Below are 72,089 nucleotides of genomic sequence, written 5' to 3' on the forward strand. Positions count from 1 at the left end.
ACCAGCGCTTTAAGGGAGGCAACCCGTATTTTTAATGCTTCTTAGACTAGTTTTTCTTTTCTTTTTCTTATGAGAGGAGAGATGGGGGAATTTAACGAGTTCTATGAGTGTTTGTACAGGTTTGAAGGAAAAGAGTTAGCCAAATTTTGGAGAAAATACGAAAATTAATTTTTCGCCGATTTAGTCTCGGGCCCGACCAGGCGACTCTCGCCCGATCGGGCGCGAGAGCAAGGATCTGAAAACAAGTAATTTTGCCCTACCGGGCGCGAAATTCGTCGTATACGGACTAATTTGTCCGCCCGATCGGGCAAGCCTCGCCCGACCGGGCGCGAGAAGGGCGAAATTTTAGACTTAAAAATCGCCCGATCGGGCGACTGGCGCCCGACCGGGCGCGAGAGCAAGACGGAATCAGATAGTCAGATCGCCCGACCGGGCGAGTGGCGCCCGACCGGGCGCAAAAGGTTACGAAATTCGATCATTTAGATCGCCCGACCGGGCGAAGGCCGCCCTACCGGGCGCGAGAACCAGCTTGCAAAATAACCTAGATCGCCCGACCGGGCGACCCACCGCCCGACCGGGCGCGAATGACGCCCGCTTGTTTTTCTTTCTTTCTTTTCTTCTTTCTTCCTCCATTTCTTCTTTCTCCATAACTTTCTCTCTCTAAAACTCAAATTTTCTCTAACTTCTCTCTAAGATTTCTCCTCCATTACCAACCCAAATTCAAAACTCTTTACATATTTGTGATCCTCTCTTCATCCTCTTCACTTTCATACAAAAATTTTTCAGTTTTAATTCAATAAATTTTCAAACCCATTTCTTGAACATGGCATCAAAGAGGGCTAGGTCGTGAGGTAATTCCTTCTCGGTGGTTACACCGCCCTACCCTAGAATCATTTGGTTTGTATGATTTTGTTAAACGATTTTTGAATGACATTGGCATGAGAAAATTTGTTGACATGCACTATCCTACATACCGAGAACTTACCTGTGAATTCCTGTCCACTTTTCATGTTGTTAGTAGTAGAAATGGGCCTAATTTATTTTTCAGGTTAAATAATAGAAATATTAGTTTAACTTTTGTAGAATTTTGTAAAATTTTTGAATTAAATTCTGAATTATCTCACCAGTGGCATGCGGACTATAAAATGGGTGACTTATATTATGCTTTGACTGGTTGACCTACCCCCGACCCCCAACATGCTAGTACCAAACCTATTCACCACCCTGTCCCAAAAATCTGGCAAAGATTTGCGGGTTTGTGTTTTTTAGGTAGGGTCGAGCCTCATAACGCTCAAACTAACGAACTAGCTGTCATAGGACATTATGTGTACGGGTACGGGAAATTGAACATAGGTAGGTTTATAGTTCACCATTTGAGTAGGCATGCCACAGCCAGCACCACTTCCAAGTCCCCTATCCGTTTAGGTGGCCTTATCACTCGAATAGCGATGAAAAAGGCCGGTTTTGTAGTAGACGGACCCCACCAGCTGACCAACTGTGGACCAGATACCTACATGACTGCTAGGTATTTTGAGGATGTGGGGTGGGTTAGGCCGGATAGCGAGCAGACACCCTTTTGGTGTATTCGGACTGGGAACGAGCAACCTTTGCCCATTTTTCCCCTACCCAGTCCAGACTTGACCGCCTTTCCCCCAGGGCAACTTTCTTACACTTATGATGCTTTAGTTGCCAACGCTAGGGGGCAGGCACCACCACCACCAGTTCCACTACCCCAGCCTCAGCCCGAGGTGGCTTTTTCTCCACCTTGTATGTCCCACTCCGTCCCTCATATTGACTCTGACCCAGTTTGGGATCTTCATAGTATAGGTCAGGCCCTAGGACGTATCGAGCATTCACATACTGACCTTAGGAGGATGGTAGGCTCCTTAGACCAGAGGTTAGGGTATCTAGAGAGGAACCAGGGTAGATCTCTCTACCCTATGTACGATGATTATGCTCGTCGGGGCAACATTCCCGACGACGCTATTCACCCTGACTGGTTTCAGCCACCACCCCAGGGATACGATAGGGATCCCACTGCCCGTGGTATTTACACTGACTATTCTTCTTTCTTCGGGTACGGGCAGGACATTCCTTTCGGGGGACCGGCGGGGGGGGAGTTTTCACGCTGATTATTTTGGTGGTAGCTCTTCTGGTGCAGGTGGTGCAGGTGGCAGTGGAGGTGCGGGTTTCGGCTCGATGGATGAGGATGATGAGGACTAGCTATGCTGGGCTAGTTTCCGAGCCAATGCGGACATTGTCTGATTCTGGCTTGGGGGAGGTTTTGGTTTGGTATATTTCTTTTTCTCTTTTCTTTTATTTTTGGTGTGTTTTCTTAGGTTAGATTTCTTGCTTTCTAGGTTAGTTTTATTGCTTTCTTTATATATAAAAATACAAAAAAATTGAAAAATAAAAAAATCCAAAAATACGTTCCAATGAATTATAAATTATGCTTCCCTGTGCCCCTTACTTGAGAAAATTGTTTTGATTCTTGGTATTTGATGATAGGCATTGTGGATTAGTTGATCATGATTTGATGTTTGATTGCCTTGAAACCTTAACCTGCGTCAATTTTGTCCAACTACTTGTGAATATAGTGCTTGACTAGTTGATTTGGTTAGGAAATGTGTGATAGTTCCATAGTTCCTGGTATGTCAATGAATTTGAGTATTGGTTTGCAACTATAAGTAATGTTTATACGATTCATTATTATGCACATTGTGGAGGACGAAGGCATTTTTTTTTTAGGTAGCCTCCAGATGATTGTAGATACATTTGTTCCCTTCTTGCTACCCATGTTGTTGCCTTGACCTTTTGTTGTTTATTAGCCACATTACAAGCCTATTTTGCCCCATTGGTTACTAGTCCCAAGCTTGGCTTGGGAGAGCTATTAGTGAGTGAGGTGAGGGAGTTTGTAGTGTGCTTATTATTTGCACAATTTGGGTGGGATTTGAGAAGTTGTTTTATTGTTATTCATGTTTATTTTTGATGAGTTTGAGAGTTATATTTTCTTGAAAAAAATAAAGCATGATATTATGAAAAAAAAAAAGAAGAGAAGTTCAAGAAAAAAATGTTAAAAAAATAAGTGAATTTCAAAAGAAAAAAAATGTTCAAATGTTCTAGTCGGAGGGTGATAAAAAAAAATAAATAAAGAGCCTCAATGAAAATATTCAAGTTTGGAAAATAAGTTTGTTTATTCACTCTATTTCTTCATTATTATATCTTATGAGTGAAATTGTAAGAGTTGGGATTATTTATTATGATTGGAGTATATTTGGTTGATGTTAGAGTTGGTTATGTTGTTGCAGATGTATGATTACTATTTATTTTGATCATGGGTTTTATTAGGATATGGCTCCTTTAAGCATAGCTTTTCTCTCACTTATTCCCAAATTTATCCTACCCTTTACCCTAGCCTTACATTACAAGCTTTAAAGACCTTCCGACCTTTGTGCATAGAATTGTATGAATGTGAAAGTGTTGTTTATCAATACAAGTTATGACTTGACATATTTCGAGTCGACTAGTAGGATTGAGCGTTCATTGTTTTATACACGCGAGAGTGTGAGTTGGGAGGGCATTGTTCACATAAAGGGGTTGGATGGAGAGTGATCGAGTACATCTTTTACTCGCCACATAAATGAGAGTAGAGTGTGTGAGCACTAGTCTTGAATTCTATATGCTCTTGTGGTTTGCTCTATTTGACAATTGTTAGGGAAGAAAGGTAATTGGATGGATTTGATTGGTTGACTTTGAAGCATGTTTATTTGATTTACCCTGAATCGTTTGTGCTTGATTTTTATTTTTAGGGTGAAGCATATTTATTGATTCATTGATGAGATCTTTGCTTAGGGACAAGCAAAGGTTTGGCTTGGGGGAGTTTGATGTGTCTATTTTATATAGTATTTTACCCCCGTCCCTTGGTCATAATTGGTAGTGTTTTTGGCTCTTTAGAGCCACTTTTATTACTAATTGGTGTTTTCTAGTGTCTTCGTAGATTTGGTTGACTTTTGCAGGGATTTATGCTTTTGGAGTATTTTCCCGAGATATTTTGGAGCAATCACGAGCATTGGAGAAGCACGACCAGATTCAATAGCCCAGGGCCGGTTAGAGCCATCGAACCGGGGATTAAGGGCTCGGTATAGGTGATACCGGGGCATTTGGACCGAGTATTCAAGACCCAAATAGGAAACCCAGATTGGCCCGAAGAATTGGAGCCCAATCGAAGTCCAAATAGTGGCCCAAATGAGCCGCCCGGCCAAAAAGGCTAGCGCCCGGAGGCGCGCCCAGCCGAGCGGGAGAAGCTTTGGCTGGCGCCCGGTGACGCGCCCGGCCGGGCGCGAGATTTGTATTATGAGCAAAAAGGCGCGCCCGATCGGGCGGTGCCTCGCCCGATCGGGCGCGTGTATTTCTTAGTAGACGATTAACGTCGTTTTAATTTGTTTTAGTTTAGGACTTTTGTACGGAGTAAAAATAATCCTCCGTAATACGATTTTAGGATCTCTTCTTCTTCTTCTCTTTTTTACTCTTTCTTTACTCTCTTAATTATTCTCTTAGAATCTTTTCTCTCAACTTTTGTTCTTAATTCTTCCATTAATTCCAGATTACTTTTTGGTAACAATTTCTTCCCCTTTAACTTCAGTTATTTTATTTGCTTCCTTGATTATGCTTTTATTTATTTATTTGATTAGTTTAGTCATGATGATTTGTGAGTAGTTTAATTTCTAGGGTTTATGGGGATCTAATAAATAATATGAAGGGGTAATTTATTGTTGTTAATTATCAATGCTAGATTAATTTCCTATTGATTGATTTAATGCTCTGTGACTAGATTAGGCCTATCTTTTATGCATGAGTTTGACAATATTGATTCAAGATTCGAGAGATGAGAATTGATGTTTAGGTCTAGTTTCAATAGGCAGGTTAATTTATAAATGGTTAAGTCGAGATTCGAGAGATGAGATTTAATACCGGTAAATTAATTATGTGATTGTAATACGTAGCGAAAGCCCTTTACAATCTGGTTAATTGATGCATTGATGATTGACTATTATTGATTATTGATATTGCATGATAATTTTTTATTGAATTATTTTAACATTTTACAATTGCGGCTTGTAAAAGTATGGCAATATTGAATTGATGAATCGAGCAGATGTTAATTTGATATTAAAGGCTATTTTCAATAAGAACTTAGATCTAGTAAATTGCGAGAGCCTGATAGATCTATGTTGATTAATAAATTGCGAGAGCCTGTTAATCATGTTATTTATGCAATGTCAATGATTGATTACTATGTTTTACCCTGGACTATTATTTATTGGTGAACCTATGCCCTAGATCCTTTTATATATCGTTTTCTCCCTATTCCTATTCTTTGTAGTTTAGTTTCATACCCAAATATAAATATTGGTTACTTAGATAATTTAGATTATAATAATTAATTAGGAGTAAAAAGATTTGTTTCCCTGTGGAGATCGACCCTACTTCCCTATCTACTTTAGTTAGAGGATTTAGGTATTTACTTTTGATTAGGGGATACGACTTTACCCTGTCAAGCTGTCAATACATCCGGCTAGCAAGTTGTCAAACCTTTGTTGGGCTATGCCCATCAATGTAGCCGGGAAACATCTGCACCCAGGTGGCATCATCCAACCCATGTAGATACAAGAGGTTGATGTAGGCCATGAGGTGATCTTCAGGATTGGTGGTACCGCCGTAGGTACCAACCAAGACATCCTTAACCATGGTCGGTTCTGGCGCCTCTTTTATCCCCTTGGTGAACGTAGAAGGTTATTCACCAAGTTTTAGCGACCGGAGCTGCCAGTCCAAAGGTTGGAAATTACATGTCGCGCGGCCTCTAAAGAGGGTCGGCTGCATGTAAGGTGGGGCATACTGCCAATATGGCATGTGAGGAACATACGGGGCTAATCCAATCATCTAAGGGCATGTATGGACGGACTGGCTGCTTGACGGGCTCTCATGAGCTTTGTGGGAATACCTTGCCGACTTATTCTTAAAGCTGTCTAGGAAGCTCGACGTAGAAGGCGACTCATATAGCTGATGATTTCTCTTATGCTCTATGATATGTCGAGCATCAAAAAATGATTTCTTGCTTCCATACGGCTAGACTTTTCGGATGTTTTTCCTTGTACCCGTTTGGGGCAGAAGGACTTTGGACCAGTCTATTGCGGCCGAGGCCTTCTCCTTTGGGTGTGGAGTAGGTTGCCTGTCCCTGACTGGCTTTCTCCTCTCAGCATGAGGAGAAATCTTGGCTGACTGACCCTTGCAGCCATCCGTCTTTTTGTTGATCAGTTCCCTGATCTCCCCCTTGAAACTAGTCATGAATTTCATGAGTTCGTCTCTAGTGACAGGAACCTGTCCTCTCGCAGACTGGGATTCCCTAGTCGATTGTCTGGAGGGTTTACTTGTACCTGCTTGGTTGTCACCCCGTTCGAGTTGATCCCTAGGATGGATACGTTTATAGATGAGTGACCCAACATAGGCCTCATGGGTTTCAACTTCTATGTTATTTTATGTGTCATCACTTGTGGAAAAATTGTCATTCATAACGGGCTATTTGTAACGGGCAACGCTATGCCCGTTAAATTAAATATATTTGTAACGGGTAAAACTCCATTACAAATATATAATATTCGTAACGGGAAAAATATTGTCTATTACAAATACTATATTATATGTAGCGATAACCATGTGCCCGTTACGAATACTAATTTATTTGTAATTGACATATTGTGCCCGTTACAAATAAATTAGTATTTGTAACGGGCACATGGCCCGATACAAAAGTTTGGTTCAACTAATGAGAGGAGCCCATTAGTTTTGTTAGGGTTTCGCTCTCCATTCGCCAACCCCCCCTCCCCACTTTGTTCTCTCTCCTCTTTTATTTCCACTCACTTTATTCACTAATGTCGTCCTGTATGATGCTTTTAAAATATTTTAGATCCTTCTGAAAATGCACTCCGAGCTTGATGGGTACAGAATCATGTTTGTATTTTTCATGCTTTTTTCGATTTACAAACAATGAAGGTAGTGAATGTGTTTTGATGGGTAATTTTAGTCTCACATTTTTTTAAATTGTTGTCATATGGGTAGAATTCTTGGTTTATAATCGTTTTTCTTAGTTATTTATTTTGAGTATATAGATTTGTTTTTGGCTTTTAATTTAGGGTTTATTTGCATTATGTTCTTTGTTCATGAGAGTAGTTTGATCTTTCAACACTACCACAAAATAAGCTTTATAGAACGCCTAAAATAGGCAAAATAGAACGCCTCAGAGGGGTTCTTCAACTATGGTGCCGTATAAAGTTTATAAGACGCCTTCTGGAAGCGTTCTTTATTCAATACAATATAGAACGCCTTACTTAGATAACAACTTCTAATTATTCCTAAAGAATACCTATCCAACTTGAGAGTTTTGTATTATGCGTTACTTTTGCCACTTTTTGTAGTAGTGCAATTTAATGATTGTAGGGGAGCGAACCTGAGTACCTTGTAGTCTCCGCCACCACTACCTCGGCAGTTGCCGCCACCACTACCTCGGCAGTTGCCGCCACCACTACCACCATTTTATGCGAATAAAGGTGTGGAGTAGGGGAGTAGACTCAACGGCAGACGACATAATCAGGGGGCGTAGAATTCAAGTGCGAGAGTAGATCTATGTTTGTTCATTCAAAATTTATAAATCTGTAGTTGTTCTTTCGAATTTTGAGGAACTATGCATGTTGGCTATTGTTAAAATCACTGAAATTGTATTGTGATTGTATTATATCTTCCATTTTTTTCAATTTTTTTGGATCTTTTTATTCGAATTTTCGTCGTCTCAAAACTCATCTCAAATTTTTGTATTTGATATTTTTTATATTATTGTCTTTATTTAATATTGGTTTTGATACTTATTTTACTTTTTCAAATTTGTCTTGATTTTTTGGATTATCAAACGCATGAAATCAAATGATTTGATTGTTAAGGCATGATGACTAACAGAAATCTAACAATAGTTATGAAAGTCTAACCTCAAGAAATCGAAGCTGTTGGACCAAGTTTTTATTTCAGCTCATTGTAAAACATAATTAATTAATATGCAATACAACTTTGCAAGTTCATATCAATCCAGAAATGAAATAAAGAAAACACAAATTTTCTACAAATAGTTGGGATACCATGAAAGTTTGATATTTTGTCTTGAATTTTTAGCTGATGTTTTGTTTGATAAAGTAACTCTTAGTTTTAGTTGAATAAAGCTAAACATTCTGTCCAAAAAGTAAGATTTTTTGTAGTTCTGAATTGGGATTTTAAGTTCAAAATGTGATATTAAAATTCTTTCAATGAGTTAGTTTCAATTTATATATTGTATATATAGTTTTCAGATATGGGAATTTTCATTGCTATTAATTGTTTAATACTTGTAAGCAATATGGATTTTTCCCGTCATATAACTTGAGAATTTTCATTCCTTCTACTTACAAGTTTTATCTTCTTTGTTTGATTTTAGGAATCATCCTTGCATTCAAGAAGGGAACCAATTCAAAGACATTAAGGGATGTAGAGTTTAAGATTGATGACAAGGAAAAGGATATCAAGTTCCAACAACTCTAAAAAATGGTGGAAGATGTAAATCATTCAATAGTAATTTGGAGGAATATCATTTAAATCTTACATTAGTCTTAAATAAACTTGTTTTTGTTGTGAAATAAAGGGGAAATATAAGAGTTTGAGAGAGAATTAATCTATGTGTGTTTATTCCATAGAGTAGGGGATATATATATACTGATACAATGCTAGGGTTTGCTTTGAGAATGATAAACCCTAAATCTAGAATGTTCCGGAGAGTACAAGAGTATATAGACATCCACAAATATTTCATAACACTCCCCCTTGGATGTCTATTATCGAAGACTGTGCCTCATTAAAACCTTAATAGGAAAACTTTGTGGTATAAAAACTTAATGAAGGAAAAATAGTACAACAAATATATATAAAAAAATAAATGTTATTGTATAAATGTTATTGTATAATACATTGTTGGATGCGTTAGAACATATACTTTCATGATATCAATTTTCCTATAATTTTATTAACATATGATTCGATAAATTAAGAGCAACTCCAATGGATGGGAAAAGGGACTAGCTTGCAAATATTAAAAATCTTAAGCTAATAGCTACACCATTGTTGCACATCTTGTTAATTTGCTTTGGCAAGCAAATTAGCTTTGTAGAGCTAATTAGCTTGGCAAATATTTATTAGATAAAAAATATTATTAATTTAAAAATAAATTAATTTACAACTAGCTTAACCATTGGATCAACAAATAGCTTGAATTGTTGTAGCTAAAGAAGATGATGTGGCATGCCAAGCTATTAAATAAATTAGCCAACCATTGTAGTTGCTCTAATAGTCAACGTCGTGTTTCGGCATGCGTGTTTGGTCAAAGTGTAACACTTAAAAAAACACGGAGGGAATATTAAATATTTAAGCATGACTCAAGAATCACAGCGTAAAACATATTTAAACATTGTTGGCATCTATTTAGGGGCGCTCCATTACCAATAACTCAATGAGGATGATCTTAGGCTCTTAGCAATCAAAAGCAAGTGGTAGAATGAACAAAAGAGAGAATATTAATTTTAACAGATGAATATAATAAGAATTTTAGAAAAGGAAGGTAGTAAGCAGAAGAGTTGAAAGCTTTTCCAATATATACCATGGGTAGCAGTAAACCTGTAACTGGTTATACGGATCACAATACTTTTACTCTTATGGAGAAAGGCATGAACATATCTACTGAAGGGAGTTGTAAAATAATATCAAAACAACTGAAATTCCGATTATGACCGGAAAGGCTGAGACGAGGTATAATGCTCCATATCCCTGAAATCCAATAAACCATTTTGTTAGGACACGGTTAGCTGCTGAAATGGCATATCATCGATCTGAGTATGCTGAAGAAACCTATTAATGCATTTGTTTGATGATTTAAGCATTCTTGATTAGCTGGGATTTGTGGATGATGAGAATTATAGCTCAACAACATATTTCCTATTCTATACCAAATTTTAGGCGTCCCGTTCACAACTGTGAAATGAGTGTCCTAGTAGTCTATCAGCAGTAAAAAAATCTTTCATTTTATATTTACCCAGATCAACATTCTCACCGCTTTTTTTCTTGGTCTAGAGCTATATCATTGCATGGAGCTCAGCTACCCTAGAAAACCAACCATTTCAAAAATACAGGCATCAAATAATGACAAAAGATGAAAAAATGGTTAAAGCGTTCTCAATGAAGATAGAACATAAACTTACTACAACTGGAGGTACATCAGTATCATCAGAATTTTCAGCTGTCGCAATCTCAGCTGCTGAATCCCAGTCCATGTTCAGCCTCTTTGCAGCGATTACAGGATCAATACCTGTATCAGTTGCTTTTGCGTACAGGGATTTGTTCTTTGTCGTCTTCTTAGAAGGTTCAGCCTATCATAAAAAAAGACCGACAAGGAACCTTGATGAGAAGCTGATGCCATTAAAAGACCAATTGATTCAAGGAAACATATGTAAACCGTGATTTAGAAGAGTGAGTGGGGTCCTTTCTCAATTCCTTAAACATGTTTGGTTAAACCCAAAAACAAAACATAAGCCATAGCTGTCAATGACTCATTATGATCTAGATTGATAGATACAGAGCCAAAGTACTCCAATATCTAACGAAGTCCTCTTGCTCCAATCTCTAATGACCAACAGACCCCGTCCAAGCGCTGCGTACAGAGAAAAGGTTTGGACTTCAGACAAGTTGATCATAGGTCCCCCTCGATCATATTTGCTACAAATATTTGGGTAGGTCTCTAAAGTAGGTGTGCAGTTAACCTAATTCTATATAATTTTCCAGCAAGTTCTTTGATGCATCAGGTTAAGGATCAAACCTTTTCAATCTAAACATCAGTTCACGGAGAGTTCCAAGTAGTATTAAAGACGAGATTATCAATTCTTTGAAGTTCCAAGAGTTGATATCACTCAGCCACTGCATAGGTATTTGTGATCTCCCTCAGCTGAAATAGATTGTCAATGACCCAGTTTCATACTTTTTTTTTTTTTTGACCCATTATCATACTTAAGCTAAACTATTATGTACTTTACTAATGTTAGTATGTAGAACTCAGCTCATCAAATCCGGTTCTTGCACAAGGATATAAATTTTTCATAGGAAAGTGAGCAAAAATGGTGGATGTCACCTAAAGACAGCATTAAGCTGAAATAAGCTATGCCAGCCTTAAGCTGGAGGCAAGATGAATGTGATACTGTTGGGGACACAGAATAGGTTGCACCTATGTATTGATCTGATTTATTGCTAATAAGAAAGAAAAGCGATATAGCAGATCAGTGCACAGGACCCCACTAATTTTCAATCTGAAATAAAGAGAGCAATCTAAAGAGGATAAGGGTTTTTTTTTTTTTTTTTTTTTTTTTTTTTTTTTTTTTTTGTTGGCGAGCAAAAAAGCCAATCGAAGTTATTTGTTGTGATCTCAAACTTGAAACAAAGAACAAAATGTAAGGAAAATAGAGATTAGAACAAATGAGACGATCCCTCATTTGCTTTGGTTTATTCAACTGAAGTAACTATCTCTCTTAAGTAGCTTGACCATCATCATTCTCTAGGGTTAAGCAAATTTTATAAAGTATCCAGCTTACCATATTCAGGTTATTAATACCTTGACCATCTTTCTCTAATGTTAAGCAAGATAATTCTCCAATATTACAGGGTCAAAATTCAGCCATGGAAACATCATTATATTCAAGGATTTTCTTTCTTAATATTCAAGTACAGCTAATGGGGGAAAAAAAAAAAAAATTGACCGTAAGTACATCTTCTAAATAAGTACAGCCTCCGTTAAATATTAGTTGCAACATGGGGTATTTGTGAGATATAAAAAAATTTCAAAGTTGCAATTAATATTTAACGGAGTTAGTATATATTGAAGATTATAATGGACCTTTATCATGGACTATTTCGTTTCATCTATGCCTCAATTTTAGCTTCCTAATTCACTGTGTAGGGTTTTACGTAACATGCCAACATTAACACTTCCAGAGGGACTACTAATTATTCGGATTTGAGAAGAAATGAAATTGCAGCTCATCCAATCTTGTCTAAATAATAAAAAAGCTAACAGCACAGTTCTGTACGTGAGAATACAACTATAGATAAACAGTACATATCAAACTCATATGGAGCAAAACATTAATCTAAAACCAGCAATTTTAAATTTAACTAATGAAGATTGAAAATAGTTGGACAAAAATAAAATCTAGAGTTAAATATGACAATACCTCCAAATTTGGCCAGCTAGTCATCTCCTCTGCAAGCATACGCAAGGCAACACGATCTCGTGGAATTTTTCCATCATTTACCTGAATAGATATGGTTCAAACAATAATTTTGCTTCTTGTTCCAAATTCATCAGCTAACACAGAACTTAATCGTGTGGAAACATCTTATTTCAACTTTTATTGACATATAGAGCAAATAAATTATCTTGATGAACACAAAAAAAAAAAATAAAATAAAATAAAATAAGTACAAACATTCCTAGACTTTCATTTCTCTCCTAATAATTTGGGCACCTGTTATTCATTTCAGTCTGCCATTTATTTTATCATGTCAATTTTCGCTGGATCAATCGGATACTTAAACAACATCACAGCAAGCCTATTGAATATGAATTTGTACCATATCTTGATCCTAAACTCACAAAAATATTGGGTCACAGAAATGACACATCACAGGTGTTACTTTTACATAACATTTCGCACCTACAGAGGCATGAATTGACAAATTGAAAATTTGTAATTTGTATTTTTAAGTACATTCTTCACATAATGAATTAGAGTTGCTCAAGGGCTCAGTCAATAAAAATGGAACATAGTGTCCGAGTTTGATATGATGAACATGCATATGCATCAAAGGCTTACCTAATCCATATCTATATCAACCCAGTTGTGTATGCATTTCAACCCACCATCTTCACCAGGCCACCCCTAGCATCAAAGGCCCCCCAACTCTATAACTCATAATTCCAATTATGTGTATGCATCCCCCACCCCCCTGCCCTAAAATATAATTAAATTAAATCTGCATGCCCCACAAGAAAAATTAGTGAGGCTTCATGGTACATGCATTTTGAAAATGAATTTCAAAGTAAAAAAAAATTAAGGAAGATGAGAAGATAAGATATATTAATAGCTTTAATAGTTAAAAATAGTTTGAGATCAACAATCTAACACAGAACGACGAAGGGCATCCTGAATGTCATAATCAGTAAACACGACAAATTCAGAATTCTCGAATAAATCAACATAGGCATGTACAGAGAAATCACTAATACACCAAGATAGGTGAAGGATATACACTCACTTCTTCTAAAGCAGCAACTAAATCCTCCCTTGTTGGTCCATCAGAATCATCAATTCCAATCAACCTTCGCCTCTCAACTTCTCTAGGGTCCTCAATCATAATAGTCAGCTTGACCTACAAAATTAGACAAAGTAAACTCTGATTAAGGCATTCCACTCACGTCATGAAGTTAAGAATGATAGCCTTAACATAGCTTCAACAAATTGGCATTAAAAAGAAATACATCCGCAATTCAGCAGCAATAAGTTCCACGCAAGTACACATTATCATGGCATACATAAATATTCTTACTTTGCTTAATTCATAATGTATATGCTAAAGATAAAAGTATTACAAATTATATAGGATAACAAGAAAATGGAATGTGAATAATTGGGAATATAATCTCCAAAATTCTTGCCTCCTATGCTATAAAAAGCTTAAACTTACATGACCATATCACCATCCACCAATTACATCACCATGCTGCTGATTATCGACTTATTTCACAGATTTTAGGGACTAACTTAGTAATCAACTTTGGGGGTTTGGGACATTATATATGATGGAGGCCAAAAAGTTTTACTTTTTAAGGTGACCCTTCAGTACTGTTTATTAAATCTGGTGCCCTCACTACATTTAACCTTACCTTAATCATAAAATTCACTAATATACCCCTAGTTAAAATCCATATTGAACAATTTTTACCACCACTCTAACTACCCACAGGCCACACTCCTTCATTAGCTCAACCGGCCTAACCTTTTTTTTTTTTAAAGACACTGGCCTACCTTAAGCACCCAGCCATTGGCAACTACCACTTGACACCCAAAACCACCATGCAATCACCTCCAAAGCTTTCTTGTCAGCCAGGTTATACTTCACCCAAAATCCAAGGAAATCGTTATAGAGAAGAAATGCAAAATTGTGGGATTGGGTAGTGCTTTAATGGCATAAGTGGCGGTTTGGTTAGTGGTTTTGCAACTTAGGTTGTCGTTTTGGTGGTGAGGCTAGGATTTCAGAGCTTAGGCATTTGATTCATTGATTTCAAAGTAGTTTTTTGGTGGTTTCGAGGCTTATGTAGTGATTTTAGGTAGGTCTGCATGGTGGTTGTTGCTCTAATTGGTGGGTTGGTAGTGGTAAAAATTGGTATAGATGGGAAAATCAATTGATGTGAATCAAGAGAAAAATTCTTTTGAAGAGCCAAATACATTGATTTTATGTCCAATTGGGTTTGATATTGGAGGGAAAGACCATAATTGGTTAGCTTGCTTAACGTGGAAAGAAGATATCTTGAAAGGAAGCAAAAATTACACACTTAACTACTGGCGAGGATATTCACGCGCCAAGATATACTCCACCGTCGACTCCCTACCACCGCGTGAACCCAGCCACGTCTTGGCTGGCGTGTGTCACTCCTAGTCAGGGTTCAAAAATGTGGTAGTATCATAACGTATCGGGCGAGTTGTAGCGGTTTTCCATTTTATCGAACCGATATTTAGCAATTTGATGCGGGTTATGAAAATACACCGCATTTTGGACCAAATCGGCCGATACACCTATATAACTATGACTTACCCAAAAAATCGTATAATTTCGTTCCATTGAAAAACAGCGAGAAAAGGAAATATAAAGAGGAGAGAGAGAGCGGGAGTGAGCTGTCAAATAGGTGAGGTTTGGAAAGTGGGTATTGGACAAGTGTCATTTTATATACCATTACTTTTTGTTTTTGACTTTTTGACTACTCCAATAAATTAACAAGTTAGTTTTCTTTTAGTCTTTATTTATGTGTTATCTATTATGTACAGTAAAAGACAATTTATTTTAGAGGGATTGAATTAATAATTGAAAATAATTAAAATAATACTAATTTTTAATATTAGAAAATGATTAAAAAATTCATTTTTAAAATTTATGACTTGTAATATTGATAAAACATATAAAATTATAAAACTAAAATCCAGTCTCCACATCCGCGATCACCGCATCAATTCCGTTACCGCGACACGTTACCGTTATCGCGATCGCAACCGAAACCGTGTCCAAAATCACATTTTCAAACCATGCTCCTAGTGGCGTGTGTCATTGCCGGCAACGCCAAGTATAGTCCCTCATTTATGTTTTAATGTTAGTTTCTTCAAGAATTTTGTTTACAAGTTGTTACCTTTCATTATAAAGGATTTTTCTTATTTTTAACTCTTAGGATAGAGTCATAGAATAAAAATGTGGTATCGGTCGCAATCGCGGAAACGGTCACGGTATCACGGTAACTGAATTGATGCGTTAGTTGCGGGCTAGCTTGCGGTTGTAGCGGCAGAATTTTGTTTAAAATTTATTTAAACTAAAAATTATATTTTAGGATTTTATTTTATTTTATATTTATATTTTATAATTAATGAATATTGTTTAAACTTTTTAGCCTAAATAACAGACGAATTTCACTAAAAATAAATTAAAAGAACACAGTTGTACAAAGTAAAGTTAAATACCTATTCAACAACAACAACAACAAAAAAAAAAAAAAAAAAAAAAAAAAAAAAAAAAAAAAAAAAAAAAGTAAAGTTAAAAACTTGGCTCAAGTACATCCACGTGGGGACATTTAGTTTTTTTTTTTAAAAAAAATAACCTGCCCCACTATCCCCACCTACCCCCACTTATGAATTTTTTAAAATAAAAGAAGTCAGATTTTTTTTCTTTCTCCTATTCAAGTTCAGAAAAGAACTCTTTTGATTCTAATGGAGGTTTCTTCATTGTTTTATCAATTTTTTTCTCCTTTCATTCTTTACAAAGCAAGAAATTCATTGGAGATTAACGAGTTGTGAAATAAAATCGATCAATGCGCGCGAAATTTACTTTGTATCAGTTGAATCGGCTAAAATCTCGATGTTTTTAAAAACACTGTGTCAAAGCGGCAAACTCGCAGCGGTAGGCTTGAAATATGGTACATACCGGCCGAATCGCGACGTATCGGCCGTATTTTTATACAATGAATAGACTATAATTTCTCTTATTTAAAGTAGATAAACTTCCTAAGGTCGTTAGGGAAGTTGTTAAGAAGATAGAGTTTGTTTTACAATTCGTTCCAAGAGTTGGTCAAATTTCAAGTCATATCCGTTCGTTTGTGTTCAATCTTCAAGAAACTCTTCAAAATTGGATCTTTATTTCAAGATTGTGGGTTTTCTAAAAACTTGATTGAAGAAGTAATTAGGATACAGTGATATACATCATCAATATTCATGGATTGGTTAGTAATTAGATTTACACAATCACCCACAAATTACGAGTTAGCCACAAATTAAGCATATAAGCAACATGGTGCAATATACAGTTGCTTTAAGATCAATTTAGAAAGGAAAGCCTTTTGGTTTCCACAATGTAGAGATTCTCACAACATGAGCTCACCATGTAAAATATGTTTATCTTTTCAGTATTTTATTTTTTTAAAAAAATAAAAAATAAATAAAAATAAAAATAAAAAAATTATTAATGTAACAAGTGGATAAACAACATAAGCTTCAAATTGTGAATTGATTTTGTTTTGTTTTGTTATTTTCCTGTAATTAACTTTTATTTGGTTTTACAAGTAATTTATAAAATTTATTTAGTAAGTTTAGATAATTTAGATAGCAATCGCGTGTTAGATTAAAATTCAAGTTAGTATTAAGTTGATTAGGTGTACTAAGGCATTAATTTAGCTAGCAAGTACACCATTAAAGGTTATTTTACATAAAGTGAAAGTAGAGGATCTCTTTTGCTTGGGTTTTAGTTAGAAATGGATGTTACTACAACTTTTCCTGGTCATGTGTGGACTTGAAGATGAGGCAGGAATAGAGTGGTTTGTGACAGGTAACCATCCTTCAAACTTTTTGAGTCATGGTTGCTCTCTTCTAGTCTATGTGGATTTTTTGACATAAAAAGATATTTGATGGTGTTTTTTGAGAGGCATAAAGCCAGTCTTATAGGTTATGGAAAAACACATAGCAGGGTGTTGATTGTGATGAGACCTTTAGTCTGGTTGTCAAACCAGCCACTATTCATACTGTTCTTAGTATTGCTCTTTCTAAGTCTTAGGCCCATTTATCAGTTCAATGTCAAGAATGCTTTCATAATGGTTATCTCAACTAGACTTATACGCATCAGCTCATAAGTTTCCGCGACAAAAGTTGCCTCGATCATGTGTTTACCAAAGAAATCTCTCTATGGCCTTAAAAAGGCTCCTGGTATCGGCGTTTTGCAGATTTAGTAGCTAGTATAGGTTTTTCTCACAGTTTATCTATAACTCACTATTCATTTACAATCAGGGCTCGGATACGTATATATTATGTTGTATGTTGATGATATTATTCTTACAACATCATCTGGTCGATTAAGAAAGCATATATGGCTCTTTAGGTGTCGAGCTCCCTAACAAGGATCTCGGTCTTCTAAGCTTCCTTTTAAAATTGTTATGTCGCGCGACGCTAATGGTATGTTCTTATAACAGAAACAGTATGCCATAAAGATCATAGAGCCTCGAAGCTAACTGCAGTTCTTATCCTACTCCTATTGACTCCAAACCAAAACTTAGTGCCCAGAAGCCATCTTGCTGGTGCTTTACAATATCTAACTTTTATTAGACCTGGCATCTCTTATGCAGTTCAACACGTCTGGCTTCACATGCATGATCCCAAGACGAGCATATAAGTGCTTAAAAGCGTATATTGCGCTATTTGCAAGACACATTGTCTCATGGTCTACACTTGAATAAATCTTCTCTCAACAAGCTTACTTATCTCTTGATTAGGGAGGAATCCCGGATACTAGACATTCTACTTCTGGTTACTGTGTTTTTCTAGGTGACAAATTGATCTCTTAGTCGTCCAAAACATAACTAACTTTGTCCAATATCGAGGAGTAGCTAATGTTGTTTTTATTCTTGTTGATCCAAAATTTATTGCTTGAACTTTATTGTCGTATTTATATAGCTACTCTGGTTTATTGTGACAATGCGAGTGGCATTTATTTATTAGGGAATCCGGTACAACATCAGCATAACAAGCACATTGAAATGGACATTCACTTTGTCAGGAAAAAGTCACTAAAAACGAAGTATGAGTGGTACATTTTCTTTCCCGTTATTAGATCGTTAATATATTTACGAAAGGCATATCTCATATTTTATTTGAAGATTTTCAAGACTGTCTTAGAGTTCGTAAACCACCCGTTTCAATTACGGGGTGTGTTAGAATATATGATACATGTATTCTATATTTGTATATATCTCCTAGTTTGTTAAGTAGTTTATATTGTGCATATTTTGTCCATATTGTTAGCTAATTAGTTTCATTAATTCTAGGCTAATTATGCTCCTATACTTTGTATATAATCTCATGTTAATAATGAGAAAGGCAACCATTTAAATTCTTTCAAAAACTATATTGTTATTTTCATGTGGTACTTGATTTTTTTTTTTTCATTTTTTTTTTTTTTTACATAACTTGATTTTTAATTTGTTTTATTGTTAGATAGCTTCAGAGAATGAAATAAAGAGGTTTTTAAGTGGAGAGACGAGAATAGTTGCATCTTATGTGAAGTTTGTTTGGAATTCATTAGGGACAACGGTAAGACAAAATTTTTTAAATGGAAAGACATTCAAATGGAAGTATAGAAAAGAATTGGACGTAAATTTAGTTATCCAAGAAGTTGCAAACACATATATATGAAACAATGAGGAAATATATCGTTTATGAAAAAAGTTGAAAGATTCGGAAATTAGTTTAGGGTAGGATCCAAAAAGAGGGGAAATTGATGCATCGAATGAATGGTGACAAATTAAAAATCAAGGTGTGTATTTGATACTTCCAAATAATTTATTTTTTAATAAAAAAAAGTTGCTACATGAGTAGGATGGGATAATACTATTCAAACGGATAAAAAATATCACAGTTTTGTAGGAACAACTTGAATTCAAAAGGTTTCGAAAAGGACACACCTTTACTCTTGAACACCATTGGATAAAATTATTCAGAGAGAAAATGTATACGTTTTCACAATAGATCCCATTGAAAACCTTATCGTGGAAAATCAAAAAAAGTGAGGAAAAAATTATTGGTGCTAATGACAGTCATATAAGTAACCAATTTACAGATGCTTTATGGGATAAAGATAATTTCGTAGAAAATTTTGTGGAACAAGCAAAAAATAGTTCACAAGTGACCAATTAAGCATCTAATTGCTTTTTAAAAAGTCCAAAACAACCTATAATAAGAAATAAAAGTGTCCAACTCAAGCATACATGGGAATTGGGAAAATGTCAAAATGTATCAATTGTTGAAAAGAGCAGAAGTATAATGGGTATAAGGATCGAAAATGTAGGAGATATATAAATATATGTACATATGAAATAAGCAGAGCTACAGCACCTACTTTATTTAATAAAATAATAGAAATTGATATAGAGAACTAAAGATATTATATTTTGTTATTATTCATTCTTACTGTTTTTAAATGAAAAATTATCACAACTTTTACAGAGTATTACAAACTAAAAGAAGAGAGGTGACAAATTTATGTTAATGTACGACTTAAAAGAAATCACATTTTACTTATTTTTAGATGTTCCTTTAATCCTCCCTCTTATATTGCAAATTTTTCTCACAAATTCCCCCCTCTTAATTTGCAATGTCTAATATCGTCTTGAACTTCTCAAACTTTTCTGAAGTTATTGCTTTAGTAAGCATATGTACAGCTTGATCTTGATCAACAATATTGATATACTCAAGCTTTATTTCTCTTTCACTGACTAAGTCATGTACGTTTAAAATGATGTCGAATCTCAATGTGTTTGCTTCTAGCGTGGAACACTGGATACTTTGGCATTGCTATTGCTGACATATTATCGCAAAATATTGTTGTTGGACTTTCTTGAATAATATTCAAATCTTTAAAATTCTTCTTAACCAATCTACTTCACATGCTACTTAGTGGCTAACATATGAAGACAATGCTACAATTTGTTGTTTCCTTGAATTCCATGAAATTATTTTAGTACCTAAACAGAATATGTAAGCTGATGTACTCTTATGATTATCTACAGAACCAACCTAATCACTATCTGTATATCCAATCAAATTATCATTTTCTTATCTTAAGCCTATTTTCTTAGTGCCTTGAAGATAACGTAATATCTTTTTTGTGGCAGTAAAATGTAGTTTACTAGGATTATTCATAAATCTTGACACCATATTCAATGAGCTAGGTCTTGTATGACTTAAGTATAGTAAAGAACCTACCAAACTTCTGTATACATTAGCATCAATCTTACTTGCTCCATCATCTTAACTTAATTTTTCATTCAATGCCATAAGAGTATTCACATGTTTGCAATTTTCCATATGAAATTTCTTTAGGAGATCCACTGTATATTTTTCTTGATTAAAGAAAATTTCTCCCTTGGTTTGTGTTACTTGAATTCCAAGAAAGTATTTCATGAGTCCTAAGTCTGTCATTTCAAATTCTTGCATCATATACTCTTTGAACTCGTTAATGAGTTTCGTATCATTTCAAATGTAGATAAGATCATCAACATAACGACAAACAATGAGAAAATGCCCATCGTTGTTTTCTTTAATGCAGAGTGATGGTTCACTTGGACTAAAATCCACTGTTCATTGAATATTTGTCATTTTTGTTATTCCGAGCTTTTGACGCTTGCTTAAGCCCATAGAGCACTTTATGCAAACGATAAACATTATCTTCTTGCCCTTGAATTTCAAAACCTTGTGGTTGCTCCACATACAATTCTTCTAACACACCTTTTTGTGCAGCTATAGCTAACAATGGTTTCAATACGAGCTACTGGAGCAAATGTCTCACTAAAATCAACTCCAGGTTTTTTAGCATATCCTTTGACAACAAGCCTTGCTTTGTGTTTCTGAATATTTCTGTCTTGATCTAGGTTAGTTTTATAAACCCATTTTAGACCCATAATTTCTTTACCATCAGGGTAATCAATAAACTCCCATGTCTTGTTTTTCTCAATCATAGCAATTTCTTCATCCATTACTTTTATCCAAACATCATTAATTGATGCTTCTTTGTAGCTAGAAGGCTCACTTGCACATAAAGCGAATGTTTCCATGTCATTTGCTTTAGATAAGTAGCACTCATAATCATCCAAATAAGAAGGCCTCTTTCTAATTCTTCCTGAGAAGATGAGGTTTCCTATGCTTGTGCATTTGACACATTATTAGGAGATCTCTACGGATTGTTTGTTACATCATTTATTGTTGTTGGAGCTGGGCTACGAGAAGTTATAGCTTCTTCTTGAACAGGATGATGAACGGAACTATCATCCTATCTCCATTTTGCTGATTCTTCAAATATAACGTCTCCGGAGACTATTAGCATCTTAGCTTGTGGGTTTAAGAGACGATAGTCTTTTGATTCATCATTGTATCCCACAAAAAGATACTTTATCCCTTTTGGATCGAACTTATCTTTACCTTGATCTTTATTCAAGGCATATGCAATACATCCAAAAACTTTTAAGTCACCAGCAACCGGTTTTCTACCATTCCAAGCTTCATAGGGAGTCTTGTTACAAACTGCTTAAGTTGATGAACAGTTGAATATGTAAGTAGCTGTATTTACAGCTTCAGCCCATAATGTTTTAAGAAGAGCCTTTTCTTCTATCATGCTTCTTGCCATTTCTACAATTGTGCGATTCTTTCTCTTTCGCTGAGGTGTTCTTGAGACCGTCAATTGCCTTTCTATTCCTTCATTTCTACAATGCTCCATAAAAGGGTTATATATAAATTCACCCCCACTATCGGTTCTCAAAGTCTTTATCATAAATCCACTTTCTCTTTCAACTAAGGCTTTAAATTGGAGAAATACACTAAAAACATTTGACTTTTGATCGATAAAATATATCCACATATCGACAAATAATTGAAAATACCTCATATTGTGTAGAGAAGGATTTCTTGTGGGGTCAAATATATCTGCAGCAATTAATTTAAGAGAAGCTTTATCTCTCCGTGAATTCCTTGTGAATGGAAGACGATTCTTTTTTCCATATATACATCCTTCACAAACTTGAATATTTCTATCAATGTGAAGTAATCCCACAATCATCTCTTTTTGTTTCAATAGTTGTAATCCTTTGTGGTTCAAGTGCCCATATCGTAAGTGCCATAGATAAGATTAATCCATAACACTTGCTTGCAATGCCAGCTTATTCTATGGCATATGAAGTGGAAAAACTTTATTATCATTCATACTTTTGCTAATATAGTACCATATTTTTTGTCTGTAACAATGCATTCCTCATTGTCGCAATTTGCTGAATATCCTCGTTGAAAAAGTTGCCTTACACTTAAGGAGATTATGTGTCAAATTAGACACATAAATAACATCATGTATGTATTTTGTGTCATTTGATTTGCTATTAACAGCAATGACTCCTCTTCCTTTGAAGTTTGCCTTTTTTCCATCACCTAAGGTGACTTGGTTTGCTACACCCATATCTAACTTATGAACATGTCCTTATTTCCTGTCATGTGATTATTACAACCACTATTCAAAAACCATAAATTGTCATACTAATTTTGTGCATCCATGCACATAAGAAATAATTGTTCACCTTCAGCATTTGCAGTGAAATTCGATTCATTTGTATTGTTTCCATTTGGATGGCAACAATCCTTGTAAGAATGATTTGAATTACGACATCTCTTACATCTAAAATAACATTCAGATGATTAATGGTTAGACTTACCACAAATACGATAAGAATTATTTGACCTTTGTTGATAATTTTGATATTGATCACGACCTCATCCTCTGCACCGCTAAAATTTTGGGTACCATGCCCTCTACCATATTGGTGTCCTCTATGATTTCCACCACTTTTCTCTGACTCTCCTTGATATTGTTTGTTTGATATGTTAACTTGGGATTGAAATGCTTGATTTAAAAGCTGATCGGTATTTGCATTTCTTTTCAATTTTTGCTCATGTGATTCCAAAGATCCCATTAACTCACGCGTTGTGAGAGTTGACAATGTCATCTTCTAAATACTTTTCGAACAACTCTTTTTTCTTCTAACGTATCACCGAGACTTCTTATTTGGTTAACTATCTCTGTGACTCGTGAAAAATAAACTAGGAAATTTTTGTCTTTTGCATTTCCAGGTTATCAAAATCTATCCATAGATTTTGTAATCTGACCGCAATAACTTTTTTATTTCCTAGAAATCCTTATTTTAGTGTATCCCAAGCTTCTTTGGATTTTTTCAATCTAAATAAGCGGGGAAATATAGTTTTACTCACGGCTGCGTGAATATATCATAATGCAAGTGCATCTTTTTTCTTGTTTTCCTTGTGTAGTTTTTGTTGTCCTTCGTTAGAATTATCTGGGAGGTCTTCATAGCCTCCTTCCACGAGTTCCCATAAATCTTGGGATATAAAGAATGTTTGCATTTGACTACTCTGATAATCATAATTTTCTCCATCTAAGATAGGAAGAGTTGGCTGGGAATAAGAGAAAAAGGGTGTTGATGTAGTGGAAGCCATGATATGATTATTCCTGATACCAAATTTGTAGGAGGCAGTGAAAGTATAATGGGTATAAGGATCGGAGATGTAGGAGACATATAAATGTATGTATATATGAAATAAGCAAAGCTGCAGCACCTACTTTATTTAATAACATAATAGAGATTGATATAGAGAATTAAAGATATTATATTTTGTTAATATTCATACTTACTGTTTTTTAATGAAAAATTATAACAACTTTTATAGAGTATTACAAACTAAAAAAAGAGAGGTGACAAATCAATATTAATGTACGCCTTACAAGAAATAACCTTTTACTATTTTATTTTAAGATTCTCCCTTTAATCCTCTCTCTTATATTGCAAATTATTCTCACATCAAACTCATGAGTAAAAGTAGTATATCTAATATCTCTTCTACCATCTCATAAGCTATACAAATTGTTAGACGTATGACTAATAATCATTATTTAACAAAGCATAGTCATTTTTGATGTTATGCTAATACTTTGTTCGAGGATGCAAATAAGAGAGAAGCTTTCTATAATTTGGAAGTTAATGAAAACAGGCTTACTCGGTTACAATAAATCTATAGTAAGATAAACACATAAAGCTTTGGTTAAAGTTTCAAAGTTTCATTTTGGAAATTTTGAACTTTATGTTTTGGTTGTTATTATATTATTGTTTCAACATTTAGGAAATTAACTTTTTTGTATGGAATTTTTCAACTTTATGTTTTGACAAACTATAATACTTCCTCCGTTGCGCATTATGTGCAACAATTACCAAAAACGGATGTTACACATTATGCACAACAAAGTAAAAATTTCCTTTTGTGGTAAGTTTTTTTGATTGAAATGACATTTCTACCTTCATTTTACTCTCAGTAAATACAATCACAATTTTAAATCAAATTTAATTAAATTATAACACAACTTATTAACCTTAATCATTGTGCACCTTCTTAGCTCTTGGTACGGTCCTAAAATCAATTGAGGACGAAGAATATGGTGTTGATCTTGTAACTGATGCTGAATACCGTGCTTGGATGAAGACTTTGCCTAAGCCAAAACCTAAGGCTAAGAAAATGAAGAGGGATTTCTTGTGGAGTAATGAAGAGATTAAAAGGAAAAGAGGTGAAAATTTCCAGGATTACTTCAAAGGTGGGTGAAAAAAAAAAGATAAAAATTCGGAGGAAGTCGGCTCCACCGTTGAGGAGGACAAATTCGATCCTGCTTACCTTGAATTTTTAAAGGATCTTGACCACAAATTTCATCCTTCTAACTTATTGTGCAGTGTAAAAATTTCTAAACCTTAATCTTTCTTATAACTTACTGTGTAGTGTTTGGTTACTGTAATTGGTCTCTGTTGGAGTTATTTGGTAACTGTAATCTATAATCTTGCTTTCAATTAATCTGCCCACTCTTTTTGTCAAGTTATAGTACGATGTATCTAGTTTCTGTTTTGATTGCATATTTGATCGCATTTCCCTTTTCTGTTAGATTACATATTTGATTGCATATCCCTTTTTTGTTTGATTACATATTTGCAATCACCCAAACCTAAATTGTATCCAAAAGTTCATGTCATAAGTTGGAGTTGTTATGAATCGACCCTAAACTAATGTGGCTAGTTTTCAAAAGTTCATGTCATATTTGATTACATATTTGCAATAGTCAAACCTAAATTGTATCCAAAAGTTCATGTCATAAGTTGGAGTTGTTATGAATTGATCCTAAACTACTGTGGCTAATTTTCAACAGTTTATGTCATAAGTTGGAGTTCATGTCATAAGTTGGAGTTCATGTCATAGCATTGTATTCATCACTATGTCTAATTTTCATTCTAATTAACACTAAGCATCACATTATGTAATGATTATGAAAAAGTATAGAAGTCATATATTTAAAAAGTTCTATTTTTTGGCCAATTTGATATGTCCTGTTGGAGTTCTTTGGTGACTGATTGTAGTTTAGTCTGTGAGGTTATGTTTGAAGTTTATTCTAATTAAGACTAAGCATCACATATTCATTATTGCTTCTATTTATATCTATTGCAGATCTTGGCTACTATTGTTTAGGTTGGTTGCTTGTTATATGTTGATGGTTTCCTGCTGTCATTAGTTGTGTGTTTTTGGTTGCATGTTGTTGTTTGCCTCTTGTTGTTGATTGCCTAACATGTTTTGGTTGCCTAACCTCTATCTTGTTGGTTTATTGTTGTTGCTGTTGTTGTTGGCACCCTATTGTTGTTTGTTGGCTGTTATTGGTTACCTTACTTATGTTGGTTGCCTCTTCTTATTGATTGCCTAACCTATTTTGGTTCCCTAACCTTTGGCTTGTTGGTTTCCTGTTGGTTGTGTTTTGAGTCCCTAGTTATTTGAAGGGTTTAGTGATAGGTGAATAATGACTTTATGTGTGTTTTAGGCTATGATGTAATCCTTCTCATGGAATTGTTCACAAATGTATTTTTTGAACATCAATTTCAAACACACAATGCTATAACATTAGCAACTCAAAAGTTTTTCATTCATTAATTCATTCTTTTCAAGTGATACACCATAGTTGCCTTACAAAAGGGACCTATTCTAACTGCAAGAGTTACATGATTACATTCACACACAAATCAAACTTTTAAAAAAAAAATAATAATAAAAAAAAAAAACTAGTCTATAGTTACACATAACCACAATTGTGTTTGAGTCTTTTACATATGGTTATGAGTGTCAATCTGATTGTAGGCCCTAAATCAAAAAACTTTATGTGCACCAAACATACACAACCTTGCACCTAATCAGCATCAACTTCCATATCCATTGACTAGTTATTGTTGGTGTGAAGGCCTGAACTAGGTACTTCACACAGATTAAACCAATTCATATGGCACTTCCAGAGAATCCCTTGTCTGTCTAATACTCTTTTCTTCGTATGCTACAATATGTAATTGTGACCACCACCTTTCTTCAGAATTTCAATCATACAACTTTACAATGATACTCAAATGTATCTGTTTGTTTGCAATAGAATCAAATGTATTGAATGATTTTTCAACTTTCTCAATTAACTCATCCACATTGTTTGGAAAATGTTCATATTAAATGGACTGAATTGAGTTGAAAAGCCCCAAATCTAAAACATTAAGATAAGGGGATTGAGGGGGTTGGTATACCATTGTGATGTTGAACCCTTGTTGTGTTGTTGCTGCCTAAAACTCCTCATCTTGGGGGATTTTGTGATTGTATGAAAATATTTTTTGCCATGCATGAGGGCCACTTTGCAATGATGGTTGGTATGACTTTGTTGAGGAGCATTTCCTGATTGCGCATCCTTGTTGACATTTTGAATAGCTTTTGTGACAAGAGTCTCTACTTGCTTATTCTTGCTTGATTTCTTAGTTAGTTTCTTGATCACAAATGGGAAAATCCCATACTTTCCGTCAATGACAACACCATTTCTGTCACGAATTGGGCTTCCAATGGCTTCCGTAAATATGACCTTAATCCTAAACCTTTTGGATTGTTGAAATCTGTATGGATCTTCCTCTTTAAGTAACAAGTAGAATTTTCTTGTTTCTGGGCTCAAATAGAACCACTTAATTCTAAACCTTAATCCTAAACCTTTTGGATTGTTGAAATCCTAAACATGACCTTTATCTTAAACCTTTTATATTGTTGATATATGTATGGATCTTCTTTACGTAACAAGTAGAACTTTTGGGGCTCAAATAGAACCACTTTTTCATCATTGTGGATGACATGATGCATGTCCACAAACGTTGCATCTTCAGTAGGTGTACCCATTGTAGCCTTGCCACCTTGTGGTTATCACTAAGAGCTGGATAGTTGGTGCTAGTGTGCACTCTGAGTTTCCCTCTTTTTTCAGTCTATGAATTGTTAACACATTTTGTTTCTTCTTACTTTAAATTTTCTTTCGGTTGTTCTTAGCCTCAGTGGAATTGATAGCAACCATTCATCAAACTACTCTCTTAGTTTAGGACTAGTTTTCCCCAATTTTTTGGTTCTGACATCTATCAACACTCTTCTGTTTTTGTTTCATTACATCTGCAAAAATTTTGTTAATTGTGCTTCTATCAACACCATGCTTGACTGCTAATTTGGTTTGTGCACCTCTCGGTAAAGTTTTATCTTGTAATGTTGATCAAATGTCATCAACAATTCTTCTTTTTCCATTCAATGTAAGATGTTTTCTACAACTGATTTGTGCCCCATTTTGTGCATCTGCGTTGTTATCATCATGTTCTAATTCTTCTTCTTCCATCAATTATTGATCCAAACAAAAAAAAAAAAAAACTGATCAAAACTTCATCTTCCATTTTTTTAGACTTTTTTTTTTAGAGAACGTGCTGAAGCTTCGACCCTTCAAATGATGCTACTTTAACCATCCACTAAATCATGATTATTTTGCTAATTTTGTATTATGTAAACTGATTGTATTTAATGCTAATTTGGTAGACTATTTATGGTGGTTGTAATTTATGAAGAGAGAGAGAGAGAGAATCGCCTTTAATGTAGTGCTCTATTCATAATCTGCCTTACCTTTTGTAACTTAATATGGCTGTTGGAGCCAAAATTTCCAATATGCGTGAAAATTTTAAAACTTCTGAAAATTTAAAGTTCCCTCCCTTTTTGTAAAATCTGTTCAGTTTTTTGCTCCAAAAAAAACGGTCCCACATGCATTTCAATTCCTCAATCACATGGGCTTCTTTTCTCTCTCATCGACTAATCTCCACTTAACAAATTTCTTCTACGAGTTTGTGCAAGCAACTTTGTTGCACATAATACGTAACGGAGGAAGTAGTTGGAAAGAAGACGTTATGATCATTCTTGGTTGCATGGATCTACCCCATGCTCAACGGGTTAGGCACTTAGGCGTTTGTAACTCTTACAAATTCTAGTTCCTTTATTGAAAAGAGTAATGTAGAGAAGTAGGAACACTCAAATTGCATGAGTCTTATGACCATGACATGTGCAATTCCAGAATCGTTTAGGGGCACTATGTCCAAATAAGATGATGCCAAATTGTTTGTTATTGAACTTGAAAAGCATTTTGCGAAAAATGAAAGGCGAAGTTCTCTTTTGAATAGTCTTGTTTCCTAAAAGTATAAAAGAACGGGGAACATACGTGAGTATATTATGGAAATGTCTCATTTGCTTCAAAATTAAAGGCACTTTAGTTAGAGTTGTCTGATGACTTGCTCGTGCATTTGGTTTTGATCTCTCTTTAAACAGATTAAGGTCAATTATAATTGTCAAAAGGAATAGCGGGTGGACTCTAAATGAGGTCATTTCTCATTGTGTTCAAGAGGAAGACAATTTAAAGTAAGAAGAAACAAAATGTGTTCACCGGACATATTCCTTACAGGATAACAAGAGAAGAAAGAAGGGTAAGGATGTTGTTTCATAATCACAGAAAAAATAAGGCTGCAACTAACGCATCCGGATGCTTCTACAGTGGTGGTATGACTCACAAAAGATACAATCCACCAAGTACCATGCTTAGCGTGCGAAAAAGGGTATGTTTCTTTCTTTTAGTCGAATTTAAGGTTAATTTAACATTGGTGCTTGAACATACTTTGTGGCTAGATTCCATAGCTAACTACTTACATGAGTGTTTCCATGCAGGGTTCCCTCGAAAAGCACGTGATGGTGAAAGATAAATCTATGTTGGTGATGGCAAGATAATTGAAGTTGAAGCTAAAGGCACTTTTAATTATCATTAACAATTGAATATTATTTGGATTTAAAAGAGACTTATTGTACCGTCTTTTACACATAATTTTATTTTTCTCTCTACATTGGACAAATATGGTTACCTTTGTTCTTTTGAAAACAATAAAGTTAGTTTATTTCATATTCAAAGTTGGTTATTTGGATATGATAAGTTATATTTATTAGATATTATTGCTTCATCTAATTAAACTTTGCATGCTAGTATTTGTGGTACTAAAAGAAAAAAATAGCAAATGAAAACTCCCCATCACTTTGGCACAAACGTTTGTGGCATGTTTCTAAACCATGAATTCAGAGACTTGTGTCAAATGGAATTCTTAGTTCCCTTGGCTATTCAGATTTTGATGTATGCATTAATTACATTAAAAGGAAACAAATAAAAAGAAATTAGGAGTCGGACAAGCTTCAAATGTATTAAAACTAATACAAACGGACATTTGTGGTCCATTCTATGATGGTCAACAATACTTTATAATGGTCATAGACGGTTATTCTAGTTATGGCTCCCTACATCTAATCGATGAAAGATTTAAAGCATTAGATGTGTTCAAATCTTATAAATCTTATAGGCAAGATGAAGAGAAACTGGACTCTATAACTATTAGTTGTTAATTTATTAGGTACCCTAACAGTCTAAGGGGTATAAATTTATAATCCACATCTAGATTAACTTTTGAAATGGGAAATGCTAGAGTTTTTAAATATTAAGTTTGAAAGGGAAGATAAGGTTAAGGAGTTCATCTTTGAAGCAAAACACATTTCTCTACCTTTGGATGCTATCAACCATGATCAGACTTCCATTCCTAACACGATTGAATAAACAAATCCAAAAAATATAATGATTTCTCTTCAGATTCAACATGAAATTCCTAATGAGTAAACTCAACGGATTCAAGAATAAGCGCCATTAGAAGATCCACTAGAGAAAGAAGTACAATTTCAGATAACTATTGTTTTACTCTAAAAGTGTGAGGATAACAATGAAATTAATGAAGAAATTATTGCACTACTTTAAGAACAAGAGCTAGATAACAAAATGTTAGATGATGACCCAATCACCGCTTGCTAAGATATTAAAAGCCCTACTTCTCAAGAGTGGATTGATGCCATTAATGAGGAGATTAAGTCCAAGATGAACGATTATGTAGGACCTTGTTTCATTGCTTAAAGGTGTGAAACCCATTAGTTTGTAAATGGATTTCTAAGAACAAAAGGAATTCAAATGGCAATGTGATAAGGCGTAAGACTTGTCTTATCCCTACGGACTCGAATAAGTCAGATGATTGTATGTGCCATAAGGTTAATGGAAGTAAGCATATTTTCTTGGTTTTATATGCGACATATTGCTTGTCGGCAACGATATATGCTTCATGAACGAAACCAAGAGATTTATATCAAATCGTTTTGGGATGAAAGATCTTGGAGATGCCTCTTTTGTGTTAGAGATACAAATTCATCCAGATCGCCATCCAATCACTCTTAGGTTGTCACAAAAGGGTATCTCAAAAAAACTTTGAAAATGTTTGAAATACAAGACTTCTTTGAATGGTATTGAAGATAATTCAAATTTATGAGTGACAACATTATTTTATGCCAACAATAATATTATTGTATGCCACAATAATAATAGCTTGACAAAATCAAAGCATATTGATCAATTGATGTCACGTTTAGAATTGTGAAAGAGGGAGGGGAGGGTAAACAATTGTACCTAGAGTACACTAGCACAAACCCCATGATTGTAAATTTCCTTGCTAAGGGTGTTACCACGTGAAGTATTTCATGAGCACACTGCTTGTATGACATAAACATATCATGGATACTGTGGTTTTTATTAAAGTATTTTCTAATAAAGTATTCAATTTGGTTTACTCATATATTAAAACATATTATTAATCCTACTAAAATCTAAAGTGTCCAATTAGAAACAGACATTTGGATCACATTCATAAGTTATTTCCATGCTATACACTTATGCTTGATTCATGTAGTTGATTTATTGATATTGTGGCCATTGATGGGTCTAGTTACATTATAGCAAATATCGCTTAACCAAAATACAATTATATATGTGAACTATTCGGACATGAATATACTTATTCGTTGTCATATAGTTTGCTCACATAAAGTGATCTAATAAGTAATTAGTAAGCTTATTTACATCTTGTTAATTTTTTATCAATAATATCTTTAGTTATCAATAAGTATAAAATCTAACAATTAAAAATTAATAATGTATTCATTAAACGATTCCAACAAGTACCCACAAAACTATATTTTTTCTTACGTATAAATCACAAACATTAGTCAAAGTAGGACAAATGAATGGGGCAAAAATTAGAAATGGAGCTAGTATTTAAAAACGAAGGGAGTATATCCCAACAACAGAGTAAAAACCATAGTGAACTGATATTTGCCACAATGAAATTACTCAAGCTATAGTATTAAAAGACTTTTATGCCCCTTATTATTTTGAAAATAACATAACAATCCAACCATTACTAACTACTAACTTTGTACCTTGACCATACTCAAGCCTTAGCTCCACATTGACTATCAGCTCCACCACCCATACCACCACCCACCTTGACTGTCCACCACCACGACTCCACCTTAACAACAAACTTGATCAATCCCACAACGGTTGACCACTAACATTGTACTTTCCGTCCAATAAAATGAGTCGACGATTGTCTGCGTTCATATCGGAGGCACTTGGTGGGGACGACAAACCTTCGACGCCGTCGAGTCAAGTATATGTCGGACTTTTTTTTTAATTTCCGTTGTACCCGGTCGCATCGGTCGCATGCTATATGCGACTACACCACGGTATAGTCGCATGTTACATGCGACTATACCGTGGTGTAGTCGCGTATAGCATGCGACTATACCGCGGTGTAGTCGCGTATAGCATGCGACTATACCGCGGTGTAGTCGCGTATAGCATGCGACTATACCGCGGTGTAGTCGCGTATTACATGCGACTATAGCGCGGTATAGTCGCATGCTATATGCGACTACACCGCGGTATAGTTGCATGCTATATGCGACTACACCGCGGTATAGTCGCATGTAGCATGCGACCGGGTACCATTTAAATTTTTTTTAAGCAAACCGTTTAATTTATACTAATTAACTTTTAATAATTATTAAAAATAACAAAATACACTTAATTTAATTAGTAAAATTTATTGATTAAAAAAATTAGTAATTTTTTTTTTTTTTACAACGAAAATTAGTAAATTTATGGGCTTAAATAAATAACAAATTTACCAAAAAAACAAGTAAGGTCAGATGCGTCATTCAATACCGCAACATAAGTAATTCTATTGTGGCATTTAGTAACCCCCAAACCATAGGGTGTAGATCTGCTAGAAGACACATAATTAAGAAGGGGATTGAATCAAATCATCATGAAAACAGCTACGCTTCTACAGTTGCAATTGTGATTATCGATTGATCAGATATGAATATTAAGGGGTCGTTTGTTCGCACGGGATAAACGAATGGAATAAACAAAGGGAAAGGAAAAGAATGGAATGAAAATACCTTACTTTTTCTGTGTTGTTTGTTTTTAAAACAAAGGGAATAAATCCCACCTGTCCAACCACCACACAACCACCTAATTCCTTCACTTTCCACCTTTTCCGTCCACCACCCATCCACCAAACCACTCGACACACCTCCCCCACCATTTGTCGTCCTTCGCCAAATTCCCCCGCCCCTTGCTGCCCTGCGCAGTTCTCCCCTCCCCTGAAAAACCTCCCTCCGCTCCCCGAAAAACCCTACAAACTAGTTACTCCCTATAAAACCCGCCGGTCGACCCTCCCCCACCCTTGAAACCCTAGCACCTTGGGTGTGAGGTTGGGGATGGCCTGCCGACCGTTTTACACCATTTTACACTGAGGGAGAAGGTTTTTTTTATAGATTTTTTCGATGATGGAGAAAGGGTTTCGGGGCATGAATGGCCGGCGAGGGTGGGGGGGAGGAGGCAACAAGTGGTGACGTGGCTGGCTAAGTGTGTAGTATGAATTAATCTTAATAAGTGGAACATCAAATATATGGAATTGTGGATTAAAGTTGTTGTGAGTAAGTTAGTTTGGGTTATTTATTGTAAGAAAGACAAGCTTTAGTGCACGGTGGATGCATATTATATGAAACGCAGGGATTGTCTTGCTCTTTACTGTTCAATAAATATATGTCATGGGCTTTGAGGGAAATATTTTGATGTGCATTTATGCAATTTGGCTTCAAAGAAATGATCTCATTTTGATGGTGCAAATCTTATTCTTGATACTGGTGGTTGGGATGGATATCTTAAAAATGGATCATTTTCTATTCAGAAAATGTATCAACATCTTAATGGTACTCAGCCTAAGGTGCCTTGGAGAAAAGTTCTTTGTAATAATCAAGCAACTCCGAGGAGCTTGTTTATAACCTGGTTGACTATATGGGGAAGATTAGACTGTTTTCCTGGAATTTAAGGTCCCCTCTATAATTTGCAAGTTGCATAACAGTGGAAATGAATCAGTTGAGCATTTATTTTTGCAGTGTAATTATTCCTTCCAGGTTTGGAGTCTGGTGTTGCAGACTCTGAATTTTCATAAAAGATTTGATTCTTTTACCAGGGAGCTTGATTGGGCCATCAAATGTGGCAAAAAAAGTACTATCAAGCATAAGCTTTTTCTGATGTTCTTTGCAGGGTGCATTTATGCAGTTTGGCTTCAAAAAAATGATCTCATTTTTAACCAGAAATGCAGGACTGTTCTGTGTTATTCCATGATATTAACTTTTAAGGTAGCTAGTAGGTGCTCTGATGTTCAGAGAGATTATTTGGTAGAGCTTTGCTGTAACTAGAGGCTTGTTTGCTTTCTCCTTTGGTGTGTTAGTTTTCTTCAGAGGCGATTTGTGCCAGTTGATTAAAAAAAAAAAGTGAATAAGATTGCTTATGGTATTCACGGCATAGAGAGAAAAAATTAGTGAATTTTAGTAAGGCCTAACAAATACAGTTAGAATGCGATGGTACTTTCAAAAGCAAAAATGAAATCAGTTGTTTCCATTACATATTGTTTGGTATGATGGGTGAGCTAACAAACTCCATTTCCAAGATAACCATTTTCACCCATTTATTACCTTCCTAACCCTATTATTCCAAAATTCCCCCTCCTCAATCCCAATTTTTTTTGGCAATTAAAAAAAAATTATTAATCACCAAGAGCAAAACTGAAACACCAAAAACTAGAAACTGCTAGCAACCAAACAAACAAACAAGCCTAATACATCATCCTACAATAAGAAAATTCCTTTGACTCTCATTACAACGACAAGCAACTCTAAAATGGACTTCCCTCACCAAAACAGCAGCAGTCCTGTATCTTTGTTGAAAAGCAATCTCATTCCTCAAAATCCAAATTGAATATAAACATTCCCTAATTATCGGGCTTTATTTTCAATAGGACTAGATTGATAAACAATACAAGCATATTGATGATTAGACAGTATGATGCTACGTGGGTGAAATATATATATCTTGATCTCGAATAGAAAAAAAAATTCATACTTCGTATATAATACTTTATTTTTATATTTTTTAGACAAATTTGGTCTTAAAGTAGTGCTACGTTACTCAGTAACAGTATGAGTGTCTTATGAATAATATATATATCCAAAGATATGCATTAATCAACTTTGTTTGAAGTCTTAACCATCCCTGTGACCACTGTATTCATTTAACTCAAGAGAAATGTTCTGTATTTTTTAGTGATATGATCTGAAATTTTTTAGTATTGTAATTTGTCACATCAATTTATCGCTAGCGCATTAGTCATTACCCCTATTCTTCATGTCAAGCAAAGGAAGTCCCACAATATCGTTGTCAAATTTTCTTTCCTTCAATCGTGTTGATTATTCTTATTAATCACACTTAATTAATTTGCTTCAAAAATATATGTTCCAAGTATAAGATCTGATATTTGGCTTCTAAAACAAAAGGTTTAAGGTGTGTCACTTCAAATTCATCTCCCTATACAAACTCCATGAAGACAATGGCAAACACCGCATTTCAGTCTATGACCACCCCTTCATCTGCCTTATTCAGCCAATTAGCCATATTGAAAATAAATTCAGAGACTTAAAACCCCATTTTATTTCTCTCTCCTTGACAAATCCACCAGGCTGCAACAACAGCAGAAGTTACACACACCCCCATAACACAGAAGTGGAAGACCAGGGGAATTGTTCACGAACAATTTGTGCATGATTATCGTTTTCTAATAGCTTCCACAATTTGCATCCAATAATTCAACATGCAAGATCAATTAGCGGCCTAAAGAACAAATAAATTGGGTTTAACAAATTTTAAGCCTCACTAACCCAATAAAGCCACATTTAACTCCCTACTCTTAACCTTCCTTTTTCCTCTCCTCCCGTCCGTCCTCTCCCCTCCACTTTGAATTTTACTTTCTTTATAGAGTAACTTTTCTAGTAAGGAATCAAACAAAGAAAAACTATTGTGTTTTAAATCCATGTAAAACCATATCCAACAAACACGGTTATACCAAATCAAATAAACCTTGATGGAACCCCCCCAAATCAAATAAAGCCTTGTTGGAACACTAACTTTTTTTCCCCAAATTCCATATACTTCCTAGATCCTGTGATATCAATCAACTTAATTTCACTAAAAATACAGGATTTTATGCACTTAAAATGCGGGTTTATCTTCTTTTTACAAAGAATTGTAAGAAATTCCAAGAGTGGGTGCATCACCAATTGTAAGAAATTAAGCAAAATTAAAAATTAGGTACCTCTCCAAAAAGCATGTCCCTGTTTTTCCTGAGAAGCTCCAAAACCTAAACAAGAATGATCCAATAAAATCAAAATTCATAATACAATAAAATCAAACAATAAGACATACTACAAACAGAGAAGATAGAATTACTCTTTTAATTCGGCTAATGTATTCGAGATTCTCAGGAGTAGGTTCGGGTTCTACATCGTCTTCGTCATCCTCAAAAGCGGTAGAGGTAGCCGGAATAGTCGAGTCATCCATACCAACACGGCCGTGCTGAATTGAACGACGGTGGTTGACATGGTTGAGGGAAAGAGAGAGAATGGTGTTGGTGGTGCTGCTGCGGTTGAAAAGGAGTGAAGTGGTGGTGCTACGGCAATTATAGTGGTGAGATAAAATGGAAGAAAGTCTAGTTGAACAAGTTGAAGATGATGATGATGGTAGTGGCAGTTGTAACTGTTGGGTTCCCATTCTCTCTCTAAGCTTATCTAGTGAAGTTTGTTTTTTTGGTAAGGAGGTTCAAATTAATGTTTTTTTCTTAAAAATTTTATTTTAGTAGGTGAACTTGAAACATTGCATTATGTCATACGTGGTCATGTGGATTGTTGTGGCTGAATTCTTAAAATATCATTATGCGGTCATTAATGGGGATGAGCAAAAATTCAAGGTATCATGACTTGAAATCGGAACTTATTTAAGCCGAAACCAACAGATCAGGTTTCAATTTTGGGTAATTAAATTTTGGATCCAAAATCTGTAGGGTGCCATATTAGAACAAGTTCCTTGTGGAGTACACGAAATCTGAACCTATCATTTGAGCCCAAAAATAAAGCTCTACGAAACCTAATTCTTAATGGCTACACCCCCCTTTACCTACTCCCCCGACTCGAAATCACAATAAAACCCTTACCCACACCCCACTAACCACGGTAAATGCAAGTAACCGCCGATTCCTCGCGTATATAAACAACAACAACAACAACAACAACAACAACAACAACAAAAAAAAAAAAAAAAAAAAAAAAAAAATCAAAAGCATCATTTCAAACCTATTTTTCTGAAATTCTCTCTCATCAAAACCCAAAAAATGGCATGAAAATCACTACAAATTGCTTCAAAATTACTTCAAATTGCTTTAAAACTTCTAAATATGTCTGACATTCGAGATGAAGTTCGTGAATCGCAACTAAATTCCGAAAAAGAAGAGTAAGAATTTGTTCATTTTAGTAGAATTTCGAATGTAAACCCTAGTTTTTTTTTTTTTTTTTTTTTTTTGTGTTTTGATATTCTAAAACAAAATCTACTAAAATTACACTTATTTTTGTGCAAAATAGACTAAAATCTACTATATTTGTTGGTATTTTTGTAGAAACGAAACAGAGAAGAAATTTCGAAGGTTCCATCGGAGAAGACGGTTGCTGAACAGTTGTTCACTTTCGATAAATGTTCATTTTCATTTTGATAGATGTCATTATGATATTAGTATATGATCATTTACATTCTTACCTTACATCTACTAGGGTTCATTCTTGAGATAAGACTACCCTAATTTGTTTATGATCTTTACATATTAATGAATGTTTACTGGTATTTAAACATATGTTTATTTAAGTATAAAAACGTACATATTCATTCTCATATTGAAAATATCCACATAGACTATAATAATACATGTTTAACTTCATACTAAATTATATGCTCATGGGCGTCATTGGAATATTATATTACATACATTTTAACTCTAATATTGATAGATGCTTATTTGAATTTGATAAATAGATGTTCATTTGGATATGTGTATATTCACACATATATTAATGAATGTTCATTCACATGTCAAAAAATGTTCAAAAATAAATAACATATTGTTCATTCATCATAAACCTTTGATGATTCTATTTTTAAATATTATTCTATTTTAAAAATGTTTAAAAATAAATTACATATGGTCACTTACATTATGGAGTTATATAATTCTTAATTGATTTTTTTTTAAAAAAATGTGTATAAACAGTAATGATGATGATATTCCTATTCAATCAAGAGTGAATAATACAATTGATCCTCAACTCTTAAAAGATATAATAACAAGTGTCCCTGTTGAAAAAGACATGTCTGCAATTGCAATGTGACATAATCATTTATAATAGATTATATATTCATTTTGACATGGTAATTTTTTTTTTTAAATTCTTTTGATACATATATATGTATATATATATATATATATATATATATATATATATATATATATATATATATATATATATATATATATATATATATATATATATATATATATATATATATATATAACCTAAGCATAGAATAGGAACTAGGAACTAATCTGGTGCGTTGATCTTCCTTGATCCAATGGCTGATATCCTACCCGCGTTTTTCATTTCAGTAATGGCATTTTGATAATTTTGCCAAAATGAATGACCTCCTTTCTTTCTTTCTCTTTTCCATTCATTTTCTCTCTCTACGCGTCCACATTTTCTCTCTCTAACATCGATTTCTTCGCCGTGGATTTGAGTTCTTCGACTTTGCGAATTTTTTTGCCCAGATTTTTCGTTTTTGATCTTTAATTACATCGTATTCTTCAGGTTTTTTCATTCATTGAGGTAATTTTCTAATTATATTTGTATTTTGTTTGTTTATTTTGATTTCATTGTTTATTTTGAGTTGAGTTTTTCGATTTAGGGTTTTTATTGTAATTTTTCTTAATTTTTGCTTATTAATTGTTCTTTGAATTATTCTATACAATTTATTGTTTGATTTTGGGTTTTATTTTTATGATATTGGTTTTTAATTCCTATTTTATGGTTTTACACTTACGGATTCAACGTAGTTGTGTCTGCATATAGTTGATATATTGTTTGATGTTATTAATCTAGTAGTATAATTTGTTGTTGTTTTAAATTTACTTTTTGCATTCAGTCATTAACTTTTCATTATTAGTTTTCTATTTTCTTCAAGTTTTTTTAATTTTTTTATTTACTTTATGCTTTGAGTCATCTACTTTTTATTATATCTCTAATAGTTTTTATTAGTATATTTTTTAAAAATAGTGTTTACTTTTAGTTATAGTTTATTTACTTTTATTTACTGTTTATTTACTTTTTCCTTCTATTCATTAACTTTTCAGGAACATGTCTGAAAGCGTAGAGCATATTTTTTAAAAATATTGTTTACTTTTAGTTATAGTTTATTTACTTTTATTTATTGTTTATTTACTTTTTCCTTCTATTCATTTACTTTTCAGGAACATGTCTGAAAGCATAGAACATTGTTCTTCTTCTGTCACTACTGAAGATAACAATGTAAGAATTTTTAAAACATCCACTCAGCCTTTGCTTCCTAAAATATATTATAATTCTGGAGGTGATAAAGAGTATATGCCATGTTCTTCTGAAAACAAACCTTTTGTTGGAATGATATTTGATATCCTTTAAGATGGTATTGCTTTTTATTACAAATATGCTAATGAGTGTGGATTTAAAGTCCGTTTTATTACTAATAAATCACAAAAGAATAAGAATGATCCTACTGGTAAAGGAGTTACTAAAATTAAATATTTATTACGTAGCAAAAAAGGGTATGTGACAAATAACAAGAAACCTGGTAAACAAGTTGAAGGTTCTTGTTTAAAGAGAAAGACTGTGAAGAAAGTTGGTTGTCCTGCTAAGATAAAATTTAGGTTATGTACTGGTGGGAAGTATATGGTGTATTGTTTTTATGAATATCATACATTCTCACCCTTTTTCTACACCTATTACTAGGAAAGTTACTAAACATGAAGTTGGTTTAAATTTTGCTCATAAGAAGTTTATTTTTGACAACTCAAAGTTAAATATAGGGGCTGTTATGTCTTATAGGATCATGAAAGAACTTTGTGGTGGGTTTCAAAATGTCAAGGGCAGTAAAAATGATTTAAAAAATTTTTCTAGGGACTTGAAAGTTTATATCTCTAATGCTGATGGTGCAATGTTTGTTCAGAACCTTGAACAAAAAGTGAAAGCCAGTAAAGGGGGTTATTATTTAGATTACTGTGTTGATGGAAGTAGGCATTTGACCCGTGCTTTTTGGGCTGATGCTATTGGTAGAAGAGATTATCAATTATTTGGGGACTCTTTATCTTTTGATTCTACCTATGATACAAATAAATATTCATTGGTTTTATGTCCTTTTACTGGTGTTGATAATCACAAGAGATGTGTTACATTTTGTGCTGCTCTATTATCTAAAGAAGACATAGATTCTTTTGTGTGGCTATTTGAAACTTTTTGGAAGTGTATGGGAAGAGAACCCTCTTGTATTATCACTGATCAAGATCCTGCAATGGGTATTGCCGTAGAAAAGGTTTTTACCAAGACTAAACATAGGCTATGTGTGTGGCACATAATGAGGAAGGTACCTGAAAAGGTTGGAACTGCTTTTTGTAATGAAACTGATTTCCTGAAAAAGCTAAGTGCAGTAGTTTGGGATTGAGAGATTGATCCTCATGTATTCGTTGATGGCTGGAATAGTGTTATGGAGGAGTTTAACCTTGTTGATCATGAGTGGTTTGCATACATGTTCAAGATTAAACATCTTTGGATTCCTGCATATTTTAGGGACCTATTTATGGGTGGGTTACTGCGTTCTACATCTAGGTCTGAAGGTGAAAACAATTTCTTTTGTAATTTTACAAATCCTCATGTGACCTGTGTTGAATTCTTTGTCCGTTATGAAACTGCTCTTGATGCTCAAAGGCATGAACAGGATGAGTTATACAGGCTTAATAAACTTGAGCCTCAATTGGTTACTAATTTACACTTAGAAAAGCATGATGTTGTTGTTTATACTCGTTCCATATTTTATGATTTTCAAGAAGAATGCCAGGGAGCCTGTTTTTCATGTGGTGTTGAAAGTTGTAGTTCTCTGTATGGAGATGGTGTGGCGTTTTCAGTTATTGTTGATCATGAGAAAAGGACAAATTTTGATGTAGATTTTGACTTGGCAACATATGAGCCAAGTTGTACTTGTAGAATGTTTGAGAGTCAAGGTGTTTTATGTAAACACATTTTGTTTGTTATGAAAGGCAAGTGTATACGAGAAATTCCTGATGCTTATATCTTGAATCGTTGGAGAAAAGATGTTCTGAAGAAAGCTTCTGTCATAGATGCTGCTGTGGATGATTCTTCTAAGTATGATAAGAAGAAGCAATTGGTCAGTGATGTATGGTCCAAGATTTTCAATTGTGTGAGTTTAACTGATCAATATGAGGATGATTTTTCTGAGCTTATTAGGACATTATCTTCATTTGAGGAGCAGATGATATCAAAGAATAATCCTGAAAATGCACCTAGTTCAAAAGAGGTGAAAGATGCTGATATTTAGGTTTTGGTTGGGTCAAATGAAGTTGATGTAAATGTCTTTCCTCCAAATCAGTGTCTTAATAAGGGTTCTGCCAGAAGTTCAAAGAGGTTGAAGAGTGCAAAAGAAATAGCTACTGAAGAAAAATCTAAAAAAGGCAGAACTTGTAGAGCTTGTGGGCAATCTGGTGTTTCCCATGACCGTAGAAACTGTCCAAACAAGTAGTCTTTCAGGTATTTTACTCTTAAGTGTGTTCTATTTACTTAAACTTCTATTTATTTACTTTAACAGTAAATTCATTTACTTTTTATTTTGTGCAAGTGTTATTATACTTGGTATTTTTTTTTATTTGGTATTTTACCTCTTTACCTTTTTTATTTACTTTAGGTTTTAATTTATTTACTTTAATTTGTGACAAATAACTGATGTTTATTTTTGTGCAGTTATTTTAATACTTGGAATTAGAAGATGTTTTGGAAGATCAAGATCAAGATTTAATGAACAAATATTTTTTATTATTTTTATTATTGTAATATTTTTACATTTACTATAAGTAATTGTACTGCAGAACTTAAGTTTTACTTTTATCATTTTTTATATCATATGAATTATTTGATTTATATAATGTTCTTACTTACAAAATTAAAGATAATTGCTTGTATTATTCCCTTTCTCCTAGAATACTTGTTACCATATCCATTTTTTGTTCTAAAATACTTGTCACATTTTTCGTGGAACCCGAGTTGACAAGAGTATTTGATACCGATTTTGAACATGAATTGACGTGTAAATGACCCGACCCAAATGTAACCCATATATTATTGACTTGCTGATTTCAACTTGATTATAACCCGTAAAATTATTGACTTGAACCAATTTGACTAAAATTCTAGAATGAGTTAATTTTCTAACCATTAATTATTGACTTTACTTGAATGTAATTTGACCGGTTATCAAACTCACCTAAACTTGTACCAAATCAGATACCGATTTTGAACATGAATTGATGTGTAAATGAGTCGACCCAAATGTAACCCATATATTACTGACTTGGTGATTTCAACTTGATTATAAACCGTAAAATTATTGACTTGAACCAAATTTGACTAAAATTCTAGATTGAGTTAATTTTCTAATCATTAATTATTGACTTTACTTGAATGTAATTTGACCGGGTATTAAACTCACCAAAACTTGTACCAAATCTAATAAGATGTAAGGCCGGTTGTAATTCGATCAACATAGGCCGGATGTTAGCGAGGCAAATAAAGTAGAAGACTCGACCCATCTTCAGTTTGTTGTAAGATCACATTCGAGTTGGTTAAACACTTCAGGTCAAACACTTCGGATCATGTTCGGGTTGGTTAAACACTTCGGGTCAAACTCTTCGAGTCAAATTCGAGCTGGTAAACTTCAGGTCAGGTGAGTTCGGGTGTTTGGTCAACATAAGGTCAACTCCATTTTCGAGTCGGGTATGTGTTGGGTTGGGTTAATTTTGGGTTTTGTGTCATTTTTTAGGTTAATAATTTTCTAACCATTAATTATTGACTTTAATTGAATGTAATTTGACCGGTTATTAAACTCACATAAACTTGTACCAAATCTAATAAAATGTAAGGCCGGTTGTAATTCGATCAACATAGGCTGGATGTTAGCGAGGCAAATGAAGTAGGAGACTTGACCCATACCCAGTTTGTTGTATGATCACATTTGAGTTGGTTAAACACTTCAGGTCAAACACTTCGGATCATGTTCGAATTGGTTAAACACTTCGGGTCAAACTCTTCAAGTCAAATTCAAGTTGGTCAACTTCGGGTTAGGTGAGTTTGGGTGTATGGTCAACATTAGGTCAACTCCATTTTTGACTCGGTTATAGGTTGTGTTGGGTTAATTTTGGGTTTTTTGTCATTTTTTGGGTTAATGATTTTGGGTCAATTTTGGGTCATGCGTCGGGTCATTTGAGTTCGGTCAACTATTATTACTTGAATACTTTTATATCCCATTTCTCCCTATACTTTATATCCATTTTCTATTAATTCAACAATATTTTTTTGTACTTAAAATTGAACACCTTATTTCATAAAGTTTTTTAAAAAACTTTTTTCCTTTTACTTTAAACATAGTATTATTTACTTTAACATTTTTTTCATTTACTTATAATCGAATAACATTTTTCTTAACTTTAATACTTTTTCTCATCTCCACCTATACTTTTAATTCATTTTTTATTACTTTAAAAGTATTTTTCTCTACTTTAAAATTGAACACCACATTTCAGAAATTTTTTTTTTTAAAACTTTTGTATTTACTTTAAACACATTGTTATTTACTTTAACAGTATTTACATTTACTTTTATATCTTCCATCATTTTTGAGAAAGAACAATCCTAGTAATTTAACTTAGATATATAATATGTATTAGTTTTTTAACACAAACTGGAAATATTATATTAAGTGGCTAAACCCATAGTTTTAATTACAAATAGCATCACATAATTTTCACATTTATAATTGATGCTAACCAAAATAAGGTCTAATATTATACTAGAACTACCAAATTGCTATACAAGTTGCAGAACTTGAAGCTGCACCAGTAACTTATCTTCAACCACTACTTAATAAAAGTTTTGCATTAATACTACACAAGTTCAAGTACTCTAAATATCTATGATATATTCAAGTCTACTGATATCATTTACATTTGTTCTGATTCTTTCTTTTCTTCCCAATCCTTAACATTTGTTAGCAGCTTCTGTTTCATTTGATTTCTTTCATTGAGAAGTAGGTCAAGCACTAATCTTAAATGATGGTGATTCAGTCTTGCAAATTCCTGTAAAAAAAAAAGAGTATAATTTAGTATAGATTAGTTCTAGAGTGTAACGACTTCAAAAATAAGTATGGTAACTTACCTATGTTATTGTTCCTAATCCTATGCCATTTACACCATCATAAACCTTCATATGCAACAGTAGATAGCTTGCTGAGAAATTATCTTCTCTTTCTTTTTGGAATGGAAGTTCAATTATTCTCAGCTTGTAGGTCAGCATATCATTTGCCTGTGGATGCTTCCTTTTTTAAAACAACTTCTGTACTTGTATCACCTGAATGCAATGAATATTAGTATAATAAAAGATATTGAAAAATGAATTTAAAGATAATTTTTTAATCCATTGATTCTTTGCCGTTTCTAAGATAAAACTCTGTACTGGCTCATATTCTTCATTTGTCTCGTACAAAGTGCTGTCCAGATGATCAATTGTTTCATCTTTGAAGTTTATCACAACAAGAAAATAATGATCTTCTAACATCAGAGGTATATACACCTACATATAAACATATTTACTTTAAACCTGTTTTTAATTACTTTAAACATATATTGTTCTACTTTAATATTAATTATGTCTTACACATTGAGCTGCATCCAAGTCCAATGATTGTAAAGTGTTCCAATCAATCCATAGTTTTTGCAGACTTGTTACTCCCTTTTTTCCATGAGCTTTCAAACACATTGTTAAAGCATCCTTCCAAAGAAAAAATCCAATTTTTATTTCTAATATTTATTTGATGCATAATTCTAAACTATAAAAGTTAATTTGAAAAACTTACCATGAAGTCAAATCCAAAAAAGTATCTGATCAAGTCATTTTCAGACCTATCTTTTTCCATTTCAATGTTATTCAGGTGGTTTGACCAAGCAGTGATCACATTACTTGAAACTTTCCATTCATTGAGCAAAGCATTACAATCTTGCCTTACTATTTCAATTGAATCTATAAACCAGCCAACTACTTCGCTGTAATGTAGAGTTAAAGTTAAAGTTAAACTTATGTCAAACAATATTATATATAATGCAATATGATTATTTATTTTTTAGGAGGTCTAAAACATACCTCTTGTTTGGAAAGTTTTCACCATCATTGATTGCTAAGTAGTCAATCACTTGGTAACATTGCAAACTCATGTTATCCATTACTTCCTTTTGTTTCTTCAAGAAATCAGAAACACAAATCATATCTTCTACCCCTTTCTCCTTCTCTAGTTTTCTAACTACCCTAAACCTTGAAATTTTTCTCAGAAGTTGTTTTCTTTTGGTGTTTATGTCTGCCAAAGCAAGAGCAGCACATATTTCTGCACGATACACCTTTCTCCTATTTGCTAAATCAAGGTCAGAATCAAAAGTCTCTCCAGAAAAACACAGCATATGGATCATTGCAAATACATCACAATCAAGAGTATATCTTGGTGTCTTCCACTTGAAGTTAACTTCATCAAACTCATATTCAAGAATTTCATCAGCTTTTTCATGATCAATTCTCTTCAGAAAGTTTGACATTTCCTCCACCTATAACATTTGTAAAGCAATATATAAGTAAAACAAATTTATAGTATAAATTAGAGCATCTTTAATTTATATGATTTACTTTCATATGATTTACTTTAATTAGAACATCTTTTACTTTATATTTTATATTATATTTTTATAAGTAATAAAATGTGTACCTTTAATAGATATTCTTTTACTTTAATAAAAATATTATTTACTTTAATCAGATCATCTTTTACTTTATATTTTATCTTATTTTTTAACTGTCATTATAATCTATACTTTTAATACATTTTCATTTACTTTAATAGTACTTTTATTTACTTTAAAAATTTACTTTTTATAAACCAAAAAAAAATCTTACCACAATAGATCCAAGAATTCTGTAGAAAGGCTTGTGCCTGTCATCATACTCCTTGTTATCTAAGTATTGAATTGTCTGATTCATAAAGTTAACCACTATCAAACTATAGTGGTTACTCATATAGATTGAAACAAAAATCTGTCATTAAAATTAGAGTTATTAGTTTACAAATTCAAAATCATAATTCCATACAATGTAGTTTAATAACTAGAATAATAACACATACCAGCTGAGCTGTCTTAATTTTCTCCTTTGCATCACATATGCAGATCCAATCGTACCATGCCTGATTCATTTCTTGTGAGTGTACTTGTAGGGAATAATTTCAAGCCTTAAAATCCCACTAGCTCGAACCCCACTGTGATCATACACTAAAGTACGGTGGCGTCCAAAAGGGAAGAAGATAGAGCAAAAGAGTCGCCAACAAGTTTTTTTAGGAACTTGTAAACCGTTCACGAGGTGAAGGTTACACCCCTTAACGATCCAAGAGATCGTCAACTCCATAAGGTCATGAACCAAATAAGGGTTCGGAGATGATGGTACAAATCTAACCTAAAAGAGTTTGAATCTGCCCTAATAATAGGCCTCTACTTTATTCTGATCGTATTCATGTGCGCTTTCTAATTAACATGCAATCAATAGAATTAACCCTAAACCTGTTTATCTATGTTGGTTGAATATAATGCACACATAAACTATTATTGGCGATCACTTGAATTATAATCACAATTAACCCTAACAAGATTATTAATTATCTTATTAAGCGTGATTACAAGTACAAATTCCCTTTAAACATGCAATAAAAGGGTGATCAAGCAATAAATAATATCAAGCAACAATCATAAATAATAATCATGAACAATTATGAATATCAAATTATAACTAATAATAACCATGAACAATAATGAATATCATAATCATAGCAATCATAATTAATAATAATCATAACTATAATAATATTCATATTAAAGCATAAAAGCAAGATCCTAGGCATGATACTAACAAGATTAATAACAAACCCTAGAATGTCACTAAGCAATAAAAAAATCAAATCTTTAGCCCTAACATGATACTAACAATCATAAATATTAGGAAGAACATAGGAAGCATCTTAGGAATCATAATAAGCATATTTAATATTAAAAATACCCTAGACATGATACTAGGAATATCATAATAATAATATAAACATGATATCTACATCATAACATCAATTAATCAATTAAAGCACTTACTTCGATGCCTCGTACCTCTTTCTAATAACAAAATACACACGTTAGTAACTTCAAGGAAAATAATAATCAAAACAATTAAATTAAATAATTGAAAGAGAGATTTGGGACCAAACCCTCAGAAATTAAACCTTTCACGTCTAGGGCGAATGCAACTTCGAATATGGCTAGGTGTTTCTAGATCTTGCGAATGCGGAATTTTGTATGAAAACAAAGTAAGAAAGAATTGAAAGAAAGAATGCTAAAGAATTAATGATTGTTGATGAAAGCTTGAGAATGAAGAGAATTGGTCCATGATTGTAGATGATGAATTGGTAAATGATTGTAGGTGAATCAAAACGGAATTTTTGATACGATATTTATAGAGAAAATCAGCCAAAAAAGATAATTTAACAAAACAGAGTCTGACGCACGCAAAACAAGGTTGGCGCCAACCCTGGCTAGCTGGCGCCAGGCACCAATGGCTAGCGCCAGGCGCCAATGGCTAGCGTCTGGCGCCAAGCCTGGTTCCAGGCGCCAAGGCCTGGGGTTGGACGCCAGTCTTGATTTCAACGCATTTTCGAAAATCCGATAAGCTTACCGTACTGGAGGATAAAATAATATAATTCCTTCGAAAATGCTATTTGATTTTGATTAAAACTCTGAAAAGTCAACTTATCAATGCTAATTGAATTAGGAATGAAAAGAACCTTCTAGAAGATTCTAGAAGACCAAAACCATTCCTAATTGCATTAGAAATGATAAATCATATTAGGCCCTCCCCTAGATCATTGAGCCGCACATAAAGCTCAAACCGGGCCCAGTTTGGTAAATTGGCCATAACTTCCTCAATATTCATCGGAATTGAGCTTATAATATATCGTTGGAAAGGTCTTTGCAAGCCCCATCCAACTACACTACTATTGGACCCATATCATGGACCTACCAAACTAGATTGGCTGTTTTCTGAAAATAAGTTTTCAAAAACAGAAAGAAGAGAAAAGAAATAAAAACTTTCCGCAACACTAGACCTTTCCACACTTTCGTTTCATTCGATTATGATTCGACGCGAAAGGTACTCATCACTGGGTTTGGTTTTGGGGAGACACATTTGGGTGTCTACAGAAGCCCCCACTTTGACTGAGTTTGGAGAAACACAAGTTTCGAAAACGAAAGTCAAAGTATCGATAGGGACGGAGAATGATTCAGAACGTTCTGCAATCCTAAATCAATCTTATAACGCCGATACCTGCAAAACTAGCATTAGTTAAACAGATAAAAGAGTTAAGAAACGCGTATCTTGCACCGTCGAGCACACGTCTCTGAAAGTAACCGATTTGTTGCCGCTTTACTGTTTTGATGACCTCCTGCAAGCTAGAGAATGCCATCCTGCTTGAAAACCGCTACGCCTGTAACTGCTTCCAAATTAGAAGATTGCTTCGCCTGAAACGATCCTCCTCCGCAATGATAATATTCCGCGTCCAAGGGAACATTATCGAAGATTATTTCTCTTGAAAAAATCCTCATCCGCATTGATAATATTCCACATCCTAGGGAATACCATCGAAGATTGCTTCTCTTGAAACAATCCTCAGTTGTTTGTGACAAATCTCCGTAAGCTAGGGAATGCCACCTTGCTGCTTTGACGTTCTGAACAAAGAGCTTCTTTTTCCCGCTGTGATAGTCTTCGAAAAGATCACTGCTTTTTAATATTTGCTATGCCAGTACGTTGGCGCTTTGCTGCTTGTGAACCAGTATGTCGGTGCTTTTGCTGTGATGACAATCCTCTTTTCTTTGGGAATAGTTTCCAACACAACTCTTGTATGATGTATGACAATCCGATTTAGGGAAAGTTGTCAATGCCTCGTAACAATCCATCCTTGGAAATGTTGTCACGATGAAGCGACAATCCGTACCTCGGAAAATTTGCCAAAATCCAATTTTTGGAAAAGTTGCCAATGCTTCGTAACAATCTTTCATAAGAACTTTGCTACGATCGACAATCCACATCTTGGAATATAACTCTTGAAAGCAATCCACCTTGGAAATTTGCCAACGCTATGCGACAATCCTTTTGGGAAAATATTGCCACTATTGACAATCCGCGTCTTGGAACATTTGCAAAAAAGAGTCGACCGACAATCCACTTCGGGAAAATTTGCCACTTACTGAAATGAATGACAATCCTCGTTGAGGAACTTTTGCCGATATTTATGATGAATAGAAACCTACAACAATCCTTTGGGAAATTTTGCTATAGGGAACTGGGTGTATGACAATCCAATTTCGGAAAACTTGCCAGCGATGACAATCTGAACTTGGAAAAAATTGCCAAACAAAGAAGGAGCACGACAATCCACGCTTGGAAACTTTGCCAGAGATGACAATCTAATCTTGGAAAAATTGTCGTTGAAGAAGATGCACGACAATCGATTTTTGGAAATATTGTCAGTTGGGGATGACAATCCAATTTTTGGAAAACTTTGTCGTTTAATAAGAATGCGCGACAATCCATATTTGGAAATATTGTCGCTTAAGTGCTTGCTTTTGAACTGATGCTTTGGTGCTTGTAATGAGCCAATACTTAGGCGCTTAAGCTAAGTGAGACGATCTTTCGTCAGGTCAATCACTTATTGCAATTGTAATCAAGCCGACTACTAATCATGTCAAATTGCTTATAGGGGCTAATTGGCGTACCAAGGAACCCGAAATTGCTATATGAAGTCGAAATCACCTTTTTGGGAGGCTTCGATCTCTGTCGCTGCTGAGATATCTCTTGCGCCAAGAATTGACTCTGTCGCCGAATGCTGTGATAGGGTCTTCCCTGTTCTACTGCACTTGTGTTTATTTTGACTATAGAACTTTGCCAATCATTTTTAATTATATTAGGGTTGACCTAAGGCTTAATGTTGCTTGACTCAACTTATTGACTTGACACGACTCCAGGTATAAACTTGACTCGCTATGATTGACTGACTCGAGGTTGACTCGACTCAAAGTAAAATGACACGTGTGTTAGACTCAAATCAAAGTGATATGACACGACATGACTCAATGTGTACATGACTCGTGTGTGCATTGTAATGTGATCGTGCGACTCGAAAATGCAAAAATTTCCGTCATTTTTATGGAGGGTACCGACTTTCTCCCGAAAAAGAAAGACGCGAAAAAAGAATCGAAGTGTTGAAGATGCATGTTGAATGAGCTTAGTCAAATGTCATTTGATACTGTCTCTCAAGGTGCAAGGATTAATTCATCCTAGGCTATCTCAATGGTTGACTCAATGATGAAAGTATTTGGGTAACTTAGGCACGGAGGCTAAGCACTTCATACTTCGTGATGCAATGACAATTATGATTGATAAGTGATGAGCGATGTGACAAGGCATGCTTTATGTTAAGATTCCATGACAAAGGGTTCCTAAGGGAAGTATTTGGTCATGTATCTGTGCAGTGTGTGAAAGTGACACTAAAGTTAGGCCGCAAGAGCTAAGTGTGTGGAAAGATATTATTATTTAAGAGAGTCAAATGGGGGTGACTCTTAGGCTAGGTAAGCTAATGATATAGGGATCAAGCCCCCAAGTCTAGCTCTAAGTAAATAGGGATGAGCATAGGAAATCCCTTGATATGATCATGGTGTAAGTGCGTGAATATGAATATGAATGCATTTTTATTACGGCCGCACCTCAATGTGAGGTTGCCTACGTATTCGTTAGGAATCAGGCCGAACGTAGCTCTAGCCGAACCTCGCACAAGTGTGTATACCTCAAAAAAGGTCTTTTTAAGGGTTGTAACGTGGTTAGGCTAAAGGTTTGAAGAAGAAGGGGATAAAGGCTCAAGACCCTAGATAAGCCCCCAAGGTGTGCAACCTCGCTTTTGAATATTTGTATTTTTATGCTTGAGGTTTTCTACTCTTTTTTTAGCTCTTTCTTTTGTTTTAGCATCTATTTTATGTTTATAAGTGTGGACAATCCCGATCATGCGGTCTATCACTCACTTGGCATTCATGTTTCTCAGGCACGGTACCGAGCACTCGATAAGAGACGCAATCTGAGACGCGTTCTTATCGAAGATATTTTCATATCAAAGACATTGGAACACTTGCCCTTTTGTACACTTTTATTTATTTTTTGCTATTTTTGCTATTTTAATCTTTTGAATTGGCTCAAGCTTTCTTTAGAATTGCAAAAGTTGCACACCATCCCATCCCAAGGTTAGATAGATAGATGTAGGTTGAAAAAAGAAAGGTTTATCGTTAGACGAGGCTCAAAGTGGTTTATGAAGAAAGGATTGTAAATTAGAAAGGTGAAAGGAGATATGATGTGGCTACAAGGGGTGCCTCAAATCATTGGTATACCTTGTGCTTTATTCGACATGGATTTTTTTTCTTTTTTTATATGTTTTTTTTATATTTTTTTTAATTTTTTTTTAATTTTTTTTTAATTTTTTTTATTGATGCAATAAAATGAAATGATCATATGTAAGAGAATTAATGCTCATTTTATTAAAAAAGAAAAAGAATTAATCTATAAAATTAATCTAAGGGAAAAGAAAAGGTGCTATGCTAGACTTTTTGGGGAAAGGAAAAAATGAAAAAGAAATAGAAAAAGAGGTCATGAAATCTTGTCATTGAAGCTCGCCTCTTGTCTTGTGTTGTTTGCTCCGAAATCATCCAGTCTTCTCGCTAGCTAGAGGCGATGGGATCTTATTTGCCTCTATGAGATCTTGAATGAGGTTTTGAAACCTGTAGCATTCATCAGTAGTATGACCGCGCCCTCGATGTTACTTGCAATAGGAGTTTGGATTCCATCTTGAAGATTGATTTTTTGGTGTTGGATCCTCGGTAGGGCCAATAGGTTTGATTAATCCTCGATCGTAAAGACGGTCGAAAGCAGCATCGTAGGTCATTCCAATGGGTGTGAACTCTCGCCTGGGTTTCCTTTTAGATCCTTGATTATCTATGGCTAAGACACCATTATGGTCAAAGGTACTAACATTATTACTAGAGTGGGCGTTTTCGGAAGAAGAAGGATTGTCGTTCTTCTTTCCTTTTCAGCCACCGTGGTTACTATTGTTAGTAGCTTTTTGCTTTGCGAGGTCGTCTTCGATTTCAATTCCGATGTCATAAACGACCTTGAATGTGTTCAAGTTGTGTTGATATTTTAAGTGCTTTGAATACTTTTCTTGGAGATTATTGATAAACATCCTCACAGACTCCTTTTTGGTGGGGACCTCAATCATCTTGGCGGAAGTTTCCCTCCATTTATTAAAGAAAGAAGTAAAGCCTTCATTCTCTTTTTGTCTTAGCATCTCAAGTTGTCTATGGTCGGTTTCAACTTGGATATTGCACTTGTACCTATCAACGAAAGCGTTTACTATCGATTCCCAGGTAGAGGTTTTCTCCTTGTCAAGGGAGAAGTACCATTGTTGGCAAACGGTTTCAAGAGATAGTGAGAACAAAGAGGGAAAAACCTTCTTATCGATACCCTTAATACTCATTATGGTTTCAAAAGCTATTAGATGAAAGTAAGGATTATCTGTTGCCTTGAATTTTGGGATGTCAGTGGCGTTGAACTTATGTGGAAGAAGTTCCTTGTCCAGCGAGACCCTTTGCGAACTCATGCCCTGAAATTTATAGTCACTAGATAGCTTGCTTAGACTCTCTTGCATGAGATCCATCTGTTGTTGCTTCACGGGATCATCAACCTTGAGCGCGAGAAGCTTCAGTGTCTCAGTCACAGTAGCCAGTTGGTTCTTAAGATCATTGACTTCTTCTTGTGTTGCCATTATAACCTTAGCTTTCCTCTTTTGACGAATCGGTTTATCAAAAAGTGAGACTTGAACAAAGAGGTTGTCCTTGATTAATCGCCCTTCTCTCCTTGACCAAGTACTGTGGAAAAGGAATTTGGGGATATTCATTGTTAATTATTTGACTCAAACTTTATTCAACATGCAATGGATGGAAGAAGTGAAGAAAGATGGAATAAAATATGAAGGAAAAATGATGTAGATGGAGGGATATGAAGAAATAGGAATAAAATGTACTCCCAACTTAAACGACGGAAAAGACCGACTCATGCATGAACCTAAGACATGGCCATGGTGATGTGTACTCAAAGTGTGTGCTAAGACTAGTGAGTGTAGATGGTACGTTAAGACTCGTGTCATGACCATTTGGCTAGACTATGTGACTAAGACTCGATTAATGACCTGCCAAGGTGTTATCGACAGCGAAAATTAACCGAATTAATTAGCAAACTGGTTAATTAGACACTAGGTGATGACTCGACCAATAATCCGAACTGTCGGCCAAGCGACAGGACTGGTGTCACACTGTGGAGCTTGGCGCCAGACAACATTGCTGTCGTCAGGCGCTACACTCCATAGTGTGGCGCTACAGCTCAGACCTTGGCGCCAATAGTGGAGCTTCGGTCTGGGATTGTTTTCGGTGTTATTAGTCAACTGGTGTATGCCTAAAGTCGTATTAGGTCAATTCCGATTGAAAAATTAGATTTTATTGACTCAAATTAAATAATTAATTAATTAGGCAAAGTTCTTTAAGTCATTAATTTATTTAATCTCAACAAAAGTCAACAAACGGTTAAGAGAAACATAGAATATATATATGCACAACAAATAATGCACAATTAGTCAAGTAGGCACAATATGATGCAATGAGTTTGCAACCTAACCATGGCTCTAGTTCTCTAAAGTTCGGGATATGGTTTAGTCAAAGAGGGTCCATGGTTAATTGTCCAGATGCACCGCGCGGAAGCCTAACCGTGAAGGGTTGGCGCGAGTGGATGGGACACCGCGAGCTTAAGAAAAAACTCGCTTCCATGGTTTGGTGAATTCAACATCTCGGATGTACCCTTTGTTGCACGGAGCGTTCAATCGGGTAGATGGAGCATGAATTCCCAGAGGGTTATGTTCATATGTAGAACACATATGGGTTTCAGAAAAGTGAGAAAAAATTCAATCAGGAAGTAGGATCGAGCAAACAATACGAAAAACTGGTCGAAATTAGAACGCATATTTCTGGCTCAGTATTAGGGGAAATTGGCGCCAGCAAACAGAGATTGGTGCCAGATTTTAACTGTAGCGCCTGGCGCCAATGCTGGCATCTGGCGCTACGGCAAAAAGTCTAGCGCCAAGCTCTGGCCCCTGACGCTACTTCCCACATGCCTCAGTAGCTTTCTGTGCTCGATAAAATCTTCCAGTTTCGCGCGATGTTATTTCAGTCCTAGTTGTGAAAGATATTTCTCAAATTTCCTACGTGTAAAATCCTATGTTTTTGACTCATTACGGATGGTCTTTCCAATGAGAACCTTTTTATGCATATGACAATAATGTTAATCAAAATTACGCACATGAAATACTTAGAACTTTTCGAGTCTCATCCACTCATTCTAAATCATTGCCGAAACAAATTCAGGAATTAAAATAGAAATCTTCCCCAGTGGAGTCGCCAAAAACTATAGGGAATAATTTCAAGCCTTAAAATCCCACTAGCTCGAACCCCACTGTGATCATACACTAAAGTACGGTGGCATCCAAAAGGGAAGAAGATAGAGCAAAAGAGTCGCCAACAAGTTTTTTTAGGAACTTGTAAACCGTTCACGAGGTGAAGGTTACACCCCTTAACGATCCAAGAGATCGTCAACTCCATAAGGTCATGAACCAAATAAGGGTTCGGGGATGATGGTACAAATACAACCTAAAAGAGGTTGAATCTGCCCTAATAATAGGCCTCTACTTTATTCTGATCGTATTCATGTGCGCTTTCTAATTAACATGCAATCAATAGAATTAACCCTAAACCTGTTTATCTATGTTGGTTGAATATAATGCACACATAAACTATTATTGGCGATCACTTGAATTATAATCACAATTAACCCTAACAAGATTATTAATTATCTTATTAAGCGTGATTACAAGTACAAATTCCCATTAAACATGCAATAAAAGGGTGATCAAACAATAAATAATATCAAGCAACAATCATAAATAATAATCATGAACAATTATGAATATCAAATTATAATTAATAATAACCATGAACAATAACGAATAACATAATCATAGCAATCATATTTAATAATAATCATAACTATAATAATATTCATATTAAAGCATAAAAGCAAGATCCTAGGCATGATACTAACAAGATTAATAACAAACCCTAGAATGTCACTAAGCAATAAAAAAATCAAATCTTTAGCCCTAACATGATACTAACAATCATAAATATTAGGAAGAACATAGGAAGCATCTTAGGAATCATAATAAGCATATTTAATATTAAAAATACCCTAGACATGATACTAGGAATATCATAATAATAATATAAACATGATATCTACATCATAACATCAATTAATCAATTAAAGCACTTACTTCGATGCCTCGTACCTCTTTCTAATAACAAAATACACACGTTAGTAACTTCAAGGAAAATAATAATCAAAACAATTAAATTAAATAATTGAAAGAGAGATTTGGGACCAAACCCTCAGAAATTAAACCTTTCACGTCTAGGGCAAAGGCAACTTCGAATATGGCTAGGTGTTTCTAGATCTTGCGAATGCGAAATTTTGTATGAAAACAAAGTAAGAAAGAATTGAAAGAAAGAATGCTAAAGAATTAATGATTGTTGATGAAAGCTTGAGAATGAAGAGAATTGGTCCATGATTGTAGATGATGAATTGGTAAATGATTGTAGGTGAATCAAAACGGAATTTTTGATACGATATTTATAGAGAAAATCAGCCAAAAAAGATAATTTAACAAAACAGAGTCTGACGCACGCAAAACAAGGTTGGCGCCAACCCTGGCTAGTTGGCGCCAGGCACCAATGGCTAGCGCCAGGCGCCAATGGCTAGCGTCTGGCGCCAAGCCTGGTTCCAGGCGCCAAGGCCTGGGGTTGGACGCCAGTCTTGATTTCAACGCATTTTCGAAAATCCGATAAGTTTACCATACTGGAGGATAAAATAATATAATTCCTTCGAAAATGCTATTTGATTTTGATTAAAACTCTGAAAAGTCAACTTATCAATGCTAATTGAATTAGGAATGAAAAGAACCTTCTAGAAGATTCTAGAAGACCAAAACCATTCCTAATTGCATTAGGAATGATAAATCATATTAGGCCCTCCCCTAGATCATTGGGCCGCACATAAAGCTCAAACCGGGCCCAGTTTGGTAAATTGGCCATAACTTCCTCAATATTCATCGGAATTGGGCTTATAATATATCGTTGGAAAGGTCTTTGCAAGCCCCATCCAACTACACTACTATTGGACCCATATCATGGACCTACCAAACTGGATTGGCTGTTTTCTTAAAATAAGTTTTCAAAAACAGAAAGAAGAGAAAAGAAATAAAAACTTTCCGCAACACTAGACCTTTTCACACTTTCGTTTCATTCGATTATGATTCGACGCGGAAGGTACTCATCACTGGGTTTGGTTTTGGGGAGACACATTTGGGTGTCTACAGTACTGAAGGAGACTTCACCTCTGTTTTTTTATCTGTTGGCTGGGAAGCATCTTGTGACTTGAGAGACAGCTCTAGAGGTCTCTGTGTATTAATTAGAACGTACAAAATATTACTTTATGAGATCATACATATTTAATTATGATTGAGCTTAACAGTTTTTTTTAATTCTTACACTGTGATCAATGCCGAAGAAAAAGCATGAAGGATCTTCTTTCAATCGAGAATCATTCATTAGAAATGACCAACATTGAACTATATTAGATTTTATCATTTGAGCAGGGGCTGTTGGAGCTAGGGATGTTCTGTCATCTCTTGTTATCATGAGAAGACTTTCAAATTTCCCAATCTCTTCACTGTGCAAATTAAATATTTATAGTAAATAAAATATTATTTAAAGTAAACTAAATATAACTTAAAGTAGATATAATATAGTTGAACCTAAATAATATGTTACTTACTATTTGAATGGGCTGTACTTCACTAAGCAGCAATCAACCACTACTTGAAAAAGCTCTGGCATTTCATTCATTCTTGATTTGTTTCCTTTCTTGTCTTAGAAACGAAATCAATGTCAACATCTTTCTCTCCATAATCTAAATTGATTTTAACTTTTGAAACTATCTCATTGTGAATGTCCTTAAACTCAATTGTGGATGTTTCTGCATGAAGTTGTTTTTCAGCAACAACTGTAATAAAATAGCAGATATAATTTCAATATAATGATACACTATTGACTATGGATTGATTAATATTTATTAAAGTTAACAACTTACCTTCCTTGTAAGTGTTGGCTGATTTAGGATATCAGCATCAACACCCTTGTTTTCAGCATCTTTCTCTCCCTAATTATCAACATCAACCTCCTGATTATCAACACCCTTGTTTTCAGCATCTTTCTCTCCTTTCTCTCCCTGGTTTTCTTCCTCCTCTTTTTCATTTTTGTCATCATCTTCTTTTTGTTCTTCCTCCTTTTGTTCTTCCTCCTGCTCTTTCTTTTTATCCTTTTCTTCCTCCTCCTCCTCATCTTCTTCCTCCTCATCCTGTTAACAGGGTAAAGTCGTATCCCCTAATCAAAAGTAATTACCTAAGTCCTCTAACTAAAGTAGATAGCGAAGTAGGGTCGAACTCCACAGGGAAACAAGTCTTTCTACTCCTAATTAATTATTATAATCTAAATTATCTAAGTAACCAATATAAAAGTTGAATATGAAACTATACTACGAAGATTGAGAATAGGGAGAAAACAATATATAAAAGGATCTAGGGCATAGGTTCACCAATAAATAATATTCCAGGGTAGAATATAATAATCATTCATCAAAGCATATATTAATCAGATTATAAAGGGCTTTCGCTACGTATTATAATCACACAATTAATTTACCCGTATTAAATCTCATCTTTCGAATCTCGACTCAACCATTTATAAATTAACCTGCCTATTGAAACTAGACCTAAACATCAATTCTCATATGTCGAATCTCGAATCAATATTGTCAAACTCATGCATAAAAGATCAGGCCTAATCTAGTCACAGAGCATTAAATCAATCAATAGGAAATTAATCTAGCATTGATAATTAGCAACAATAAATTACCCCTTCCTATTATTTATGGATCCCCATAAACCCTAGAAATAGAACTACACACAAATAGTAGGAACTAAACAAATCAAAGCAATAAAACAAGACATAATTAAAGGAATAAAATAAACAACTAAGATTAAGAGAAAAGAAATAGTTACCAAACGAATCTGGAATTAAGAATGGATTAAGAACAAAGGTTTAAGAGAGAGAAAATCTAAGAAAACAATTAAGAGAGTAAAGAAAGAGTAAAAAGAGAGAGAGAGAGAGAGAGAGAGAGAGAGAGAGAGATCCTAAAATCGTATTACGGAGGAGTATTTATACTCCGTACAAATCCTAAACTAAAACAAACTAAAACGACGCTAATCGTCTCCTAACAATAACATGTGCCCAATCGGGCGAGACACCGCCCGATCGGGCGCGCCTTTTTTCCCTTCTGGTTGAATCTCGCGCCCGGCCGGGCGCGTCACCGGGCGCCAACCTTAGCTTCTCCCGCCCGGCCAGGCGCGCCTCCGGGCGCCAGCCTTTTTGGCCAGGCGGCTCTCTTGGGCCACTAATTGGACTACGATTGGGCTCCAATTCTTCGGGCCAATCTGGGTTTCCTCCTCGGGTTTTGATTACTCGGTCCAAATGCCTCGGTATCACCTATACCGAGCCCTTAATCACCGGTTCGATGGCTCTAACCGGTCCTGGGCTATAAAGTCTGGTCGTGCTTCTCCAATGCTCGTGATTGCTTCAAAATATCTCGGGAAAATACTCCAAAAGTGTAAATCCCTGCAAAAGTCAACCAAATCTACGAAAACACTAGAAAACACCAATTAGTAATAAAAGTGGCTCTAAAGAGCCAAAAACACTACTAATTATGACCAAGGGACGGGGGTAAAATACTATATAAAATAGACACATTAAACTCCCCCAAGCCAAACCTTTGCTTTTCCCTAAGCAAAGATCTCATCAATGAATCAATAAATATGCTTCACCCCAAAAAAGTAAAAATCAAGCACAAACGATTCAGGGTAAATCAAACAAACATGCTTCAAAATCAACCAATTAAATCCATCCAATTACCTTTCCTCCCTAACAATTGTCAAACAGAGCGAACCGCAAGAGCATATAGAATTCAAGACTAGTGCTCACGAACTCAACTCTCATTTTTGTGGCGAGTAAAAGATGTACTCGATCGCTCTCCATCCAACCCCTTTATGTGAACAATGCCCTCCCAACTCACACTCTCGTGTGTATAAAACAATAAACGCTCAATCCTACTAGTCGACTCAAAATATGTCAAATCATAACTTGCATTGATAAACAACACTTTCACATTCATACAACTCTATGCACAAAGGTCGGAAGGTCTTTAAAGCTTGTAATGTAAGGCTAGGGTAAAGGGTAGGATAAATTTGGGAATAAGTGAGAGAAAAGCTATGCTTAAGGGAGCAAATCCTAATAAAACCCATGATCAAAATAAATAATGATAAAAAATCTCCAACATAACCAACTCTAACAAAAATCCACCAAACATACTCCAATCATAATAAACAATCCCAACACTTACATATCACTCATAAAAATATAATAATGAAGAAATGGAGTGAATAACCAAACATTATTTCCAAACTTGAATTTTTCATTGAAGTTCTTATTTTTTTTCTTTTGAATCAACCTCCAACTAGAACATTTGAACATTGAACATTTTTTTTTTTTTTGCTTATTTTTTCTTTTCTATTGAAGTTCACTTATTTTTTCCTTTTTCATTTTTTTCCTTGAACTTCTTTTTTTTTTCATAACATCATGCTTTATTTTTTCAAGAAAATATAAATCTTAAACTCATCAAAAATAAACATGATAAAAAAAAAACAACTTCTCAAAAACCCACCCAGATTGTGCAAATAATAAGCACACTACTGTAGGCGTCGTTCGAAGTGTGCCTACGTTAAAGCATGTGTTGAATATGCTTGGTACTCATAGGAAGTGGGAATTGACATTATACGATTAGGGACAAGGAAAGTAGGGAGCCGCCAACAAGTTTTTAAGGAACATGTAAACCGTTCACGGATCATAAAAGGCAACCACGATAAAGGGACAACGATAGACAACAACGATTGACCCGTGAAGGTTACACACCATTCATAATCCATGAGATTACTAGCTCCATATGGTTCGGAACAACAAAAGGAGGATTGGGGATGATGGTAAAAAGTGAGTCATGGAGTCACATTCGCCCGTACTGGCCTCTACTCGATTCTTATAGTGAAAAGTGATTCCTGCGATCTCAAAGGCATGCAAACAAAGATTCAATTTGCTCCAAACTATTATTAAGCTAAATTGGTTGAATATTAATGCAACATATAATTCTAAATATCGTGATCACTTGAATTAATAACAAGATTAAAAAGGAACCTAAGCCGGTTGTCCAAATTATCTTATTAGGCGTGATTTTCAATTACATATTCCCTTTAAAACATGCAATATGGTGATCATAACAATAATAGAATAAACATTAATATTGGAAGCAATTTAATAATAATAGAGTTGGTCAAATCATATATAAATTAACCTAATTATGATACTAGCAATATAAAAATAAAATAAGAGTAATTAAATTAATTAATTACTCACATTCCGCGCATTCCTTTAAATTGCTACATCATGAATAAACTGTTAGTAACTTCAATAAAAATATAAATCAAATGGAAATTAAATTAAAAAGTAGAGTTGATTTGGTCCAAACCCTTAGTTAATTATACCTTTCACGCCTTGGTTTAAGGACGGAACCTCGGGTTAAGTATGGACTCCTTGTGGTGCTTAAGGAAGAATGGTGTAATTAGGAATATAAGTTTAAGGCTTAGAATATCGGAGAGAGAGAAGAGAATGATTTTTGGTGTAAAAGAGAGAAAGAGAGAAGGATTTGATGATCAAGATTGTTGATGATTGGAAAAGGGGTGATATGACCTCTATTTATAGAGAAAAAAGAGAGGTCGAAAAAACAAGATAAGATCCGAATTAAATCGGAATAAAACTCGATAGACAACAGTTTTTGCGTTTTTTGTTTTTATCTTATCTTTTGATCCAGAAATCGGAATAAGATGAATAAGATATAGTTGGAAAAATCTTGAAGTCTAATTTCTAATACAATTAAAATCAGATTAAAATATTTTATATAATAAAAGATATGGCCGAAATAGTGAGACGGTGTCAGTTTTGGATAGAGTTTGACATTTTATTCATATCTTTCCCGTTATAGCTCGGAATTGTTATTATAATAAATCATTGGAAAGATAATTTCAAGGGCTATCCAACCATATAAAATTTGGATCAAAAATATGAGTCACGAAAATAATATCTGTCTATCTTTGTACGTCTTTCAACTCGGATAGAATTAGGATTTTCAAAAAGAAAAGTTTTATTCAATTTCACACTCTTTAATCTTATCTTTTCAAAAAGGATAATTAAGACCTTTTAGAAACTTATAGAAGCTACTATTTAATCCTAATTGGTTTAGGAATTGGATCAAATAATTTGGACCCTCCACATGATCATTGGGTCGTAGGTAAGGTGGGCTTAGGTTCGGTTTGAGCTCAGTTTAATATTTTTGCCATAACTTATTCGTTATAACTCAGATTTGGGCTTATAATATATCGTTGGAAAGATCTTTTAAATCTCCATCTAAATATTTAATCATTGGACCTAGATTATGGACCAAAATAAACTGGATTAAACGTTTTTATAAAAAGGACCCGAAATGAACGATTTTAAAGGACACGAAATGAATTATTTTGGGTTTAAAGGCACGAAAAGAGGAAAATAAGTTATGTTTTGGGGAAATGGGATAGGAATTGGGTTGGTTTATGAAATGAAAATATGGATTTGAATATGGATTTAAGCACTCCAAAGATTAAATACTAAACCTGACCAATAATGGCGGTGAAAGGTTGTTCATCATCGAGTTTGGTTTTGGGGAGACATTTTTAGTTGTCTACAGAAGCCCCCACTTTGACTGAGTTTGTAGAAACGTCAGTTTCGAAAACGATAGTCAAAGTAGTCGATAGGGACGGAGAATGATTTAAGACGTTCTGCGATCCTAAATCATTCTGTATACGCCGATACCTGCAGAAAAATGTAAGTTCTACAGATAAAAGAGTAAAGGGATTGAACGCTTATCTTACACCAGTGTATCGGTGACAAATGAGTTTGGTATTTTCCTATGCTTGAAGGAATCCACCGGATGACGTTTGTTGAAATGCTTTCCATGCTTGAGGAAAGCCGACAGATGAGTTTGGTAGCTTTCTAAGCCTGAAGAAACCTACCGGATTACACTTTCCATGCTTGAGGAAAGTTGACAGATGAGATTGCAAGTCTCTGTGTATCGAGAACCTTGCGTCATGAAATAATGGTGGTTCGATTGTCCCCGAACGTGGGCTGTAGTTGGTTCGCTTGTCCCCAAACTTGGGTTGTAAATGGTCCGCTTGTCCCCGGACGTGGGTTGTAGATGGTCTGCTTGTCCCCGGACGTGGGCTGTAGATGGTCCGCTTATCCCCGGACGTGGGCTGGTTGTAAATGGTCCGCTTGTCCCCGGACGTGGGCTGTAGATGGTCCACTTGTCCCCGGACGTGGGCTGGTTGTAAATGGTCCGCTTGTCCCTGGACGTGGGCTGTACATGGTCCGCTTGTCCCCGGACGTGGGCTGTAAATGGTCCGCTTGTCCCCGGACGTGGGCTGTAAATGGTCCGCTTGTCCCCGGACATGGGCTGTAAATGGCCCGCTTGTCCCCGGACGTGGGCTTTAATTGAGACCTGCAAAATGAAATTTGCCAAGGGACTCGTATAGACTATGATTGACTTGACCAACTAACTTGATCAAGGTTTGACTTGACATAACATGACATGTGTATGACTTGTGATTGTGTGTGTATAAGTATGACTTGAGTGTGTGCAGACACAAGCAACCGAAATTTTTGTCATGAAACGAGTGGATGGTACCGACTTTCTCCCGAAAAAGAAAGACGTGAAAACTGAACTTTTATTTTTGAACTTCCCTTGATGAGATAAAATTTTGAAAAAGTTTTTGAACTTTCCCAAAAGAAAAAGATGAAAAAGGGAAGAAGTTTTGAACTTCCTCCTTGAGGAAGATGAAATGAATCGCATGGATTGTATGCATGATGCAAGTTCTTAGGCTAGGAGGCTAAGGACAATTACATCATGTGACACGATAGATGAATGAACTTAGGTCATGGAGCTAAGCATCATATATGGTGTAAAGAAACGATCTTGAACGTCACTTAGGTCTGTAAGCTAAGCACATATATAGATGAAGTGATTATTGAGTATTGCATAATGAATGTTGTCCTGAAAGATGATGAAACATGCACAGTGTTGAAACAAGATTCCATGATAAAGGGTTCTTAAAGGGAGGATGATATGGATATGGATGTGTGTGTGAAAGAAGTGTGTGAAAGTGATACTAAGGTGAGGCTGCAAAGGCTATGGTGATGGAAATATATGTGTAAAGAGTCAAAGATGATGACTCTTTAGGCTGGGTAAGCTAATGTGATGTGGGTTCAAGCCCCCAAGTCTAGCTCTAAATGGGTAGGGATATAGAGATAAGCATTGGATATTCTTTGACTCGATCATGCATAGATATGAATATGAATGTGGCCGCACTTCGATGTGAGGTTGCCTACGTATCCGTTAGGAATCAGGCCGAACGTATCTCTAACCGAACTTTGCACAAGTGTATGTACACCTCAAAGAGGTCTTTCAAGGGTTGTAAGGTGGTTAAGCTGAAGGCTTAAGAAAGAAAGGCATAAAAGGCTCAAGACCCAAGAGAAGCCCCCAAGATATGCAATTGTGTATTAGACTTTGCAAGTTTTATTTTTCATATATTTTTTTTGTTTTGAATTTCTTTTTTCTTTTTCTTTTCTTTTTTTTTTTCCAATTCCTGTGAATCAATGTAGGCAATCTCAGATCATGCGGTCCATCACTCACTTAGCATTCATGTTTCTCAGGTACGGTACCAAGCACTCGATGAGAGACGCAATTTGAGACTTGTTCATATCGAAGACATTGGAACACTTGCCTTTAGACATTTTTTTTTATTTTTTTATTTACTTATTCTTTTCTCTCTTTTTTTTTTTTTGATTTGAACTTGCTTTCTGACTGTTACACAAATTGCACACCTTCCCATCCCAGGGTTAAGTGAATGTGGGTTGAATAAATAAGGTCAATCGTTAGACGAGGCTCAAAGTGGTTGACGAAGAAATGGATATGTGATTGAATGGTTAATAGGGAATGACAGGGTTCCAAAGGTGCCTCAAGTCATTGGTGTACCTTGTGTTTAGTTCGGCATTTTTTTTTGATAATTACGAGATCGAATGTAAGAAAGAGATGCTCATTTATGAAGAAGGTAAGAAATGTGACACATAGACACATGGATAAGGAGACTTTTAGGGGGAAGGGTTTGAAACAAAAGAAGAAGAAAACATGAAATCTTGGTGAGAAGCTTGCATTGTGCTTTATCTTCATGGCTGTTTATGAGTAACTTCTTGCCGCCTGGTGAGGAAAAAAGTTTCTTGTTGTTGATGTTTTGATTGGAAGGAAAGAAGGAAGGAGTGATGTTCCCCTTATTCTTCCAACTATTGCCTAGTGATTTTAGACTCAAATATTGTTTAAAGAAGAACTCACTTAATGCATTCACTCAATACTCAGATTGAAAAGGAAGAGTGTATGAAACGATTTTGAAAACTGATGGAAAATACTCCACTCATTCCTATTACGACGGAAAACGATGCATGCATGGTCCTAGTATACGATCATAAACAATATAGTGCATTACTCGAAGACAAAGTGTGTGCAACGACTCAACATGTGTGATTAGGTGAGTTTATTAAGACTCGTGGTATGATCGCATGGCTAGACATGAGGACATTGTGAAAAACAAAGGACCCAATGACCAAATAGCACGGAAGACTAAAAGACAAACTAACTTGATTAATTTTGTTCAATTTTAATGTTTATGCTATTTACTAGGTGAAAACAGTCCATTGGCAATCATTATTCATAAATAAGATCAACCACAATCAAAGACAAAGAACACATGTTAAGGTTAACACAAAAAATCACAAGAAACTAGGAAGAGGACTAGAATTTTAGAAGAGTTATGACTCATGGGTATAAAAAATAAATAAATAAAAAATAAAAGTCTATAATCCTATGTTATATGAGTTGACACGGATTAAAGGATTTGGATAATACTAACTTGACACGAAAAGATATAAAAAAAAATTAAAAAATAAAACTAAAGAAAGTTGACGCTAAAAAGACACCTAAACCGGACAGGCTGTAATATATCGGTTATAAATTTTTATCTGGGACTTTGATTGAGACGAAACCAACGCCAAATGAAAGATAAAACCCGGGGCTACAGATCCATAGGATGCACGACACGTAACTCTTTCTAGAACTCCGGCTATGACCAAAACAAGTTGACTCTTGTGCAGTATACGGGAATTAAAAATTCGGGTGACTAAAAAATTTAAAAAAAATAAAAATCAATGACTCGACTCTAATAAAAAAAAGGGTTTGATAAGAGAAAAAAATAATTAAAAAAATTCAATAAAAAATGCACATATAAGCATATCGTCACGCATGATACAATGAAGTTCACAACCTAAAGTCAAGTTCTATGTTCGACTATGGTCAAGCTTTCGGGTGTCAAAAGGTACCATGGTTAAGAGTTTGGACGCGTTAGCAAGGCAGCCTCCCTTGAGGGTGTATGCCAACGGGCGGCTCCGCGAGTTCGTGATGAAATTGAACTCGACTCCATGGTTTGGGTGGATTTAAAAACTCGGATGAACCCTTATTGCCATGAGCGTTTTCGGGTTGATAGAGCTTAAATCCCCCGGGCTAGCCACATACGTAGAATACGTACTATTGTGGCAAAATAGGTGACCTAAAATGCATATGCATATGTGACAATGCCAATAAAATCGCAGGAATACAATTCAAGAATCTTTCAAGTCTCATCCACTCATCTCAATTAAATACCGATCACTCAAATCGATAAATAACCAAGATTCCTCCCCAGTGGAGTCGCCAAATTGTAGGCGTCGTTCGAAGTGCGCCTACGTTAAAGCATGTGGTGAATATGCTTGGTACTCATAGGAAGTGGGAATTGACATTATACGATTAGGGACAAGGAAAGTAGGGAGCCGCCAACAAGCTTTTAAGGAACTTGTAAACCGTTCACGGATCATAAAAGGCAACCACGATAAAGGGACAAGGATAGGAAACAACAATTGACCCGTGAAGGTTACACACCATTCATAATCCATGAGATTAATAACTCCATATGGTTCGGAACCACGAAAGGAGGATCAGGGATGATGGTACAAAGTGAGTCATGGAGTCACATTCGCCCGTACTGGCCTCTACTCGATTCTTATAGTGAAAAGTGATTCCTGCGATCTCAAAGGCATGCAAACAAAGATTCAATTTGCTCCAAACTATTATTAAGCTAAATTGGTTGAATATTAATGCAACATATAATTCTAAAATATCGTGATCACTTGAATTAATAACAAGATTAAAAAGGAATCTAAGCCGGTTGTCCAAATTATCTTATTAGGCGTGATTTTTAATTACATATTCCCTTTAAAACATGCAATATGGTGATCATAACAATAATAGAATAAACATTAATATTGGAAGCAATTTAATAATAATAGCGTTGGTCAAATCATATATAAATTAACCTAATTATGATACTAGCAATATAAAAATAAAATAAGAGTAATTAAATTAATTAATTACTCACATTCCGCGCATTCCTTTAAATTGCTACATCATGAATAAACTGTTAGTAACTTCAATAAAAATATAAATCAAATGGAAATTAAATTAAAAAGTAGAGTTGATTTGGTCCAAACCCTTAGTTAATTATACCTTTCACGCCTTGGTTTAAGGACGGAACCTCGGGTTAAGTATGGACTCCTTGTGGTGCTTAAGGAAGAATGGTGTAATTATAAATACATATGCATGACATAAGTTATCTGAATACATAATGATATTACTGAATTAACACAAACAATACTAATAATATATCATACATAATACTAGAAATCCATATACAATTCAACTTATTTTTGTCCATTATCACTGTCGGAATTTAATTCATCATCAATGTCGGAATATGATTCATCATCACTACATGGATCGAAAAACTTTGGTCTTTGAATACATGGTGGAATACACCAAGGCTCACCCATGGAGTACCTCCAATGGGGTATAACCCTTCCCCATTCCTTGCAAACTGCCATAGACCTTGCAAGATCCTTATTGCATAATTTCAACCATATATGGTGCACAATAGATTCATCCAATACGAAAGGCGCTAATACATTTTCATCCTTTGGTAGGATATCGTGCCTGTCACAGAATTAAAATATTAAATCTTTTGGCTTCGGTGATGCACCAATCGAAACCAACTTCCACATTAGTTTGATCCTCCGTTTACAATACCATTTTGTGTTCCTTTTAGTGTTTGAACATTCTCCCTGAACATACATCATTTATTATTATTTACTATAATATAGACATTTTATTTTTTTAATAAATTAATTGTAATAAATTTACGATAATATATGACACTACCTTCTCGAATTTCTTGGGCTTCTTATGAACATTAGAATCAAACTTTTCTAATGATTTCTCTTCCATGAACGGCCTCTTTCCTTTGTCTTTTTTATTCCCATCTTGTGGTGATTCTTTTTTCCCATGATCACAACCCTCCATTCTTACTAAACTAACCTCTTATCTCGATAATTTTGTGTATGTCATTGTACAAATAAATGGTATATATATAGGAAAACTGAGACGGTTTATTTTTATGTACATGAAACGAAATATGTATCGCTTGGTGAACAAATTACATATTACATATAACAGTGGATAGTAAATTTAATAGTAACTGAACAAAATTAATTGGTATTTCCTTTGTCTTTTTTATATCCGCTTGATAAAAAGCAAAACTACACTTATATTGAACAAAACCTTATACAATGGTAATGTAATAAGATGTTACAAGTTACAACCAACCGAGACAAATAAAGATTGTTATAATTTTTTTTTAAAAAAAAATCACCTGTTGTATGGTACTTCGTATATACAGATAAATGGTGATGCAATGGTTGGCTATTATGTAAATAGGTACTTGGTGGTGACCAATTCACGTATGCGATTAAATATTATATTTTCAATTAACCTGTAATATGTGTCCGGTAAATATATATAATGAGATTCTAGTCTTTTAAAAATAAGGATATATAATTTTTCATTTCTTTTTGGTTATTTTAAATTTTTCACACCTTAAAAACAAAAGAGGGACTAGGTTGCACAAGTTCACAAGTATTTCACCAGAGTTTTAGGTTAATTTTTTGTCTGTTTAAGCCTCAGTCTAAGCTCGTATTTATAGGGAATGATTAGGTTTAGGGTTTTGAACATTCTGCCGCAGCAGGTGTTGCGCGCAACAAAATGAGTTGCGCGCGGCATCCCAGCGCAAGTGATTTGGTTGCGCTGCTAAGGGCAGCGCAACTAATTGTCTTGCGTGCGGCTTTATGGTAAGATTCGATTTTATATTTTCCGTAGAATTCTGAATCTTCCGCAGCGCAACTCTTGGAGTTGCGCTGGGTGTCGCGCGCAACTGAATTAGTTGCGCGCGGCATCCTAGCGTGACTCTTTGAGATGCGCACGGCTTTTTTTGCGGCAACACTAAGATTTAACCTAGGCACTCTTGAATCCGTCATTATTAGGAATTAAGCACGGGCTTAAGCCTAATTATGATCGGGTTTAGTTAATTGGACCTTTGTTTTGGCTTTTTCTTTAACTTGGGCTAGTCTTTTGTGTTTTGTGGCTTAACTAGTTATCCATAAGCATTCTTCACTTTGATCCAACACGAAGATGGTTTTATTTATTGTCATTGCACTTCCTGTCGGGACAGGAGGCCAAAAGTAGATGTCTATAGTTAGCCCCCACTTTGATCAAGTCTAGAATAGACGATGATTAAAGTAGTCAAAGAAATAAATCCGAGACTCATTCTGCAAAGTTCTCTAAGGATAGTGTCGAAACAATCCTTGGTTCACTAAGTGTTTGAAACACGTAGCTATTAAGGCTAGAAAAAGTTCTTCCTAGTCTTAACACGCTAAAGAATCTAGATTGATCCTTTGCAATTGTAGAACGCTTTTACAAGTAAAGGTGTTTTGGGTGATGCCAAGTCATGAGAAGAGATCGGTTTTAAAAGGATAAAAGGGGAAGATTTCCTCTCAATCGTGTCACCGTTGGTCTAAAGCCTCTCGATATGTCATTGAAACTTTAGCCTGACTTTAGCAAAGTAAAAGAATAGGAGTAAAGTTCCTCCTAAATGGTTTCTTTTGTCCTTGGTTGTTCATAGCAAGGACTTCACTCAAATTAAAGGTGCTAACATTGTTTGAGTGGGTGGTTTTAGAAGAAGAAGGATTGTCGTTCTTCTTGCCTTTCCAGCCACTGTTGGAGTTATTGTTAGCAGCTTTTAGCTTAGCAAGATCGTCTTTAATGTTAATTCCAATTTCATAGACAACCTTGAAGGTGTGTAGATTGTTTTGATATTTCAGATGCTTGAATTACTTTTCTTGAAGGTTCTTGATGAACAACCTCACAGATTCTTTCTCGCTTGGTACTTCAATCATCCTAGCAGAGGTTTCTCTCCATTTATTGAAGAAAGAAGTGAAACCTTCATTCTCTTTCTGCTTAAGTATTTCAAGTTCCCTATAATCAGTTTCAACATAAATATTGCACTTATACCTATCAATGAAAGCGTTTACTATTGATTCCCAAGTAGAGGTTTTCTCTTTGTCAAGGGAGAAGAACCATTGTTGGCAAACGGTTTCAAGAGATGAGGAGAATAAAGAAGGAAATACTTTTTTTTTTTTATCAATACCCTTAATACTCATTATTGTTTCAAAAGCTCTTAGATGAAAATAAGGGTTGTCAGTTGCCTTGAATTTTGGGATGTCGTTGGCATTGAACTTCTGCGGAAGAAGCTCCTTGTCCACCGATACCCCTTGTGAACTAATGCCCTGAAACTTGTAGTCACTAGATATCTTGCTCAAGCTTTCTTGCATGAGGTCCATTTGTTGTTGCTTAACAGGATCATTAATTTGAAGGGTTAAAGCCTTCAACACTTCAGTTATGTCAGCCAATTGATTCCTAAGTTCGTTGACTTCTTCCTGAGTTGCCATTATCTTCTTAGCTTTCCTTTTTCAAGCGATTGTTTTGTCAAAAAGTTGTACTTGAATGAAAAGGTTGTCTTTGATCAAACGCCCTTCCTTTCTTGACCACGCGCTGTGAATTAAACCATTTATTTTAATGACTTGACTCAAATTGACTTTGACTTTACGGGTTTATAAAGAAAAAGAAAAAAGCAAAAATAGGGTGTATATTTTTGGGAATCAAGTATAGGGTTTAAGCAAGTGGTTTAATTGGAGGATTAATATCCGAATTACCCCCCTAAAAAAAATGACGGAAAATACGCGCATATAAGACTCTCTTAACATGGTCAAAGTGTACATATATATTAGTGTGTGCTTTATATTGTGAGTGCAAGTGACATGCTTTGACTCTCGTGTAAGACCATGGGACTTAGTGTCTAGACTCAATTAAGGACTTAACAAAGGTATCGTTAATATCAAAATAATCGAATTGATTAGCAAACTGTTTAATTAGACTCATGGTAATGACTCGAGCAAAATACCAAACTGTCGCCAAAGCAACAGGACTGTCGCCGCACTTTGCAGTGCAGCGCTAGACGACAGAGCTGTCGCCAGGCGTTGCACAACACAGTGTGGCGCTGCAGTCCAAATCGTGGCACTGACAAGGGAATAAACGCGTCGTCAATTGTCTATCCCTAGATCATATACAATTTATACAACCTAAACAAACCTAATACGAGTATAAGGCAAGCATAGGGGTCGAACCACAGAGAACGGATAAAAACCACCAAATGTTATCGACAATTAAGCTAGTCCGGAATAAGAGAAAAATAAACTAAAGTCTAAAGATGCTAAAACAAGAAATAAAACATTAAGGGAAATGGTTTAGGTATAGCATTCACTTGAACATAAACAAAGGCATAGAAATTGAATTAATTATGAACTAAACATGCTCGAATATCGAAACAAAGGATCCAATCTAGCCGTCTTCCAGGGTCAATTAGCTTCTCCTAACATAGCCTCTATGTTT

General features: G+C 34.9%; 2 protein-coding genes across 4 annotated transcripts; one reads left to right on the plus strand and one right to left on the minus strand.

Moving 5' to 3' along the window:
- Positions 1-9,692: 9,692 nt before the first annotated feature.
- On the minus strand, positions 9,693-37,023 carry LOC145623909 (ycf3-interacting protein 1, chloroplastic-like). 3 transcript variants are annotated; one of them, XR_014110297.1, is made up of 7 exons: positions 36,634-37,023; positions 36,500-36,544; positions 13,429-13,542; positions 12,345-12,425; positions 10,326-10,493; positions 10,160-10,227; positions 9,693-9,894 (listed from the first exon to the last, which is right to left on the minus strand). XR_014110297.1 is itself a non-coding variant. In XM_081676822.1 (7 exons), the coding sequence occupies exons 1-6, from the start codon at positions 36,952-36,954 to the stop codon at positions 10,219-10,221; spliced, it is 738 nt and encodes a 245-aa protein (XP_081532948.1). In that variant the 5' UTR covers positions 36,955-37,022; the 3' UTR covers positions 9,693-9,894; positions 10,178-10,218. The 3 variants fall into 3 exon arrangements, 2 of the variants coding, with proteins under 2 accessions (XP_081532948.1, XP_081532947.1); XM_081676822.1 differs by having other exon boundaries at positions 10,178-10,227; positions 36,634-37,022; XM_081676821.1 differs by lacking the exon at positions 10,160-10,227.
- Positions 37,024-41,016: 3,993 nt separating this feature from the next.
- LOC145624951 (protein FAR1-RELATED SEQUENCE 5-like) lies at positions 41,017-41,865 on the plus strand. Its single transcript, XM_081678037.1, has one exon. It carries the CDS (start codon positions 41,017-41,019, stop codon positions 41,863-41,865), a length of 849 nt encoding a protein of 282 aa, XP_081534163.1.
- Positions 41,866-72,089: the final 30,224 nt, after the last annotated feature.

The sequence above is a fragment of the Chenopodium album genome, chromosome 3, assembly GCF_948465745.1.
Source record: "Chenopodium album chromosome 3, dcCheAlbu1.1, whole genome shotgun sequence".
NCBI lineage: Eukaryota > Viridiplantae > Streptophyta > Magnoliopsida > Caryophyllales > Amaranthaceae > Chenopodium > Chenopodium album.

Excerpts from the sequence above, each read along its gene's own strand:
- LOC145623909 (XM_081676821.1), bottom strand. The coding sequence starts at position 36,954 with ATGGGAACCCAACAGTTACAACTGCCACTACCATCATCATCATCTTCA. Across the intron at positions 12,426-13,428 it reads TAGTTGCTGCTTTAGAAGAA|GTAAATGATGGAAAAATTCC; the intron begins GTGAGTGTATAT and ends ATATCTATTCAG. Across the intron at positions 10,494-12,344 it reads CTAGCTGGCCAAATTTGGAG|GCTGAACCTTCTAAGAAGAC; the intron begins GTATTGTCATAT and ends TTTTTATGATAG.
- LOC145624951 (XM_081678037.1), top strand. The coding sequence starts at position 41,017 with ATGGAGGAGTTTAACCTTGTTGATCATGAGTGGTTTGCATACATGTTC.